We start from the raw sequence: 58,290 nt of genomic DNA on the forward strand, positions 1-58,290 counted from the left end.
CGAATTTGAACCTGAGCTCAAGCAATCCTCCCTCCTCAGCCTTCTGAGTAGCTAGAACTACAGCCGTACACAACCATGGCCAGCTAATTTTATTTTAATTTCTATATTTTTGTGGAGATAGGCTCTTGCTATGTTGCCCAGGCTGGTCTCAAAACTCATGGCCTCAAATAATCTTCCTGCCTCCGCCTTCCAAAGCACTGTATTTACAGGCATGAGCCACTACATCCAGCCTAGTTTTGCTTCTTTAATATCTAAGAAATCTTTGTCTACCCCAAGGTTGTGAAAATTTTTTAATAAGTTTTAGATCTTATATTTAGGTCTATAATCCATTGTGGTTTTATGTGTGGTATGAGGCAAGGGTTGACGTTCATTTTTCTCCATGAATATATGCAGTTGTTCTAACATTTGTTGAAATAACTACCCATTCCCTATTGAATTACCTTGGCATCTTTGATTTTGGCACCAAAAATCAATGAGCCATATATGTGGGTCCATTTCTGGATTCTATTCTGTTCATTGACCTATATATTTATCCTTACCTAAATACCTCTTGATTGCTGTAGCTTTATATAGCAAAGCTTTATATAGCACAGTGCAAGTTCTCTAATTCTTTTTCCAAAATATTTTGGCTATTCTGTGTCATTTGTATTTACATAAAAATTTTATAATTAGCTTGTCTACAAAAAAAGACTGGCAGAATTTTTGTTGTAATTGAATTTATAGGTCAATTTAGGAATAACTAACATTTACAAGATTTACATTTACACAATTGGGTCTTCAGCCAGGCACGGTGGCTCACGCCTGTAATCCCAGCACTTTGGGAGGCCGAGCCAGGCAGATCACTTGAGGTCAGGAGTTCGAGACCAGCCTGCCCAACATAGTGAAGCCCCCATCTCTACTAAAAATACAAAAAATCAGCCAGGTGTCATGGGACACGCCTGTAATCCCAGCTATTTGGGAGGCTGAAGCATGAGAATCGCTTGAACCCAGGAGGCGGAGGTTGTAGTGGGCTGAGATCACGCTACTGTACTCCAGCTTGGGTGACACAGTGAGTGAGACTGTCTCAAAAAAAAAAACAAGAAAACCCAAAATTGAGTCTTCCAATCCAGAATTATGGTGTTATATCTCCACCTACTTAGACATTCATTTCTTTGCAAGTTCTATAGTTTTCATTGATAGGTCTTGCACAAATTTTGCTCTATTTGTCCCTATTTCATGTTAATATTATTGTAAATGGTGGTTTTTAAATGTCAATTTCCATTAGTTTCTAGCATGCAGAAATAAAATTGAACTTCGCATACTGACCTTGTACCTTACCTTGCTATTTATTCTCATAACTTTTGGATTCTTGAGGGCGTTTAACATGTCTGATGCCTTCTGCAGTTTTATTTTTTGCAGTATGTATGCTTTTTATTTTTCTTATTTCACAGACTAGGATACAATTCTGAATAAAAATGATAAAAGCAGGTACCTCTTTGCGTTTCCCAAGTCTTGTGGGGAGGGAGGTGGAATGGTGAGGGGCAACAAACATGTGATGTTAGTTGTAGGTTTTTCCAGATACCTTTTTATCAGGTTAAAGAAGTTCTCTTCTAGTTTGCTGAGAGTTTTAATCATGAATGGATGTTAAATTGTACATTTTTCTGCATTTATTGAGTTGAACATGTTCCTACCCGATTGTATTGTTAATTTGGTAAATACTGATTTTTAAAATTCTTGTAGTAATTCATTCTTTTAAAAAAAACTCAACTGTGATAAAATATACATAACATGAAATTTACCATCTTAACCATCTTTAATACAGTTTGGTATTGTTAAGCATACTCATAGTTGTGCAACCATCTCGTTTTTCATCTTGCAAAACTGAAATTCTATGCCCATTAAATAGTAACTTCCTATTTCCCCCTCCCTGTACTAATTCAGTTTTTATTTTACAAATGTTTGTCTGTGACAAATTGGAAATAAGAAAATGGTCCTTGACTACAGAAATTTTTAAAAGCAGTGTTCTAAAGCTGTCAGTTTATTAGTAAAAAGCATTTTAAACACATACTTGGCTTGCAAACTCTAAAGCTGTACACACAAAAAACTGAAGTCCTGGGAAAACAAACATACCTCACTAGCATCCTGGCTGATGGTTTTTCATTGCTTCAAACTAGATACAATTACACTGTGTATTTTTAAAGCCATTTATTTCTAACCATAACTTCCTATTTAAGCATGTCAATCAAACTTTCATCATTGCTTCACCATAAAAGCAGGCATGAATCACTTTTTCCTAACCCCTTCCATTCTTCTATATTCTGATTCTGGCTGAAGCAACCTACTGATAGCCAACATGAACAGGTGATTTTTTGTTTGTTAAAAAAAAAAAGGCTTTACGAAAGGTTTACAATTTAGCAATCATCAGCTTGCCTTCTGACAGCTTCATCTGTTACTATTCTAAAACAATTTGGCTTTGTAGATGGAATTTCATTAATTTCCTTAAAGAGATGAACCTACTAATTTTAGTTCAGTGAAATATGTTCTTCCCAAATTGACAGCTTTTAAGTTAAAAAATGCATAGGAATCCTATGTACAACATATCATAAGTGGACTGTCAGATTACTATCCAACAAAATATCCTGGGGATTTAAGATTTTGTTTTCAGGAAAAAAAACTTTTAAGCAACACAGAAACATACTGTATAATAGTTTTATTTTTCTCATTTTACTATTTTTACATTTTATGCACAAATATTTTTTATCTGCGTAAAAATAGAAAATAACTGTTTTATGTAAAATTACAAAAAAAATTAAAACCACAAAGAAATACATAATTGTTATTATGACAGTATAAGTGTTGTTGTCATTATTTAAAGAGTAAAAATGTATGCAAAAGTCCTCCTCCCATTTACAAAAGATTGAGAATTTTGTTTTTTCTGGCAGCAAGTGAAATATTGAAGTATCAATATTTTTACACCCTTTAGATCTGAAGACATTAAGTTAGTCACAGATTTGTTTTGCAATTATGAATTTTAAAACATTTTTGTGCTATTTCAAGGATACACTGGTTCTTTCTTAAAGGCAGTAGCATAAAATGAATATGGAAAACAGCAGACCTCACAAAAATATTTGGTGGTACAATTCTTTTTGTATCATATTTGAGTATCACCATTAATCAGGGGAGAAAACAACTTTTTCCTAATTAAATGACATAGACTGATACAAAAATAAATGTGATCAGTCAATTTATCTGAAGATCAACCACACACAGCAATTCTGCCTAATTTGTTTTTCTGATGCCAACACAAATATTTAGACTTTAGGCTAGCGAGATATGTATGAAAGCTGGCTCAATGAAAACTTCACATGGAAAACAAGTTTTAAAACAAAAATGAACATTTCTTTTACTTAAATTCTTGTACTTCTAAGGTACAAATGACCAATAATTTTATCTTTCTTCCTTTGAATATACTGTAAATTCTATGAAAAATTCATTTATAAAAACAAAGCAAAGAATGAATAGCATAAATTTTATTTTCTTTCACAATATGTTACATTTTAATAGAAGAAAAAAACTACCTGGCTTTCTGATAACTGTAACCTAAGTAAAACAAATATTTTACATATAATTTGAGGCAAAGTAATGAGTTTCTTGAATCAACTGGAGAAATTAGTCATATTACTTTACTTATGTCATACATAAATGATGGCAAGAAGAAAAAAAAAGCATCTGATCATGTATGAGAACTGTCTCTGTTCAAATTATGAGAAATAAAATGAAAATTGCTAAAGGGAGAAAATGAATAAAATATGATTTTAAAAAAAACCATATGGGAATTGCATAGATGAGAAAAAAATTTTCATTCTAGGGATCTAAAACTTATGTTTCTAGCTTTAAAAACATACACACACATATACAATTGAGACATGTCTGTCATCTTGGCTAAAATTTTAATCTATGTCTCCCCAAAAGCATTTTAAATATGAAAGCCAAGATTCTTAAGCTCTTGATGATATACCAGAAGGGTATACTTTATTATTTTTTAAAAAGTACAAGCAACTTGTCAACTCCCTAGGCCGTAAGAGGATGGTGCAAAACCTTTCTATTTGTTATCTGATGCTAGAGCTTCTGTATATTATTTCATAGTTATTTTACTCAGATACTCTTACAACCACAGTGCCCAAATTGTACTAATAATCTGTCCATATGTTCTCTTTCAAAACAGTAAAAATGGAAATACAAATCTTACTCTGCTCAGATATCAACTGCAGAAAGAGCTTAATATAATAATCTAAATGAATTAAGAGAACATGTTGTAGTAAAATTATGCGTTAAGATTACCAAAGAGATCAAAGATCCCTCCTCTCTCTCCTCTCTTGTCTTTAAGATCCCTGCCTCTTATGATTCATTCCAAACCACTACCAGAATTGCTAACAATGCCATCTTGCCTGTATTATCATGCCTTTTTCTCCTAGTTAAGTCAAAAGCATTAACTGAGCTCTTAAGAAGCTTTTTAAGGGGACAGATTTAAAGAAAACAATGAAGGAGAAGGTGCATAAATATGTGAGAATCAACTTTCTCAAATCTGTAAGACGATTAATAGCTATCTGCCAGTCTCATGTAATAATTCGTGCTTAATACCTTAAAACAACAAAAAGAGAAAAGAAAGAAAAAGACATTTCTAGCCATTTTTGTTTAGTGTTCGCTTATGTAAGGAATGTCATATATGCAGCAATTATTTAATTTGAATCTTAAAATGAGTTAATTTTTCTTCTGTATATCTTTATGCCTTCATATATGTTTATAAAATGATCAACTGAATATGTATATAGATATATGAATACACATATATAATATGGAAAAGGAAAAAAAAGTGGAAAAGTATTGTCTTAAAGCGAAGACTGCCTACAACAGAGGTCGAATTTTCCTTTTAAAACTATTTGCAAGTAATTTACTAATGCCTTGAAAGGTAAAGTACTGCTGACTGATTTAAAGTCTTCATTTTATCAGAAACAGAGGAATATAAGCTGCTTTGCATAATAAACTGGCACTACAGGGTAATTTTTTAAAAAAGGAAGCCATAACAAACCAAACCAAACCTTTATTTTTGGGTTGAGGTATACCTTTTCAGTTTTTAAAATCTCTGACAGGAAAAACAGAGATCATTTTATAATTTTTGTAACAGCTGGTTTATTAGAATTAAATGCCTCTCTCAAAATAATTTAAATTCTTGGTCTGACATGAATAATCTATACAGAAAATCCTCAAAATTGGCTTGAGTTAAGCCAGATTTAAACCTGGATCTCCTCCTTCAGCACTGCTCTTTTGCCAGTCAACTTCTTACTGTCCTTTGCTTGCAAATATATAAATAACCTGATATTCTTAGTTTAGTAATTTATTAATATAAATTTATTCAGTATGAACATTTTAGCTCTGCTTGATTAGATGAAACAGGCACACATGCTTTAGCTGAGAAATTCCATTTTCTGGATCTATGTAAAGCAACATCTAAAGCAGCAGAGAGGGGAAACAGTTATATTTTCAAAAATAGTTAAGCCAGACTGTTTCCTAGAGATACTTCATTTATTTTTCATTTTCAGATACTACTGGCTATTTTTCGTAGGGCTACACATTAATACTGACCAGTTTAGCTTTCCTGACTGTTAACAAACTATTCCACAATGAACCTGCCTTCACACTGCAGACATTGTGGAGATCCTTTAACATACACATATTCTAAAATATATGCTCAAAGTAAAAAGATCCAAATTCACAAGAGTATGAAATATTTATAAAAAAATCATGCATCAGACTGTACAGCCTAGAAATAAAAGAAGATTCAAATTCGGTAATAAAGGTAAGAGCTATACTTGCTCTAAACATTTTAAGAAAGACTCTGGAGTCCCAGAATGTCCTGGGGCTCAATTATCCTTTTCTGTTTGCAGAGAAGCAGTAGCCAGAGCTACTGCTGTGACTGGCTGGGCAATTCCATGGAGCTGCATCTTTGCAAGTTTCTTCTGTTCACATTCTGTGACCAAACGGTTCAACTCTGCTGCACTGTATCCAATAAGAGTCTTCAAGTCACAGACAAACTTGTACACAAATCTCTTGCCTTGAACTTTACAAATCATGTCCCCATCATAATAATATCTTTAAAAAGAGAAAAAAAATTAGAGACTTCGGAAAAAATAAATGAGACTTCTTACAATAATTTACAGACTATTCCGTAAGCAGAAGCCTAGTAGAGTACTGCATCCACCACAATAGCAATTAATATTGAGGCTATATAGACTATTTAATGCTACTATCAAATGAAACATCCACACATTATTTACTACTTCACTGCTCACTACTCCAAATTTCAATGCTCACTACTCCAGAACTCTATACATGAAACTTTCAAAACATATTTTCAACAATTAGGATAAAACTTTGATTTAAAAATAATTATTAAACAAAACAAAAAACCTTGAGAGCAGTAGAAGAGCCTAAGAACAAGAGCTTTGGAGTCAGAAAGCCAAGATTCAAAACCTAACATTTTTGAGACCACAGGAGTCATATTTTCTCAAAGCTTTTATTCCTCATCTATAAAGTGAGGTTAACAGTGCTTATACCCTCATATCATTGTTGAAGATTAAAGGGATAATCTTTGTAAAGTGCTTAGTATACAATGACTGGCACACAGCCCTCTACAAAATATAAGCTATGTTAATAAAAATCAATAATATGAAAAAAATTAATACATATATTCCACTTCTTTTCTGTCTTGTAAAGAATCCTATATGATGAAGTCATGTCTTCATCTTTATTATTTCACTATGTAAACGCTTTCTAAATTTCAGATAAATTATCCAAGCCCAATAGGGAGCTTTAAGTCTAAGGAAAAGGTCTAAAAGAAACAGAGGATACAGAAAAACAGGTAAAGGACATTGTAAAGAGACAATGTTTCTAAACGTACACAAGCAGAGTTCCAGCAATCATTCTAGAAATCTAGTTTACTGCTGCATTCTATAGAGAGGCAAACGGAGCTGGATTTATGTTTCCTTTGGAAAACAGACTTTATTTAAACAAACACTATGTACTGCTAATTCCAACAACAGGAAAAAGAGGCAAGTCAAGCTCTTTCCATAACTGGCAGATTGCAAAGCCCTTATTTTAAAATTGCACTGCCCACTGACAAAGGGCTATTACAAAAGAAACAACTATTTGCAAAAGTACCAGTGATATAACCTATCACATTTAGCAGGATAAAAGTCACTTGGCTTAATCAGGAGTCTATTAATGAAAGGACTGACCTATATACAGGAAATTGTCATCTTTCCCTAATTCCAGAATAGCAAAAGAAAAATAGTTATGTTTGATTTCCCAGTGAGAGATATAACACATTGGGCAGTCTTGTAGTTTCCATTTATGTCAATTACATTAGTACAGAATTTGGATTTCAGCTCACAAACCAACAATTCCTTGCCATCCAGTTAAAAATGCTGTAGGCATTTCAATTGCTTTAAAAAATTTCTGTATTAATATGTAAGACTATACGTGGGGAAAAAAGGAAAATGGAAAAGGAAAGAGGTTTTATAATTCTAGGAGGAAAACGGAGTTGGCATAATCATATTTCTTGGTAAGAGGTGACAGAATATACACACATAAATTTGAATTTTACTGAATACTTCTTTTGATCTAGCAGATGCATCACACAACTGTATATAGTAGCATTTATTCCACTTGTTCCCTCCCTAAAATGAAGAAACTAGAAAGATACACGATACCTGTATTTCATGGATATGATTTCTTCCCTCTTTTTTTTTAAACTTGTATTTTTTTAAGCTTTTTAATTGCAAATATATCACACAAACAAAAGGACACAGAAGTGAACAGTTCAGTGATTTATTACAAAGTGAACATTCATTCACCTGTTAAGTATCACTCAAGTCAAGAAACAGAACACTGCCAGCATCTAGAATCCCCTTTATGTCCCCCCCCAGTCATTCCCCAAATCCTGGCTGTAAAAGGTAAACACAAGCCTGTATCATCACAGTAATTTTACTGCTTTTTCTTTATATTTTTATCACCCAAACATGCATCCCTAAATACTGAAATTTAATTTTCCTGTTTTTTGAACTTAATAAATGTAATCATACAGGATTTGGTCTTCTGGGTCTGGATTCCGTCACTGAACATTATGTTTGTGAGGTTCACTGGTCATGGTTTGTAGCAGGAGCTTAGTTTTCAAGAATGCAAGGTATTCTTGTATGAATATACCATAAATGATTTATTCACTCTACTGTTGATAGATATCTGGTTGTTTCTGGAGTTTGGATGTTATAAATAATCTGCTAGGAACATGTGTATGGGCATACAAGTACACTTCTGTTTGATATATATGAAACAGTTGCTTAGGGGAGCAACTGTTACAATTTACATTCCTATCAAAAGGGTAGAAGCATTCCCATTGCTCCATATCCTCAACAGAGCTTAGTTCTGGCAATCTTTTAAATTGTAGCCACTCTAGGGTGTGTGTTGTACCATTTAATTATGGTTTTCAATTGCATTACTCTGAATACTAATGAGGCTGTACACCTTTGCATATATTCATTGGCCATTTGGATAATCTCTAGCCTGAGGTGTCTATTCAAGTCTCTTGCTCATTAAAAAATTGATTCGTAAGAATTGGTTAGATATTCTAGATACTTCTGTCAGACATGTGTGGCTCTCTTAATAAGGCTTTCAACGAACAGAAGTTCCTAATTTAAATACAGTCCAATTTATTGATCTTTCCCTTTAGAATTAGTCCTTTTGATTCTGTTTAAATGTCTCCCTACCACCAGAAGTTATGAAAGTATTTCCAGATCCTTTTCTATTTTACTTTTTACATGTAGAGCTACAAGCTACAAGGAATTGATTTTTGGTACGGCATAAGGAAGAGGTCAACTTTTACTTTTCCCGAGATGGAGACTAAATTATCCCAGCACTGACGATTGAAAAGCAGGTCGTTTCCTCATGTTTTCTCCCCACTGTCATTTCTTTAAATCAAATGCATACGTATTCCTGGTTCTATTTTGGCTCCCTATTCTACTGTATGGCCTATCTGTCTTGAGCAAATAGCATAACTGTCTTATTACTGTAACTTCAGAGTCAGTCTCAATATCCTGTGGGACAAGTCTTTCCATTTTACTAATCTTCAGGTGTCCTGACTACAATGGTACTTTATAGTCCCATGTAAATTTTACAATTATCTTTTCAAGTTCTATGAAAAACTTAGTTTGATTTTTCAAATCAAACTAAGTAGCTGCACTGAAACTTAGATCAATCTGGGGGGGAACTGACATCTTAATTATTAACTCTAACAATTTACCTGTAATTTTGAGGGGACTTGTATGTATACAATCTGTATCAACTCTCAAAAATGGCAGCTTTAATTATGATTATACACAAAGAATCTTTAGACAGTTGGCAATGTGTTTGAGACGAATGATAAAGGATAAGCATATTGAAAACTAAACATTTTAGGTACTCATGAACTCTGAGAAACAAAAGGTCATTCAGGAAAAGAAAAATAATCACGGTCAACTATGTAATAATAATTACATGGCCATAATACGGTAACAATGAATACTCGCTGAACCAAAATTTCCATATAATTATATTGGGATATTGAGATGAGGGGATGGAAAGGCGAAGGGAGAGTGTGTGTGTGAGCTAAATTATAATCTTTCAGTGTGAAAATGGCCAAGTGAAACATGAAGAAGCAGTAAAAGCATGCTATTTAGAAAAACTTGTGAATTGCAGAACTACTTTACTATATTCAATCTCCCAAAAAATCAGACATAATTCCGTGATATTCTTATATATCCTTCTTCTCAGATACTTAAATGTACCTGTTGAATTTCCATCACTGTAGTAGGCATAATTTCTGATACTAATTTCTGTCAAAAAACCTTACACTACTTAAGGAGAGTTTGTATCAATGTGAAGATTGGATATCCAGATTTAGGCAGATTGTGTAGAAAATGGGTCAATATTCTGCATGTAATTGTAAAAACAGAGGATGGTTTCTGCTTACTCATTAAAAACTAACACTCACTCAATTCACCTATGCAAATAATAAAAACCTCAAAAATTAATTTTTTTTTTGGACAGAGTATTATAGCTTTCAAATCAGATAAAAACAAACAATCTTAGAGTAATTTTGTAAAAAAAACTGTACCTCAAAATTATTAAGATCTTTTTAAAAAGGTTTTTTAATATGTAAAGAAAACGTAAACAAGTTTTTAATATCATTACATATCAGTGCTTACATCTAGAATAAGAAACTATTTTTTTGAAAGGCTTAATAACAGAAAAAAAAGAAAGGCTTACCTTAATGCACGACTGAGTTTCTCATAGTTCATCGTAGGCTTATTTTTACGCTGTCCCCATTTTTGTGCAACCAGTTCAGGCTGATTTAGCTTAAATTCACCTTCATCGCCAACCCAAGAAATACAGTCTCGAGCGTCCTTATCAGTAAGAAGTTCTAGCAAAAACTGCCATAGTTGGATTTGGCCATTGTTTCCTAAATTGGTAAGAGGAACAAAGCATTACCTATAGTGTTACAGATTAGCCCAAGGCAAAGGCAACAAACTGGGCCCGTAGATCAAATCTCAGCCATGGCAAAAACAATTTTTGTTTTTCTAGAAATGCTGTCTAAATACTGCCAGAGGGATAGTCCAAATTCACATTTTTCATACAGTAAAATACAACAAAATATACCTAATTAGATAGATATATTTTATAAATACAAGAAAATACAAAAATACCTGTTCTGTTCCCAGGTGAGCTTCTGTCTTCTCCTGAAATCCTCGGCGCTCTTTGCACTTTGGCTGCCTTTGCACTACTATTTATAACTTTAATGGTAGTAGGCGTAGCAGATTGCACTGATGCTGGAATAATTTGTACAGCTGAAAGACAGACAAGGGGAAATTTTTTTTCTTCCAATACAAGCAGAAAAAAAAAAAAATTACTGAAAGACATTAACTAATGCCCTATGAATTTAATTAATGCCCTATGAATTACCCCAAGAAAGTACTTCACTACAGAAAGCCTCAATCCACAATTTCAAACAAAATAACAAAAAAGTTCAGATGGTAAAGTATAATGCTTGCATTATAGTTTGTGCATCTTAGTAAGAGCTAGTATTCTTGTTTGGAAATAACTTAGTGATGCATACACATTAGACAAAGAGAGTATTTAAACATGTTTGTTTTTAAAACATTTGTTCATAAAAACAGTCTGTCAAATATATCGTAGAAAATGTGGACAAATGAGAATTCACACCACCACTTTGAGACTCTGGCAATATCTGGAGTAAGGCTGAAAGGATAGAAACCCTATGACACGAACATCTCAAACATGTTCTTACAAATATTCATTCAATGATGTTCACAGCATTTAAAAAATACAGCAGTGAAAATGAATGAAACAGCTGCAAGTATCAACATGAGTAATTCTCAAATGATAAAAAAGTTATAAAAGAATATGTACAATGTATTATCATTTTACAGAAAATGTTTAAACATGTGGAAAACAATGCTGTACAGTGTTTACGGTTACATAGTTAGTAAAAATATAAAATATGCAGACGGTAATAAACATAAAATTCAAGATAGTCAATTCTCTGGTAGGAGAGAGGAAAATGAAATCTACAACAGGTAAACTTGGTGTATAAAATTTTACTTCTTATGATGTACACAGGTGTTAGTTATACTTTCTTTGTGTATCTCAAATTCCTCATTAAAAATTTTAGCCGCTTGCGATGATCTTGTGACGTGTGTGTTCGTATCTCAGGTAAAACATAGCTAAAAGCTTATAGCATAAGCGGAAAAGAAAGATGCGTGCTGAAAAGGGGAAAAAAATGCCCCAAAAGAGCTCAGCAGGCTTTAAAATATTCTCAAACTAGACAGTCATGTTTTAATGAAAGATGTTTAAGAGATAGCAACTGTGGTGGTACCCAAACCCAAACATGCCAAGAGAAAATGCAACATGAGGTAAAAGAAAAGATGACATGAAAATGGAGATGGATATTAAGAGAGACAAAAAGACTCTTCTAGACTGTACTTCTAGCAAGTACAGTACCCAATATGGATGAATCAAAGGTAAAGAATAAAGCTGAAGGCAAAGCCAGAGAAAAGAAAGGGGAAAAGCCAAGCAAAAGTAGTGGAGGTAGTGAAAGGTTTGGCCTGGTAGACTCTTCAAACCTTGGAAAATGCCACATGGGACAGATGATCCATTAGAATGTATACAACTGTATACTTCGATTGCAACTCCCACCAAATGAAAACTATTTGTTTTCCTATTTTAACTTGGCCTTTTTTCTTCATTTCAAACCCAGAGTAACTCCTCAAGTTTGTTTTGGACACTTGAATATTTTCTCTGCTGTATCCAAGCTATACTGATATTTCAATTGGATGCTACCTAACATCCAGTTATTATCAGGCATAAAAGTTCTGTCAGGTATGAATGTGGCTGGAATTGTTCTTACAGCTTGGTAATTAATAGTCAGGAAAGATGAAACAAATGATGTCCTAACAAATTTTAGTGAACTGAGATACAAAGCAAGCTGTTATGTTAATTGTATCATTTAAAAACTCGAGTGGATCTTATAAAGTACTTGTGTCAAGCTTTCATTCCACAAAACAAGATATTTTGTGTGTAGAAAAAAATTTTTTTAAAATAATTTTCCTTTTTATTACCTTGCAGTATCAAATAAACATTTCTTATTAATAAAAGGGCAAATATAGGTACAAATACTCACGTTGATCAATTGTAACTATTTCATTCATCTGTTGTTCTTGACTTGCCAATACATCTGAAAAAACAAAAATTTTTTGTTTTTATTTAAAACCAAAAATATAAAAACCCCAATCCAATAAAACTCAACTTAATAAACATGGTTCTTTTAAAAATAACTCTACAATTAAAACCAAAACACTGAACTGAAACTTACTGGCATAAAAACCTTAAAAATATTTGATAGTCACTTTGAAAGGAAAAGATATCTTTAAGAGAAGTAACACAGGGAAAAGCTCCAATGTCTTTTAGTGTTCAGTAAAGTTCTGCAGAGAACTATGGTTTTCTAAATGTAAATATTTGTATTGAAATCCACATAAAGCCATGTAAAAATATGGAAATCTTCAAGATCAGATCAAAGATAAAATATACACCAAAATAAAATTATTTAGGTACATACCTCCACCAAAAAGGCCTCCTTCCCATTATCTGTTATAACATCCACTTTTGACTAAAGCTGCTTAAGCTTTATAATGCTTCTACTTAAAGACAGCAAATTTTCAATACAATTGTAGCAGTCCTAAATGTCTCAATTAAACTAAATAATTTCACGTTCAAAAATATAGTTCCCAAAATAAAAATACTATAAAAGTCCTAAGATAAGCCTTTACAGAACCATTCATTACTTATCTGTTGCTATTCCCTACTTAGATGTTATTCTTTACCTCTCACAAGAACTGCATATCCCAGTCTCTATTACTTAAGCCTACTTTGTGCCCATCACAAATTGCATGCCTCTCTCTTGAAATTGAAACTATACCCTCCAGCAATCATTCTGGATACTGAGGCCTGGGCTCCCAAGAAGACTCTGCTAAGGGTGCCTTGCCAGAATCCAGTTCCAGACACTTCTTCAGAGTACAGGCACTCTGAATATCATATTCCTCCCTGAAACCCCCAAATCCTTGCTACGCACAAAGGAAGCAGTCTTGAGAGGCAAAGCCCTGGGGGATATGGAGCCATTTTATGAAGAAACATTAGACACTACAGGAATAAAACAATTATTTTTCCGAAAGAAAACCCTTAGCAAACTGAGAACTTCCTTTGCCTTTGGTGACAGAAGACAGAGATTCACACTGAGAAGGACATCATGGAACTGGTAGTACTGGAACATTTCCTAATTATCCTCCCATGTATAGTAGGACTTGGATGAAGTTTCAACATAGGGGGGACTGCAGGCAGGTGGCAGCTCAGGTGAATAATCTCATACAAATATCTGAAGAAGGAGCTACCTCTTCAGTACTGCTGTTTCTTGGGAGATCACTGAGAATGGATAATAGAGGCTGGGTTATTAACAGTTCTGTCCCAGAATCAGTGCCCTTCACAGATAGGCTGCAGACTTCTCTCTACAGAAGGGACCAGAGTACTGCACTGCACTCAAAAAACCCTGTTCTGAGAAGTAAGACTTGTGAATTCTAGAAAGTCTGTTAGAAATACCCTTACACATCATCCTGCCCATCTTCCAATTCTGAACTGAGCACTAGATTTCCAAGGCAGATGGGATTTCCCTACCCAGGCAGAGTGAAGAACCATGGCTGGATCACCAAGAAATTCCGTGAGACACTCATCTAGGCTGTGGGACTTTGTTGCTTTAAAAGACAAAGCAATGGTTCCAGAGCAGAGCTTTTCTGAGGAAGACTCATTCAACTGCATGGAAATGGAAAGATATACAAGACACCTTTGACTTCTGTTCTTGGGAAAAGCCTATGAATAAGCTTTAAAGTTTGAGAAGCAGTAAGAGAACCAGAAACAGACAGCCACAACAAACAGCTGACCTGGGAGAGACTGGAAAAAACGCGGATTTGGGAAAAATGAAACTATCATCTATGCACTATCTTTGTTGTGTTCTTGAGATTTCTTACAAGAAAGTGTTTCAATAAACATGACTCACATGTTTCACAATTCAGAATTTACCTTATTCATTTCAAAACCTCTGCAGGGAAGGAAATCTGTGAAACAAGGACAAAGCTTCAACCAGGACATTTAACTTACTTATCTAGTAAGAATGGAAACTGGAAATAAATGCTGCAAATACAATGAATGTACTAAGTCTTTTAGTATCATAGATACTTAAAAAAAAAAAACATCTGGGAGAATCCTTACAAGAATAAAATTATAAACAATTAAGAAATGCCTCTCTGCAGAGCTCATTTCTTATTCACCAGCAGAGAAAGCACTTTCAACTCCTGATCTCAAGTGATCCGCCCACCCCAGACTCCCAAAGTGCTGGGCTTACAGGAGTGAGCCACTGCACCTGGCCAGAGAAAGCACCTTGAATGAAAACTGCAAGCACTGAATTAAGGTGGAAAATCCCTCCACCAGAGCTCTCCCCTTATTGGGTATATAATAGAACAAAATGCTATCATTAACATTTTCATCCATAACTGATACAAAAGCAAAGTCAGAGTATGTTGTATTCATGTGTTCTGAAAAATATGTGGGTCTGGCTAGCATTTCTGATATGCAAAACTGTCAAGGAATGTGTTGCTTTTGGTGTCTTAACAGTGACTGAAATATAAGATGGATTAAAATTCAAGCAAAAATAATTTACATTTGTGCCTTGTTTTCTTGGACAGCCAAGTAGTTTCCAAACTTCTCTCTCTCTCTTTTTTTTTTTTTTTTTTCCAACTGAGACTCTTGCTCTGTCACCCACGCTGGAGTGTAGTGGCGCAGTCTCAGCTCACCGCAACCTCCGCCTTTCAGGTTCAGGCTATCCTCTCGCCTCAACCTCCTACGTAGGTGGGACTACAGGCACGCACCACCTTGTCCGCCTATTTTTCGTATTTTTAGTGGAGATGGGGTTTCACCATGTTGGCCAGGCTGGTCTTGAACTTCTAACCTCAAGTGATCTGCCCGCCTCATCCAATTTCTTTATATGGTCACTTAATCATAATAATGTCTGGAGCCTTATAAGTTACAAGTGGAAAAACTTATAACTAGTGGCTTCCAATTCCAAAAGGTGGCTGCAAACACTTCCTTGCCTCTTAAGACTCTATTCAATTAATAGTAAAGACTTGAAAAAAGATTTAATCTCATCAATAATAAAGAGAATGGGAAGGAAGCCACCTGTAAACAAATGATCTCTTCCATTTCTAGATGAGTAGTAAATGTAAAAGCTGATCAAACATAAGGCAACAAATGGAATATATGAAGAGGGCTAAGTGTAGGGCACAGCATCTGATTTAAGAACTTGGATTCTAATGTTAGCCTGGGCTTGAATCCTGGCTCTACCACTTCCTAGCTGTGACTTTATGGGGCCCTCAAAGCCTCACTTTCCTATCTAAAAAATAAGCAAAGTAATGACTTGTGGTGTTACTATAGGAATTAAATAACATATAGAGCTTTCAGCATAGCATTATACAGTAAATAAATGTTAATTATTATTGCTTATTACTTATCATTATCAATAAACAAGATGAAAACAAAGTTATAAGGAAATAAAATTATGTTTAAATTACAATGTAAAGAAATAATGTAATTTTATACATTTTCGGAGAAGTTCCAGATGACTCCAGAGAATTTCTCCCCGAGGAACCCGCTGAAAAAAATCTTCTTGGTTGAGACTACATAATTCTCTCCCCGAAATGTTGAGTGTGGTGAGGTCTATATCGGTCATGCTGAATTCCTTCATTACCCAAACCACCCAATGCAGGACTTGGTCTGTGGACCACTGTATGGGATCTAGAAAGAAAAATATTCACTTTAGCCTAGTTCCATTTTAGATACTGTGTAAATTTACAGTTAACTTGTCAAAAAACACACATACACACAGATGTTTTCTTTCCCCAAGTATGTGAGGTAAACTTATTATATGAAGCAAAAAAAAAAAAAAAAAAAATTACGCTGTAATTTTCTCCTCAGCTCCTTTCCAATTTCTTAATCTAAATTTCTGATGCAGTCACTTGGTTCAACCTCAGTTGGAACTCTATCAAGAAAAACAAAATGCAAAACTGCTCTCCAGTGGGCCAAATGAAAGAATAAAATATGAGATTATTCTGGAGAGAATAAAGTAAATTATCCAAGTTTAAAAAAATTTGCAGCTGCATTGAAAAAAAATCAAAAGGAGATTCTAGGAAGCTAGCTTTATTCTCCAAAATATGAACCATATCCTTTTTCCTCCCTTTTCCTTCCTGTAAAAAGCTGGCTGCTCCTGCATTTACCCTTATAATGCATTTCCAATAAATAAATAAACATGGTAATTACCTGTTTTACTCAGCTGTCCCCTCACAACACACTAAGAAATATAAGAAATGTGTCTTGTAAACCATTCTGTCTTTAGAACCTAACAGTGCCTTGCTCACACACTTGTTTAATCTTAGAGTATATCCAAATAATTTCCTTTTCCCTATCATTTATCTAATTGAATTCATAAATAAAAAAATATGGCCAATATCTTTAAATATTACATTGCTGTATTACCTGCACCTAATAGAGCATTCTATCTGTGTAAGTTTTAGTTTTGGTTCTGGTACTCCCGCTTTAAGAAGATGATCTATTCAAATAATATTGGTTATATACCCAATAAATAAATGCTATTCAATAAGAAAAGTAGAAAAAAAATAACATTTAGGTATCCAGGGCAAATTACAGTGAAAATAAATCAAACATAAGAATTTCATAAAAGTTCTTCAAAGAGGCAAAGTGCTATTGAAACTGAAACTATTCCATTTGAGACTAAAGGAACAGAGGTGCCCTAGCCTCAAAAGGCAAAAGCAAGCATTCTAAGAATACAGGATTAATAGCCACAGAATATATATTTTTAAATTTTTCCACAAAGAAGTTAAGGGAAGATTCTAGGAAGATGGTGGCAAAGTTTTTTAATTTTTCTGAATGTACACATAAACATAAAAAAGTGACTGGAGAACAAAACCAAAAACCCACGAACATTTACATAAAACCAGGTGACAAGATATCTTCATGGACCTCAAGATACAAGAGGGTAAAGACAAAGCAATAACGGCTATAAGACCTCCATGGTCTTAGCTTGTGTGCAGGAGAAAGCAAAGGGAAGCAAGGTAAAGGTGACCCACTCTGATCAGGGGAAAACCTGAGCACAGCCAAGAAGCATGCATTCGAAGTACAACAGGACAAGATGAAAGCAACGCTAAAAAGCAGTTTTGCCCAATCCAATGGCCACAGTGTGTGTTAAGATTTAAAGGGCTGAAGCAATGTAGGACCTGGGTGTTTTTTAAACTGAGCCAAGAACCACTTTCAGGAGAATGGCCCACAGTAAGGAGAAACTGGCAGAGTGGAACTAGAAGTGAGCAGCAGAGGGACGCCAAGGAAAAGGAAACAGGAGAAGGCCCAGGTAAAAGTCAACAAGAACTGAAAAAGAAAGTTGCCTTATCTGTGAGTACTATACTACTTGAAAACAACAGAAGCAGAGTTAAATAGAAAAGCTATCCTGAATCACACCTCTTTTAAAAGAAAAAGAAAGCTAATTTTACATAAAAATTAAAAAAAAAAACTCAGGGAAAAATATAATTTGTCTGATTTGTTTTCTCAAATATCAGTATTTCTGGTTTAACATAACTAATTGTCCACCCATGTTCTGCCTTTCTCTAAGACTCTAAAAATTCCTTTACTGTTGTAAAACAACTGTTGTAAAACAACAGTAAAGGAATTTTTAAAAGATGCAAAATAATAGGAACATGAGTACAAAGTGACAGGCATGGATGAAAGATTTAATCTAATGTTTTGAAGACAATAAGCAGAGTGGTAATCGATTTGGCAGAGGAGGGGAAAACTATGACCTAAAATGTTTGCCAAGGAGGATGCCAGTAAGAAGTGAGAGGATTCCTGCCTGCAGAACCCCCTTCACTGGTTCAAGTCATGGTGGTTCTGAGTAGCAACAGAGGCTTAAAGCTGAAAATGAGGAGACTGATTTAAAGTAGATGGTGTGGTTAGAACCTCCAGGGTCTCTCTTTCACTTGGGCGGACAGTTAAATGAGTGCACTCCACACATGTGGACACCGGGAAAACATTTATTAATAGATGGGGAGAGACACGAAATGAACAGACACCGAGAGAACAATTCCCAGTAATAAAACCCTATAAACTGAAGAGTGAGACCGTCTCTACCTCCTCCCTGCTCCACTTCCTTTTCCAGTTCCAGAACACAGTATTCACATACACACCTATCCCAAATGCTCACCCCATCTTCTACTGCTGACAGGTATCTGCAAAAAGATCTATAAATATTGATACATTTGAAACTCTTTTCTTTGCCCGCTTTTTTTTAAAGACAGTCTTGCTTTGCCACCCAGGCTGGAGTATAGTGGTGCCATCAAAGCTCTCTATAGCCTCAAACTCCAGAGCTCAAGCAATTTTCCCAACTTAGCCTCCTAGGATATTGATGTATGCCACTATGCCCAGCTTTTTTTTTTTTTTTTTTGGAGACAGTCTGGCTATATAGCCCAGGCTGGTCTCAAACTCCTGGCCTCAAGAAACCCTCCCACCCCAGCCTCCCAACCTGCTGGGATTATAGGCATGAGCCACCACACCTGGCCTGAAATTCTTTTAATGAAATAGTCAATGCCTCATTTTATCAGCATACAGTTATCAAATCCTTCAGAACTTCGCATTAATTAGTTTTAAAGTTATCTACTCTTATTTTTTTTCTTTCAAGATGGAGTCCCACTGTGTTGCCCAGGCTGGAATGCAGTGGTGCAATTTCGGCTTACTGCAACGTCCGCCTCCCAGGTTCAAGAGATTCTTGTGCCTCAGCCTCCCAGGTAGCTGGGATTACAGGCATGTATCACCATGCCCAGCTAATTTTTGTGTTTTTAGTAGAAACAGGTTTTACCATGTTGGCCAGGCTGGTCTCAAACTCCTTGCCTCAAGTGACCCACCTGCCTCAGCCTCCCAAAGTGCTGAGATTACAGGCGTGAGCCACTGCGCCTGGCCTAAAGTGATTAATTCTTAAATGTGAAAAGATGGGCAAAAATAATTAGATATTTGGGAGAGGTTAAAAACAACACAAACAAAAACCACAAGAAAAACAGAATCCACAAGAAACAGAAATACCACGATAAAGCTTTTTTTTAAAAGTTAAAAAAAAAAAAAACTATAATCAATATACTCAAGAGAAGTAGGAGAAAACACGATATTGGCAATATAAGATCAGAATGCTACAGAAAGGAACAAACAAAAATGAAGAGCCCTTGTAAATTAAAAATCAGATAGGTTATATCATAAAGACAAGAAAATCTGGCAGAAAGTAGTGCAGATAGGTAAGATGAAAAATAAACACGAAAAATGATGCAGCAGATCAACTCAAGAGATTCAACAGGAGTTCCAGCAAAAAGAATACAGGTATTTATCCAAATAATGCAGTAAGAACATCCAGAACTGAAGGCTACAATTATCAAGATCAGGGCTGTCCAACAGAAATATAATGCAGACCATTATGTAATTTTAAATTTTCTAATAGTTACATTTAAAAAGTTGGTCAAATACATCTTAATAATGAATTTATTTTAACTTAATGTTCCAAATGTTATTTCAACCGGTAATTAATATAAAAAATTAGAAAAGATTTTATACTTTTTCTTTTAGTGGGTATTTTACATTTACAACCCATCTTAATTTTGACCAGAGACACTTCAAGTGCTCACATGGGATTAGTGGCTACAGTACTGGGCAGTGGAGGGACAGCCTGAAATTCTACATTAGCTGTCTGGTTCCATAGCTCTCTTTCAGTTCCGTGGGTGAGCTCTCTCATTTATTGTGTGTCTTTTAGGTTTGGTTTAAAGAGAGAAAACAGTGTCCCAGGGAAACAGCGGTTCCACAATACAGCCTTTCTGTCATCAGCCCTGCTCCCCAGGTACAACCTTGTCTCTAAAAATCAAAAATAAAAAAAGGACAAAACCCCAACAATACTGTTTCATTCACAAATACGCTCAGGTCCCCAACAACTCTTGGATGATCAATATTATTATTTGTTACCCCAGCATTCTTCCTCATCTGCCCCCATTTCTAAGATATCTATTTCTTATAATTCTGTTTTGTCTCGCCAACTCTAGTTACTTTTGTCTAAATTTAAGAATGATCCTCTGATCATCAAATTTAATAGATAGCAGTCAGCATTCTTTGACTTTCTCGGCAGCATCTGAGAGTCTTGACCATCCAAACTCTCCCCTCAATTTCAGTGACACTATACATCTAAGTTCTTACTTTCTTTCTGTCTCTTCAGTTATTTATGTCTCCCTTTTCTCCAACCCTAAATGTTTATAGGGTCTAGGGCATATGCCTTTAGTTGTGTGTTCTTTTCCATTTTTCGCTTTCCATCAGGGACTACGTAGACTTTTATAGCTTCAAATATAAATTCAATGGGAATGAGTCTCATATAACATCTTTGTCTCCAGCCCAAATCTTACATAACTGACACCATTTTCTGGCTAACCTCCAGCTGAATATAAACTTCCACATCAAAATCAAGTGCTATCCACCTTCTCTTGAAAAAACATTTCCTATACCAGACTTCTCTACTTCCCCAACTGGGCTTTTGAAGGCATGCTCTTCCTAGTGCACCATCTTAATTAAGTCCAGCATTTAACATGGTGCCTGGCGTACGGTAGTGTTCACTACATATGTAATGATGATGGAACCAATTTTTATCAAGTTACTGTTTTAGTCACCAAGATGAAGCTTGAGAAGTTAGATCAATACTTGTATCTTCCCTCTCTACCCTCATAAAATGTCAATCTGCTCAGTCCTATCACTGTTTTCATCCACTTTTTCCTTGCTACTCCCAAAGAAATCACCTAGAGTCTGGGCTAATGTAGACATTATCATCTAGTCACAACTATAATAATATGCTCCTGTTTTCCCTTCACTCAGTCTCTACCTGTTCCAACTTATGCCATATACTACCACCATATTCATTTTTCAATTATCATTTTCATCAATCAAAAACAGTTCTGTAATGCTACAGAATAACTCCTTAACCACTCCATTTTCTCACTACTCATGCATACCCCCAGGTCTAAGCTTTGCACATAACATTTCCTGTCTTAAATGTCTTTCTCTGCCCAATAGTATCTTATTTATAATAAACTCTTTTCAGCTTTCCCTCAGGGCAACTACGATCCCTTTGAGATTCCAATAGCATGCTTCTTCTACAAGAGTTACTGACAGTTTAAAAACTTGTTACCTTTTATGGCAATTATCTCTTTTCATCTATCTTCTCTCTCTTCAACTACACTCTCAACACCCTAAGAGCAGAAATTTTTTAGACTTCTTTGTATTTCCGGCACGCAGGACAGAATTTGTCCACCACATGAGTTTAAATGTGCGTTACAATTAAAAGAGAGATACACAAAATCAACATTCATCCTAATAACTCTACATGTAAAACAGATTGTAACTTACCCTAGTGTCTTCTATGTCAAGCTTAATTTCTATTATTCTACCCAGCATGGAATTATATATTTCATTACCATAGGGTATCCCAAGGCGTTCTTGTTCTTTCCTATAGCCTTCCAGTGCAGCAGCCCATCTTGTCACTTGTTCTGAAGTTTCATCTGAAATGGTTGTAATGTGTTTTGTGCCATCAAGAGTTATCACTTGAGCTTCTTCAACAAGATGTGCTTCTGATTCAGCATGGTGGGCATCTGGATCAATAACAACCTCAACAGTGTCCGCAGGTTTAACAATTTCAAGGATGTTTAACTTTGGTTCAATTCCTTAACAGTGGATAAAAAAAAAAATAATAAATCTACATGAAAACACAGAAGTCACCAAAAAATAATTTAGATGTTCCCAAATGGTAGAGAAAAACTACATCGAATAAAACAAATGTAGTAAAAGTTAACATTTGGGGAATCTGGGTGAAGGATATTCAATAATTCTTTTACTAGCCTTGCAACTTTTCTACAAGTTTAAAATAATTTTATAAAAAAATAAGACACACACACAAACCCTACCTATAAACATCATTAGAAAAAAAGAAGTACCAGTTCTTACCACAATAAAATAAATAAATAAATAAAAATAAAAATTACGAATATGAAACAAAATAAAAATTAGACTAGGCAGAGTATAAATGAGCAGCTACCTATCCTCGGAATTTTAAAAAATCCTTCTAAGCAAATTAAAATTATTATTTACTGACTCAGTTTTTCTTTTTAAAGGACAAAGTAGATGTGTTAAAAATTATGCCAAATTTACTAAATTAAATTTACCATTAAATTCTAAATTTCATTTTAAATTAGCTGAAGAAAAACCCAAATCCTGAATATTTTAAGCTCCTGGTATACAGGTGTTAAGAACTGTAATTCCTATGGAAAAGATAAAAATAAAGATAAATAATTTATTGACACAAAGGTTCCTCAGCTACCCAGAATTAAATCAAAATTCTGATTTTGATTTAATTCTGGATAGTTTAAAACACATTTAAACCTGTGTTTCAGAAATTATAATTAAGCCAAGAAATTATGCCATAAAAGCAGTTATTTCATTATGTGTGCAGTACTCTCTATAAGATATACTTTTATTTATCTATTCAAAATGGAATTAGCCCTTTATGAAATAACCTCAGACTAAAATGACAGCTCTAAGACACTGTCATATTACATAACTGCTTCTGTTCCTTACTGAATCTATTACAATCTATATCAAAATTCAATCAAAGTACAGCTTAAAGAAAAAGCACAACTCAACTTCGATCTTCTGTGAAAACCAGTATTGCAAGAAACTACTACTATCATTCTCAGGTGGTTTAAAGAGAATCGCTTTTCAAATATACATGATAAAAATAATCAGAATCAAAACTATTTTTTCTTAAAATCTATTTCCTAATCCTTCATCTAAATTTCATACTTTAATGGCTTTAAGCAAACTCTTCTTAAACACACTTGCATCAAGAGGTCACTAGGCTTTTAAAGATAAAAGCTACTAATTTATTTCCTATTCCCAATAATCAATCCTGAGGGAATTAAGGATCAGAAGTATGTAACTACCATTTTCAGAGTCTGAAGAAAAATGTGGTTTGCGAAACATAATTGTGAACAATATATGTTCAGAGATGAAATTATTCTAAATTTTAAAAAGCTAAAATTCAACCTACCAAAAACAGTTTCCTAATTTTCTTTTCTAACTCGGGTACTTATACAAGTTTAGTAAAATACTGTAATGAATAAGGTTGACTGGATGACTCTTTGTCTATTACAAACTCTTCTCTCTGTGCTAAACTGTACTGACTGGATTTCTTTGAAGCTAGGGTTCCAGGTGTGATTTATGCTTTAGAATCACTGGTATAAGCCTCCTATTTGGAAATGGGTTAAGAGGGGACAAGCAGGCAGATCAGAGGTCCCCAAACCCCAGGCCACAGACCACACAACAGGAGGTGATTGGCAGGCGAGTGGATGAAGTTTCATCTGTATTTACAGTCGCTCCCTATCGCTCACATTACTGCCTCAGCTTCACTTCCTGTCAGATCAGTGGTAGCATTAGATTCTCATAGGAGCGCAAACCCTATTATGAGCTGCACATGCGAAGTATCTAGGTTGCGTGCTCCTTATGAGAATTTAATGCCTGATACTCTGTCACTGTCTCCCATCACCTCCAGATGAAACTGTCTAGTTGCAGGGAAACAAACTCAAGGCTTCCACTGATTCTACATTATGGTGAGTTGTATAATTATTTCATTATACACTACAATGTAGTAATAATAGATACAAAGCACACGATAATGTAATGTGCTTCAATTCCCCTGCCCCAATCCACGGAAAAATTGTCTTCTGTGAAACTGGTCCCTGGTGCCAAAAAAGGCTGGGGACCATTGAGGCAGATGACATCTATTTTTTTTATTGATTGATTGAGACAGAGTTTTCCTTTTGTTGCCCAAGATGCAGTGTAGTGACACAATCTCTGCTCACTGCAACCCCCACTTTATGGGTTCAAGTGATTTTCCTATCTTAGCCTCCCAAGTAGTTGGGATTACAGGCATGTGCCACCACGCCCAGCTTATTTTGTATTTTTAGTAGAGACGGGGTTTCACCATGTTGGCCAGGCTGTTCTCTAACTCTTGACCTCAAATGATCCGCCCACCTCGGCCTCCCAAAGTGGTAGGACTACAGGCGTGAGCGCCCGCAGCCAGCAGACATCTATTTTTTTGACTAGTGTGGATCACTGTAAAGGCAACATGGTTAAAGTGACAGCTACCATGGTAGCTTCCAGGTGTTGTATTTTCCAGATCATGGCAGGGCGGCAGCTTCCTTAGCAGTCCAGTTCTGCAGTGTGGCTGAGGTACTCTTAGGAAGTCAGCTGGATCCTGCTGCCAGCACTCTCTGTGATTCTGCTATTTACTACCATAAAATATATCCTTTTATGATTGAACTAGGTAGAATATGTTATACTATCTGTTTCACCCTGTCAAATACAACTACTAAACCCAAAGCATGAATATTTGGCTATTATATCAAGTAATTTAGACAACCATCTAAAACTTATAAATTATATCAGAAAAACATGAGCTAAAATTTTAAATAACTATCATGAAAAGTAACTTACCTTGGTAAGAAATTACCTGTACACTAAGCTGTACAGTTCCATCGGTTTTTACTCCTTGGTCAAATAAACTTCGTTCTGGATCCAGCTAACCATGGATAAAATGAGTAAGATTATTTTAGTGTAATCATTAGATTAAGTCCCTTGCCTTTGGTTTAGAATAAATGGATGTACCAAACAGAACTTAATTACTAAACATACTAATTAAATTGTAAGAACACATTATTTAGCTTATCATATTTAATTCTTTGCCAAAATTTAAAATATTTTCACCACTGAGGAAGTAATTCAGGATAGCATACCACCAAATTTGTTGTGTTAGTTTTCTCTACCTCTGGAGTCTAGTTTGGGATTTTAAATAATTCCAAAAGGCAATTATTCATTCTGAGATGTATTTAAAGTAGAAGGTAATGCTATATCTGTCATGAATAAGTAAAAGTGTTTAATTAGTGGTGATAATTTATCTAAATATATTAACATATTCTTGTCATATCTGCCTTGTAACCAATGCTACATATTGAAGGGTTTACTCTAAATCTCTCATCATAAAGTTAATAAAATTAAAGCACTTATGACCTTACTACCTAACCTAGCTATGAATATCTTGAATCCTAATTCCATATCATTTCAGTATTAGTGTTTTTTCCTTTATATATCCTTATAATGAATGCATTTCACACTATGGCAAATTGATGATAAAACGTTAATTCTGACTTCTAGACACTTTCTGTCATCAGCTTAAAGACAGGCTTCCATTAGAATCATCTTGCATAATTTATAACTGTGTCTGCATGTCATAAAGCGGCATGTCCTACTCTCATTCCCAAGAATTCAACCGATGCCGTCATCATGGCACAAACACATGACAAATGACTATGAATCTAACTTGAACAGGGGACTAGACAAACTGTGTAGGGCTGGGCATGGTGGCTCACACTTGTAATCCCAGCACTTTGGGAGTCCAAGGCAGGTGGATCACCTGAGGTCTGAAGTTCGAGACCAGCCTGGGCAACACGAAGGAACCCTGTCTATACACAAAGGCAAAAATTAGGCAGGAGTGGTGGCGTATGCCTGTAATCCCAGCTACTTGGGAGGCTGAGGCATGAGGATCACTTAGAGCTGGTAGGCAAAGGTCGCAGTGAGCGCCACTGCACACAGCCTGGGCAATACAGCAAGACTCTGTCACCAAAAAAACAAACAAAAAACAAACAAAAAAAGACTGTGTAACCTTGTAGACAGATAGATTTAGATTAAATATGACAGTTTCATCCATTAATATACATTTCATTAAAAATTGTCTTAATGTCAAGTTTTTTCTCCTTGTCTGGTGGACACTGGTATTATCCACTAGAAGCTATGGCAAATGTAACTCTGAAAGTATAAGCTCTCAGGTACTGAACATATTAGTAAGTTCACTAAAAGCCAGCACAAGGACAAAACTCAAGCCTGGTATTTGAGCTTGTGTTTAACATTCTTCAAAAAAGTGCAACTTAGCCATTGTTGCCTCAGCTTTCAAGTCAGCCCACAGCATTACCGTAAGCAGCAAGACTTCTGATTGAAATGTATGTTCGCATTGACATGGAGAACAGAAGTGTGGTCCTCATATCCTTTTTAAGGCGGAAACAGGGACAAGGAGTAATGCAAAATGCCCTTAGATCCAAAGCTAGCCCTGAATTCTATGACAATATGAATTATAAATATTACCATTTATCCAACTAATATTTACTGAGAACTTGGAAGAGGCTGGGTAATCTGCAGGCCATACTTTCATATTGGATAGGTCAAGTATTACAAAGAAAGCAATAAATGTTACAGCTGAAAGACAACTAAGAGATCAAGTCCAGATTCCCCTTTATTTTACATATCAGCAAAACCAGGCAAAGTCCAGTGACTGAGTTATATTCACTACAAACCTTTAAAAAAGTTTTTTGTTTTTTTGACTCAAACAAGTGAAGAGAGCTCTGGAGCCACAGAGGTCTGGGTTCAAATTCCAGTATACCCCTTTGTAGCCACACATTGGGCAAATTCTTTAACCTCTTTAAATCTGTTTCTACATCTGCAGAATGTGACTAAGAATATGCTGATTTCAAAGACTGATGTGAAGATTACATGAGAGAATTAGAGTGTTTTGCAAGTATTTTTTTCACTCAACGTACCTTGCCCATATAGCTCAAGTTCACCAGTTTTTAATGGCTACCTCAAATTCTATTCTATGGAACTAATTTACCAAATCTCATTTTTGGAACATTTGAGGTGTTTTCAGTTTTTGCAAAGCCATGAACATTTTCATGCATATACCTTTACCTAACCAAGTAAGCATTTCTGTAGGAATAATTTGCTTAAGTGGAACTGTTAGGTATTTCACATTTAACATTAACAGACATTAAGTGGGAGGTGGTCTTCCAAGAAGACTAAGCTAATTCATCCTCTCATTGTTAAGAGAAAAAAACTTTAAATCCTAAAATTGTAACATTACTAGACCTTCCCACATGCCCTAGTTTTAGAGGCACTCTATCATCCCTACCCACCACCAATTACTAGATTTATATTGAAATGAAAAGATTAAAGTATGGTTAAAAGGCAAATAAAATGCACAAACTTTGTTAAAACATTTCAACTTATTGTACAACAGTATCTTATTAAAAATAGTAGCAGCATATGATGATTTGAATTTTTAAAAAACTAATACAAAAGTTCTGTAATATAAGGAATACTCATATCACAAGTCAGGCAGGGGAAGGAGTAAAGAATAAAATAAATCAAACAATCCAAAAGATGACACAATATACATTAATCTAAGTTAATATAAAAATAGTATAAAACTCAGCCAGGCGCACTGGCTCACACCTGTAATCCCAGCACTTTGGGAGGCCGAGGCGGGTGGATCACTTGAGATCAGGAGTTCAAGACCAGCCTGGCCAACACGGCAAAACCCCATGTCTACTAAAAATACAAAAAATTAGCCAAGGTGTGGAGGCATCGGCCTGTAGTCCCAGCTACTCAGGAGGCTGAGGCAGGAGAATCGTTTGAACCTGGGAGGTGGAGGGTGCAGTGACCCGACATCGCACCACTGCACTAAAGCCTGGGTGACAGAACGAGGCTCCATTTCAAAAAAAAGAAAAAAAAAGTATAAAACTCTAGTATTTAATCATATGTTTAAGGAAGGTCATGGAAAACTGTATGGGCAATCCTATTTAGGCTGCTACCTTTTATACATAGAAGTACTACCTATCTTTAAAACGTACTGTAAAATATGACTCAGAATATGTTTCAGACATAACATATTATAATACTACCATGGGTAAAATCCTTTTCCAATAAATTCCAGGACCTATCAGTTGATATTTAAATTCTTATCGAAAACTTACTGTTAGAGAAAGTAAAGGTAAAAGGGAAATGTAGAAATCATTTAGTTAAATGATACATTTGAGAAGTTAAAAGCTGGCTAGAAATACACTTCAGCTTCAAAAGTCAATGTGCTTCCTACTGTTACTACTTTTATATTTAAGCTTTGATTCTAATTTATTTAAACTTCTTAGTTTATATTTGTGAAAGTAAAAAACATTTCATTTGTTTTAGTACTAAATATTTAAAATATAATTTTAAATGGAGAAAATTTTGCTTAAAAACCTTTTTATTTCTAAACACTTAAATTTTACAGTAATACAGGTCAAATCTTCTTACAGAGATAAAGTCTATAGCTATAAAGAAAAGGCTAACAAAAAATATTCCTACGTAGACTAAAATGTTGCAATAGAAATTTACAAAAATAAAAATTACCTGGATATCTTGCAGGCAAATTTCATGAGCATCCAAAGAACACTGTAGTCTCGGTTCTAGCAGTTTCTTTAAATTGCCTATTGGTTCATTGATGTCTATGGCCTGGCTTACACATTCAGCTGGCGCGTAGGTTTGTTCTACGATGCTAAATGTTAAAGATGTAAGTGCTAACAGTTACATTTTTTACCCTGGATTTCAAAGTAACAACATGCTAAAAACATAATCCCAAACCAAAACACATTTCTGGTCTTTGAAAAGTCATTTCTACATAGATACTGTGGTAGGCTCGTCATCAACCAGTCTTGTCAAAATGAACACTGAATTTCATAGAGAAATGCTAGCTTGAAATTTAAAGCATTCTTGTAAATATGCCTCATTATGCATGTATGTACATATGTGTGTATGTGTACACATATAAATATTGCACATACGTTATGTCTGCATTTGCATTACATTTTCAAGTTATTTTGAAGAATTTTAGACCCAGAAAGGAAGACACATTGTCTCCTCAAAATCTGTATGCCATCTCTACTAGTCAATTTCCCTTCCCCACATAAATAAAAATGTAAAGACATAAAAATAGAATAAGGTAAATAAAAGACTTTCCCTTTAATTTAATATGAACACAACTGGTTATAATCAGGACAGTTCCATGTTTAAAAAAAAAATTTATATTCTTCCTAAAAACTGTCTTAGTGCTCTTTCATATTATTTCACACTTTGAATTCAAAAGGGTTAAAATCTTTGGTAAGTAATCCTACATATCTCTTACAAATCCTTATATAGGGCCAAATAGAAGACAAACACTAAGTAATATTTGCTGAATTGTGAATGTGGAATTCAATTAAGTATTCCAACATGTTTAATTTAAATATGATTTAAATCTTATTTTGATTGTCAAAAACAGTATGCATTAAAAATCTGTCGAGTTTTCACATAAATTACAAGTAAAATGAGATATATACATGATATTCAATGAACGTATATAGGTTAAAATTCTTTCTAAAACATTTATTTATATTTTAATTTTAGAGAGCGTCTCCCTATGTTCACACCAGGCCGGCCTCAAACTCCTGAGCTCAACTGATCTTCCTGCCTCAGCCTCCCAAGTAGCTGGGACTACAAGTGTGTGCCATTGCACCTGACTTAAAACATTTAAAATTTATAAAATAGACCCGTTATGATTAAAAACAAGTTTATTTAAAAATACTAGTATACTATTGTTATTTGTTAAGGTAAAAAAAACCCTTAAGTAAGCCTTTTTATCAAACTTTTCAGCTATAGCCATGGTAGGTTTTTTTTTTTGTTTTTTTTTTTTTTGAGATGGAGTCTCGCTCTGTCTCCAGGCTGGGGTAGAGTGGTGGGCTCAGCTGACTACAACCTCTGCCTCCTGGGTCCAAGCAATTCTCCTGCCTCAGCCTCCCGAGTAGCTGGGACTACAGGCGTGCACCACCATGCCTAGCTAATTTTTTTTTATTTTTAGTAGAGACGGGGGTTTCACCATGTTGGCCAGGATGGTCTCAATCTTTCGACCTCGTGATCCACCTGCCTTGGCCTCCCAAAGTGCTGGGATTACAGGCATGAGCCACTGTGCCAGGCCAGCTTTTTCTTTTTTTGTAACAATTATTCTTAAGATTCAAATGTCACTTTAAAACAAATTTTTAAAGAACTATTTTATACTAGCTGAACGTTAAACATTTTTAAAAAGTTTTTATTGCTATCATTTAAACCTTGGAAGACCTCATACAAATACCTAAAGTACCAATTTCTCTCTTAAAAAAAAAAAAATAGATTATCTCACACTACTAGACCTAAATTCCTGCACAGCGAAAATCTACGTTAGGTGAACGACAATTACTGCCTCCTTCACGTAGGTCATACACATTAATTACCAATCTTTCACCTAACCTCGACTATCCACAAAAGGTCAGATAGTACATACTTTAGACTTTGTGGACCATCTGTGTGCATGCATGTATAGACATAAACATATGTATGCTAGGCTCCAAGAGGGCTCCTAATGATTCTTAAATTCATGCCCTTTTAAAGTTCCCTTCCACACTGTACCAGTGTCAGACTGTGTGACCATAAGACTAAGACAAAGTGATATGTCACTTCTTAGATTACTTAAAAAAGACACTGGGGCTTTCTACCTTGCCATTCTATGTCTCTCAGACCATTTGCTTTAAGGGAAGCCAGCTGCCATCCCATGAGCAGCCCTAGAGAGAGTCATGTGATGAGGAACTGAGGCATCCTGCTAAGAGTCTCAAGCATGACTTTGGACGCAGACACTCTAGCCCTAGTCAAATCTTTAGAAGACTGCAGCCTGGGCTGACAGCTTCATTGCAAACTCATGAAATACCCCGGAGACAGATCCTCCCAGGTAAGTTGCTCCCAGGTTCCTCTGAGAAACAATGTGCAATAAAAAATGTTGGGCTTTTTTTTTTTTTTTTGAGACAGCACCTTGTCCTGTCACTAAACCTGGAATGCGGTGGCACAATCATGGCTCACTGCAGCCTTGAACTCCTGGGCTCACGGAATCCTCCCACCTCAGCCTCCAGAGTAGCTGGGACTTAGGCACATGTCATCAGGCCAGGCTAATTTTTTTTTTTGTATGTTTTGTAGAGACAAGGTTTTGCCATGCTGCCGAGGCTGGTCTTGAACTCCTGGGCTCAAGTGATCTGCCCACCTTAGCCTCCCAAAGTGTTGGGATTACAGGCATGAGCCACTGCATCTGGCCGAATGTTGGGCATTTTTAGTTTCTGAATTTTGGGATAATTTGTTACACAAATATCTATACACGAAATTCCACAGAAGCATGCATTCCCTCTTTCTTATGCTGGAAAAACTGGGATAAACAAGTTGAAAAGCTCTATTAAAAATTTAAGATTTTTAAATCTCAACTGTACTCTCAACACTCAGTATCCTCCTTAATTATCTTGTCCAGTTCCACTGCAGAGATTTCTAAACCTTTGTTACTCCACGGAGATTCTCTACTACTTTTCAATCCCTTTTACTTTCGGCTTATTATCTCACCTCCTACTTCATGGAGTAAAATAGGGACCATTAACTACTACTTTCCTCAATCTTCTTGTTGACTCCCAAATGTCTATTTCTACCCATGTTCTCTCCTTGGATTCTGAACTCATTACTACTGTCCTCCTTTCAAATAAGTATGATTCCATTATTATTCCAAGAATTAACAATTTTCCCTACACTTTATACTTAGTACTGGTCCCATAATTACTCATATACCTGTATGTCTCCTCAAATACAATGTGGCCTTTATAAGGGCAGATTAGCATCTTATTTATTCACATATTCTTGTCAATTAGTTGTTTACAACAGTTACTCATAAATATTTGTTAAATGAGTTCAGGTTGAATTAAACTATTTCTGAAATTAAAGCAACCAGTGCTGAGGAAAAGAATAAAGAATCAAATGCCCTAAAGGAGAAAACTATTGAAATCAATTGCTTCTGATTTCATTTACCCTTTTATTACCATTAGTTTAAAACTGTCTTTCCCTCTCAGCTACAAGCACACTAAGTCAGAGGAAATAAAACAATATATTATCCCCTAAAATGCTGAGAACAGTTAAAAAAAGAAAGTCCAAAAAAAACTATGACTTGTTTCCTGGTTTTAATTAGGTATATTGATATTTTGAAAAAAAATGATAAATTCAGAAACACCAACCTTTCTTCTGTGCACTCTGCTTTCTCTGTTCCATCAATCTCAATTTCTATCAGCTCCTCTGCTTCTCTTTTAGTCATGGCTGGAGTATTTCAAAGGATCAGTCCTGCAAGAGTGACTTTTTAAGATATTTTAAAACTATCCACATAAACAGAAATGACACACAAGAAGTAGAGACCCAATCCAAATAAAAGGCAAATGGCAAGCAGAAGAGGGGGAAGTAGTCTTTACATATAGAAGAAAATCAGCTGGGCGTGGTGGCTCGTCTCTAATCCCAGCACTTCGGGAGGCCAAGGCAGGCAGATTGCTTGAGCCCAGGAGTTTGAAATCAGCCTGGGTAACTTGGCGAAATCCTGTCTCTACTAAAAATACAAAAATTAGCAGGGCGTGGTGGCACACACCTGTAGTCCCAGCTATTAATACTTCGGAGGCTGAGATGGGAGGATCACCTGAGCCCAGGAGGCTGAGGCTGCAGTGAGCCATGATCGCATCACTGCACTCCAGCATGGGCGACAAGAGACCCTGTTTGAAAAATAAAATAAAGAAAATCCACAAATGACATTTATAAACTAATTTTTTAAAAAACTGGCATTTATTAACCTGACATGACAAATTCATCAATCTACTGGATTTACTGGGATGTTTCTGGGACCAATCGCAATCAATAAGTTACCTCAAAATTAAGTTAAGGGTCTGTTAACTATATTAAAGCAACTCAGTCTCAATAACAGATTCAAACCTGAAGCTTAACGTGGAGATTAACTATGTTTATTCAGCTAAAAGTCGTACCTTAGTAGCAGAATTTACTGCAAAGTATCACACTGATACAATGATATGCAAATTAATCAGCTAGGATTTGGTACAGATGATGTCTCTTTTAAATGCAAGAATATTATAAAACAGCAAAACAAAGTAACAAATTATAGATATGCACATTATTTCCCTGATTACACACAGTAGAAAATTTCTAATGATTTTTTCAGATGTGGTTTTATTTTAAACCACTACTTCAGTTTTTAATTATCCCATGTAAAATTTTTATCTATTGCTTAAAACCACTGATACAAAAACATTAGAATTTTAAAAATGCTAAGTAATACACAAATAGCTGATATACATAGATATTTCTTTGTGGACATTTCTGAGGTGTTAATACTGTTAAGTACCAGGTTCTGTTATTAACTATCTCGCAATAGGTCAATGAATTTGTCTTTGAACTCCATACGCACTTTCAGTCCACAGCACCTCTGAGTAGTTAGAATAACTACTCAGTAGATGTACTACCACATCTAAAAAGAGACGTACCTTTAAAAGGAACGCTCCACTAAATTTGGTATTCTGACATTTACAAAAGAGTTGTGCTCCCACTTACAAGGTTTGACTAAATGAAGAATTTAAATATTCATTTGTATTAATAACCATTACTCGTTGAGCATCAGGCACTGCATTCAAATGCTTTGCATAGAGCAATCTTATTTTGAGCCCCATCTCATACAAACGTTATTCAGAGGTGAGGCTAAACCACCTGTGGCTCCACGTCACAGTTTTGGTGTATCAACCTAAGTAGGTATCATTCCAGATGGGGATGAACCATGATTGTCCAAATATAGGCTCTGTATTGCGTATATCAGTACAACAGCCACCACCACCCTTACCTGGAGTACTGCAACACTCTCCTAAAGGGGGTCCCTGTGTCCACTCTTGTCCCCCCACAGTCTATTCTCAGTCAATACAACAGCCAGAGTGTGATCGTTTTTAAAACGCAGCTAGGGCCAGATACGGTGCCTCATGCCTGTAATCCTAACACTTTGGGAGATCGAGGAGAGAGGACTGTTTGAACCCATGAGTTCAAGACCGGCCTGGGCAACATAAAAAGAACCTGTCTCCTATAAAAACATTTTTAAAATTAGCCAGGCATGGTGGTGTGCACCTGTTGTCCTAGCTACTCGGGAGGCTGAAGTGGGAAGATCTCTTGAGAGCAGGAGTTGAGGCTGCAGTGAATGATGATCGTGCCACTGCACTCCCTCCTGGGCAACAGCGAGACCCTGTCTCTTTAAATAAATAAATAAAAGTAGAAAGTCCTTAAAAATAGAAGAGGAAATTGGAAGAGAGAGCCAGAGTGATTCAATGTGAAGACTTGCCGCTTAGCTGTGACTGGCTTTGAAGATGGAGGAAAGGAGCTATGAGCCAAGAAATGCAGGTAGCTTCTGAAAGCTAGACAAGGAACAGATTCTCCCTCGAAGGCTCTAGAAAAACAGCACTGGCAACACCTCATTTTAGCCCAGAGACCTACTTCATATTTCTGACTCCAAAACTGTACGATAATAAACCGGTGGTGTTTTTAAGCCACTAAATTTGCATAATTTGTTACACTAGCATTAAGAAACTGAGTCTCCCTTCCCACTTTAGAAAGGGCTATAACTGTAAGTTCTCAATATCTCCAACTATGGGGTAGCTGGTTTTCTGACAAATAGCTGGCACCTAAATCTAGACTGCCTGATACAAAATGATCTAATTTTTCCCACATAATTAAGGTTGCTCTCAGGCTTGCCCTTTAAGGACAAACAATAAAAGGGTAAGGTTCTCCACTGGGATGGACACATGCATATGGAGCAGACTGCGCAGGCTCCGTTCACAAGCATATCTAGCAGACTGCGCAGGCTCCGTTCACAAGCATATCTAGCAGACTGCGCAGGCTCCGTTCACAAGCATATCTAGCAGACTGCGCAGGCTCCGTTCACAAGCATATCTAGCAGACTGCGCAGGCTCCGTTCACAAGCATATCTAGACGACTGCACAGGTTCTGTTCACAAGCATATATAGCAGAATGCGCAGGCTCCAGCAGGCTTCTTTTGGGGATGATGAAAAAACGAAGACCCTCTGTTGCTGTTTTTTTTTCTTGCTGATGCTGGTCTAATAAGCCTTCCTTTTCTCCAATAAAGCCTATTCCTCAACTGGTGCTATGTGTAAAATTGTGGAATTCATCCTGAGTGCTAAAGAAAACAGGTGGAAACCGAATAGGGATCTACCTTGAAGGACAACATAAGCTTCACAGGGCAAGAATATGTGTTCACAGATATATACAAAGTATTCTGAAGAGTACTACCTTCAGCAGGCACTCCACCAATATGTGTTGAATAAATTAGTAAGAACTATTTCACACCATATAAAATGAACTACACATGCCTTAAAGAATTAAACATAAAAGGCAAAACTATAAAACAGAAGAAAACGGCAGGGACATTTTTGTGGTCTCAGGATAGAAAAGGATTTCTTAAATAAAATTCCAAGAACATAACCCTGAGGAGAAAAATCTGATTACATAAAAATCAAGATTTATGTTCAAGAGACAGGCTACAGAATGGAAAAATAGTTCCAATACCCAAAAGTGACAATGGAGTAGACAATGGCCTGGAATTTGATAACCAAAAAAAGGGACAAATTAGAAAAGTAGTTAAAGCATAGGAAAAGGATATTCACATAAAGGGAAACCAAAATAACTCAGGATACAAAGAAATGCCCAAATTCAAATCATTCAAAAGTTCAATTTAAAACAAGAAACTACCACTTTATACCATGTGTGTGTTGAGGGGGGAGGGGGGCGGCGGCGGCAAATGCCAGAAAGTTAAATAACGAGAGTAGTTACCAGGGACATAAGATTCCTCTGTCTCTGTAGATGTGGTGTACACACAGGTGTAGATATTCTGGAGAAAAGTATATCAAGCATACTTATACCTATAACCCAGCAATTTCATCCCTAACTAAGCATTCCAGAAAAATTCTCAAATTGGTTAACAGGATTGATTGATAATGTTCAGGGCAGCTTTATTGGTGACAGCTGGTGCCAATCCAAGTGTCTACTTTAAGAAAGTATTAAGCAAAGAAAATGTGGAGAAAGTATACACTATGGAATTTTAGTATTGGTTAAAAGGAAATAATGTCCACACAAAATAGATAAATTATAAAAAACTGTTGTCTACAGAAAAAAGTGAGAATCAGGTTTATAGCAGAATAGCACTTTAAAAAAGTCACTTATTTTCAGGGCTTATAAAGAGGTCCGCTCCCATCTCCACAACCAATTTTTTTAAAATTAGAAAACATAAATTTTCTGGAAACTTTGGCAAAATAGAAAAAAAAGCATATGATGTAGCCAGAGGCTGAGAAGTGGCCCTAATGGCTTATCAGCAGGGACACCTGGGGCTCCCCTAATATAAACACTAAAATAGGAAGTTGCTACAAAGAAATTTATCCTATGATCTTTCAAAAAATTTATAGACCAATCCCTAGAAAGTGCCAAATAGAGAAAAAACAAAACAAAACAAAAACCCATGCCCTTTTGGAGAAAAAAGAAATTACTCAGTTTCTTAAATGATCTTTCAAAAAATATTACTCAGTCTCTTAAATCTTTCTCTCCTGGTTCTCTATGCTTAGTCCAGAGAAGCAAAACAGAGATTTGAGAAATAGTCCAAATCTTTCATATCAGTTTTTGAGTGAGTCTTATCTCTTTTTCTGAAACCAGTTCCTCAGACTTCTATGTCAACACTTTGGAAAACTGAGAGAAAATTACTTGCAGTTTCTCCATCTAAGGGCTGCCCCCGCCAGAACTGCACAGAACAATTTCATATACTTTGACACTCTGGTTCTGCTGGATTAAATCCAACCTGGGGTTCGGAACGTTTCACAAGATGGGATACAAACTAAACTTGAGTTTAACGAAAAATTCTGGGAACGGCTAGTGTCTTTTAAAATACAGATACGTGTTAACATTCCCTTTTGAAACTACAGATAAATTTGAGAATTGTCCTTCATTGGAGAGCATTATTACAGAGCTTAGAACATTTTTTCCCCAATATATTATAAGTGGAGTGTGGGGGTACCTGCGAGATTAACTGCATATTTTCCTAAGTTATCAAATACTTTTCAGTGTCTGAGGAAATTAAAAGACATTTTTATTTTCAAAAATAAAGGTAGCAGTTAAGAAAAAGCAAAGCATGCATATCCATGTAATATAAAGAGAGAAAGCACATACAGTGAAAGATTAACAGTTGGGACCCTCAGGTGAAGGGTATCTGGGTGTTCACTGCATGATTTTTTCCCCAATTTTTCTGTAGGTTTGGAGTTTTATATATAAAGAGTTGAGGGAAGGCTAAAGTCAACAGTTTTAATTTAGTACTCGGTCTGATGACTTGCTTCAACCTAACATCTAGCTCATGATTTAATTACTTCATTACTATACATGCCTCATGACAGATGCTCTTGTATACACAATTCAGGTAAAATTGACTTAAGTCCACCCAGCGTCACTGTATGTCTAAAAATAAAGAAGCTTCGAAAGCCTGGATGGAACCCTGAGAGACAGGCTAGTCCCTCAAGCAGTTGCTAAAGAGTTGAGCGGTTTCTTCTTAAGTTCAAGATAACACTACAGAAGAATGTTATCACCGCCTCGTTCTACAGTTCGCTCAAGTGAATCCTGCTAACTCTTTGCTCTTCTCACGAGTCAGACCTACTGCTATTAGTGGAAACTACTTATGAAATGAATTTTACTTCTAAATTTCTAATCATCTTGCAATGCAATATTAGGCACTGTCCTCTCGGTCCGCTAACCTGATCAAACTGGGGTCCCTAAATCCAAACACGCACACACAGCGTGTCTTGTAGCACACAAAAAAATTTCAAAGTAGACAACCCATGTTATCTCCTTGGTTTACTTCCTCGCTTAAAAACAAAACAAAAAAAAACTCAGATGGCTACCATATACGCTGATAAATGATTCTGGTGTAAGTGTGTTGTTCTATAAAGAGAGCGGAATTGAAGTGAGTGAATCGCTGAGTCCCGCGATGAGACAGGGTCTGCATTTTGCTCTTAAAATCTCGGGGGCGTCAGGACCACATCCCAGCTGAGCAGGCTGAGACCGCTGAGGAGTGCGGACGGGCGAGGAGGAGACGAGGAAGGGAGGGAGCGGCGACAAGCGACCCGTCCGGCGCGGGTCCCGACGGTGCCCGGTCCCCCCGGGCTCCAGGCCGCTCGCCCCCCGCCCCTCCCCTTCGCTCCCCGCACAGCCTCTCCCGCCCCTCCCCACCCGGCTCCCTCAAGTCTCCACGAACGGAAATGGGAGTCACAGCGCCGGGGACCAGCGGAAACAAAACACAGAGGCGGCCGCGGGGGGGCCCTTGTGGGGGAAAAGGCCCCGGAACGAGGCCGGCCCGCGCGAGCCCGCGCTCCCCCCCTCCCCAGCGGCCGCACTCACCCGCTCCGGAATCGGCCCTGTCGCCCCCGCCCGCACTCCAGAGCCGGCTGAGAACGGCAGCGGCGCAGGCTCCACGTGCAGCGTCTCTCCGGGTAAGACCTGCAGCTCCCGCGACTAGAAGTGTGAGGCCCCAGGGCCCTTCCCGCGGAATCGGCGCTGAGAAGCCCCAACCCCCCTCCCGCCTCCCAGGCACCTTCGGGTCCAGGACTACAACTCCCAGCAGGGTGCGCAAAACGACCGCCCAAGGCAACGGAGGCTCACGAGGCAAAAGGAAGCACAACGCCCCAATCCGCTTTGTTTTACACAGTCTCACTTTCCCTGCACCATTATACACGTCGATAACCCTAAAGAACAGGACGCTGACTCGGAGGGGAGCTTCAACTAGGGGAAAGGCCAGTCAGAGGACGCATGCGTACAAAGCAAGGTTTCAAGGAGGGGAAAAAGAACGGGTCAAATTAGGCGAAGAAAAGATGGCGGAGGCTTTGCCAGGGGACCCGGAAGCACTTACCCTTCACTTCCTCCTCCTGTTTGGCTTCTGTCTCACCTAGACCCGTCCGGTCGCAGACTGTCTCCTAGACGCTTCCTGTCCGGTGAGCGTCCACCGACTGAAACGGCGGCCCATAATGCATTGCGATGGCGGGTAGGCGTGTGGGGGCGGAGCCAGGGCCGGAAGTAGAGCGGTGGTGGTGGCGGCGGAGGCTTTGGCAGCTCGGGACTGAGTGCAAGGTGACTGGGAGGGTAGCTAGATCAGCGTGGTCTCTTGGGACTCCAGTTCTGGGTTTCTTCACGAGGCCTGGGCTGCCTCTCACCTTTACTAGGAGGAGAGAGCAGCTCTGTGTCCTGGGGACCTTCACGGCCTGGCCTTGGGTCACAGCTGACCTCTACGTTTGTAGACCTTGGAGTTTGCCGTAGACCCAGAAATAAGATCGATACCCTCTCTGAGGGCAAATCGGGGCGGCGCGGGGGGCAGGGAGGCCCGGGGGTCTCGGGCCCGCAGCCTGGCTGGGGCAACCCAAGGCCAGGCGCGCGGGAGAGATTTTCGGCCAGGCCTACCCGCCCCGGGCGCACGGGACTGTCTAGGCTACTTAGGCAGAACGTGCACCATAAGAGGGAAAAAATAGTCATAATCTTGTAAGTTTGCATCCCACCTAAAAACGATGGTGCTAACACTTCTTTAGGCGACTTTATGGATTGTTCTTAGGAATGTGCACTGAAGAGGCAGCGAACCTACCAATCTTTGGCCGGGCAGTCATCACTATAAATGGGAGAACCATGCTCCCACCCACAACCAGGCCTCTGCTCAGACTAGTGTTTTCTTACTGTTGCCTTCCCCAGTCTTTCTGATCATGTCAGACGCTATCATATGCTCTTGTGGCACCCGATGGTAGTGGAATAGAGAATTTATGTCAGGTGGTATTTCACAGCTATTTGTGTAATGACTATCTTCTGCGTTTCAGTGGACAATACGCATTCACTAATCAGTGAAAAAAAAAATGGAAGGGATTAAAGGAGAAGGAACACGTTTTGATATGGGATTATGTGTTCGTTTTTTGGATGAGGTCGTAGGACTTACAAGGGAGATGAGAACTGTTGAATACTGTGGATAGATTTGGGGCTCAGGATGAATACTAAAATTAGAAATGCGATTGGGGAATCCTAGGCACTTAGATAGTAGATAATTGAAATAATGAAAGTGGATTTTACCCGTGTTGCAGCAGGAATAACATCTATGCGGTCAGACTTAGAGCAAATCAACTGGGTGAATATGTGCAGCTTAACCTTTCTTAGATACAGTTTTATCATCTGTAAAGCAGGGGTAAGAACACTTTCCTTTAACTCTTTGAGAGTATTGCTGTAAGGGTACAAGGAGAGGATATATATGGAAGTACTTTGACAGTATCTAGGGCTAAGCAAATGTCGGCTGAACTTATTGCTCAATGTTAAGCATGTCCTTAGTTTGCCAGAAGGGAAAGTGGCATTGAATTGCACAATTTTTTTTTTTGGTATGTGTTAAGTTACATTTTGCTGTGTAACTTTGACCAGATACTTCTTTTTTTTTTTTTTGAGACGGAGTCTCGCTCTGTCGCCCAGGCTGGAATGCAGTGGCACGATCTGGGCTCCTCGGCTCACTGCAAGCTCCACTTTCCAGGTTGACGCCCTTCTCCTGCCTCAGCCTCCGGAGTAGCTGGCACTACAGGTGCCCGCCACCACGCCTGGCTAATTTTTTGTATTTTTCAGTAGAGACGGGGTTTCACCATGTTAGCCAGGATGGTCTCGATCTCCTGACCTCGTGATCCGCCCGCCTCAGCCTCCCAAAGTGCTAGGATTACAAGCGTGAGCCACTGCGCCCGACCACTTTGACCAGATACTTCTAATCTCAGTTTCTGTGTGTTTAAACATAGGAATGATAATAAGTGGCACATAACCTTGTGAGGTCATTTGTTGTTTGATTGTAGCCTTTTCTCAAGTATTTTTCCCTGATGGGGTATAAAAGTGATATGTTATGAATTCTTTAATTTCTTCAAATAGTTTGCTTTCATTGTCAGGTGAAGCATATTTTGTTGATTGCATTGATTGTAGGATTTCTTTTTTTTGAGACAGAGTTTCGCACTTGTTGCTCAGGCTGGAGGAGTGCGGTGGTGCGATCTCAGCTCACCACAATCTCCGCCTCCTGGGTTCAAGGAATCTCCTGCCTCAGCCTCCTGAGTAGCTGGGATTACAGGCATGTGCCACCACTCCTGGCTAATTTTGTATTTTTGGTAGAGATGGGGTTTCTCCATGTTGGTCAGGCTGATCTTGAACTCCCTACCTCAGGTGATCCACCCACCTTGGCCTCCCAAAGTGCTGGGATTACAACAAAGTGCTGGGATTACAGGCGTAAGCCATCGCACTCGGCCTGATTGTAGGATTTCTTTCTTTCTTTCTTTCTTTCTTTCTTTCTTTCTTTCTTTCTTTCTTTTTTTTTTTTTTTTTTGACAGGGTTTCAGTCTGTAACACAGGCTGGAATGCAGTGGTGCAATCACAGCTCACTGCAGCTTCTACCTCCCAAGCTCAAGTGATCCTCCTCCGGCCTCAGCCTCCCAAGTGCCTGGGACTACAGGCACCCACCACCGCACTTGGCTATTTTTTTTTTTTTTTCTTTCTGTAGAGACGGGGTCATACTATGTTGCCCAGGCTGGTCTTGAATTCCTGGGCTCAAGTGATCCTCCTGCCTTGTTCTTCCAAAGTGCTGGGATTACAGGCATGAGCCACTGCACCTGGCTCATTGTAGATTTCTTTTGATAATTTTTACATGCCATTCCAGAGTTTGTCAACCTTGGCATTATTGGCATTTTGACCAGATAATTCTTGGGGGTAGGAGGGCTGTTATTGTCGTTACAGAGTGTTTGGCAGCATTCCTGGCTTTGTACTCATTATAAGCCAGTAGCACTCAGCTTGGTGAGAACAACCAAAAATGTCTAAAGATGTAGCCAGATGTCTCCTTGGAGAGAAAAATCTCACCTCTTCCCCCACCCCCAACCCTATTTTGAGAACTATTGTGCTGCTGTACAGCTTTCTAGCCAGTGCTGCTCACACTCTCAGTGGTAAAGGGCCATTCTCACATCCACTCTTGTGGACACTTTTGAATACAGTGAAAATGAATTACAAAAGAAATGAAATTTAAAAAACAAAACAATGAAGTCACTTAAAATACAAGCTCTAATTTTTTAGAAACAGGTTCTCTCCATGTTTCCCAGGCTGGTCTTGAACTCCTGAGTTCAAACAATCCTCCCCCTCCTTGGCCTCCCAAAGTGCTGGGATTACAGGCATGAGCCACTTCGCCTGGCCTCTAAATACTTATATCTTATTTCTGTATTACTTTAGACCAATAACATAGTTTGTATACTTCCACTAGTCCTATTATAACTTAGTAGAAGTCCAGTGTCAATGTGATGATGACAGTATTGTTACTAGGAAATTTGGGGAGGGCATGGGAAACGTGTTAGCATATCAGGTTTTCACTTGAAGATTCAGAAATTTTACCAGCCAGGGCAATATGGCAAGACCTCGTCCCTACAAAAAAAAAAAGTAAAAATTAGCCTGGTGTGATGGCACGCAACTGTGCTCCCATCTACTTGGGAGGCTAAGGTGGGAGGATTGCATGAGTCCAGGAGGCAGAGGCTGTAGTGAGCTGTGTTCATCCTGGGCAACAGAGTGAGACCCTATCTGAAAAAAAAAAAAAAGATTCAGAAATTTTACCAGGCTGTGGTGCATTGTGAGCCTTTTGTCACCATTCTAATATGGAGTTTGGCAAGCCCTGTCAGTTTATCGACTCGGCCTTAATCTGAGAAAAATGTATTCTTCTACTAATTATTTATGATCTCTTTTAATCCTTTTCTTTTTTTTCTTTTTGAGACAGTCTTGCTCTGTCATCCAGGCTGGAGTGCAGTGGTGTGATCTGGGCTCACTGCAGCCTCCGCCTCCTGAGTTCAAGTGATTCTCCTGCCTCAGCCTCCCAAATAACTGGGATTACAGGCACGTGCTAGCTAGCACGCCTGACTTATTTTTGTATCTTTAGTGGAGACGGGGTTTCACCATTTTGGGCAGGCTGATCTCGAACCTCCGACCTCAAGTGATCCACCTGCCTCAGCCTCCTGAAGTGCTGGGATTACACAGATGAGCCACCATGCCTGGCCCTCTTTATTCCTTTTCTTCTAGAATTCCTGTTTGTACCTATTTGTTGTAATTTGGATTATTTTTTGCATTTGATCTTTAAATCACTAAAGTAAATCTCAACAGGGATTGTCCTCTACTGAAATGTTTTAGTTAGAAAGTAATATATTTTAGCTTAAGGAAGTCTAGAGATTTGAAAGTCTTTAAGTCCTTTTTTTTTTTTTTTTTTTTGCGAGACGGAGTCTTGCTCTTGTTGCTCAGGCTGGAGTGCAATGGCACGATCTCGGCTCACTGCATCCTCTGCCTCCTGGGTTCCAGCGATTCTCCTGCCTCAGCCTCCTGAGTAGCTGGGATTACAGGCATGCGCCACCATGCCCAGCTAATTTTTGTATTTTTAGTAGAGACAGGGTTTCTCTTTGTTGGTCAGGCTGGTCTCAAACTCCCAACCTCAGGTGATCCACCAGCCTCGGCCTCCCAAAGTGCTGAGATTACAGGCGTGAGCCACTGCACCCAGCCGTTAAGTCCTTATTTTTAAAATTCAGACATCCATCTCCTTCACCAATTTATTTCACTGATAAAGTTGGACTGCCGGATCCTCCCCACTGTCATGCACAGCTCATTTGGACTGGCTGCTGTTTTTCTTTGCTGGTTCTTCTGGACTTTGATTTAGTTGTTACAGTATTCTTAAATGGCTGGAATCCTGTTGTAACAGGCAGAGCAGTTTCTCCCTCTATGGGCCTGTGAAGTACACATTTTCAGGTTATCATGCCTGGCTGAGGCATGGGAAACCTTGTACATTAGTTTGGGGGCCAGTGTGCTTTTCCTGTTAGGAGTGGACAGTGTTGGAACAGTCTACCTCTACTGTTTTCTCTTGATCTCCTAAGTTCAAGGGAGAAGAAATACCTCACCTCACATTTTGTGCTCTAACCGTGATGAAGCTTCAGGCCTGAGTTTCTGACTGTTCCATTATCCCAGGGCCTTGGGCCGGACGCGGTGGCTCACGCTTGTAATCCCAGCACTTTGGGAGGCTGAGGCAGGCGGATCACGAGCTCAGGAGATCGAGACCACGGTGAAACCCTGTCTCTACTAAAAATACAAAAAAATTAGCCGGGCGTGGTGGCAGGCGCCTGTAGTCCCAGCTACTCGGAGAGGCTGAGGCAGGAGAATGGCGTGAACCCGGGAGGCAGAGCTTGCAGTGAGCCGAGATGGCGCCACTGCACTCCAGCCTGGGTGACAGAGCGAGACTCCTTCTCAAAAAAAAAAAAACCTAAAAAACTTGCAATGGGGAATAAGGAGGAGAAGGGAACTGTGGTCAGGTATAGACTGAGATCAGATATGATGTAATTCTGTAGCAATTAGTAGAATTCGATTCTCATGATATATGTAGAGGTGATTTATAATAAGTATGTTAACATTTCTGATGCTTGTTTTCTGTAACAGAATCATCATGATTCTTCAGAGGCTCTTCAGGTTCTCCTCTGTCATTCGGTCAGCAGTCTCAGTCCATTTGCGGAGGAACATTGGTGTTACAGCAGTGGCATTTAATAAGGAACTTGATCCTATACAGAAACTCTTTGTGGACAAGATTAGAGAATACAAATCTAAGCGACAGTAAGTGAATAAATAACTACAGTGTAAATATAAATATTCAAAGTATGTAAGTTCCAAGGTGGTAATAAAAAATGACTTGGTATTTGAAAGTATTAGACCTTCACTGAGCTCGTCTCTGACATAGAGGTTCATTAGGTGCCCTCAAAAAAGAAGATAAGGATCTTGATTTTTTTAAGTCATAAACTGTATCTTCTTTATATGAGTTACAAGGGAAAATCCTACTAAATTTATTGCTGTTTAAAATATATCCTTACTGTCATGTCACGTATTATAAACCACATCAATTTATAGAAATACATAGGGTCTTGGAAATCATTTAGCAACTAAGTTTGAAAAAAGTAACTCCCTTAGACATTGATTAGCCGAAGATCATAAAACTAATTGGGGAAAAATGTATTATCAAAGTATATTTTAGCCTCAATTTAGTGGCCTTTCTGTGACATTGTAATTTGGGGGAAATGTATAAACACAGCTCTTTTTTTTTAAAAGGCTATTTCTATAGTTTTAGATCTCTGAGAATGTATATTAAAGGACAAAAGACTCTGAAATGACATAAGTCCAAGAAAAACAACTGTAGAACCATAGTTTTGGAAAGGAATGACCACCTTAGCCGTCATCAGGTCCAAAGCCCAAATCTTAGGAAGAGTGAGGTACATCAATTCATAGTTCCATTTTCTTTCATATAGTTCTCTACTATGTGTAAAGCACTTGGCTACTAACTGTGATGGGCCACAGGGCATTTTTACAATATTCTTAAAGTCTGATAGGAGTAGAAAGCTTGTAAGCAAATAAATACAATATAAGGTAAAATGAGTTAGGTGCTAAGATAGGGAAAAGCGTGCTTGGGGAGTTCATAGGAAAGAATACTCCTTTCCAGCTAGAGGCATTTTAGAGGCTTCTTGGAAGGCAGTGTTTGGGTATTCATCCCTCTTGAGAATCTCATGGACAACTGTGGATCATCTTCCCAGTTTAAAGAAAAAAACGTGAAGAATTTACTCACATGATTTTCCTTATAGCATGAAATAGTTCTCAAACCCACAGGAGGCCTTCAGTAGACCTGTACGCCCAGAGATTTACTCTAGGTTTTAAAGATCAGTGTATGAAGGTTGGACAGATAAATGAGGGTAAGAGGAGAGTACCTTTTAGGAGGAAAGAATGGTGTGAACTAAGGCATGAAAATGCCCTAGTTTGTGCTAGAAAGCACAAAATATATTTGGTGAATGGTATAATTTTGTTTCCCTGGAGTACAGGGTATATGAAGAGTATAAGGATGGTATGGGGTTAGAATGAGGGATTATGGAAGGCCTTGATTGTAGACTGAGCAAGTAAGATATGTGGTAGGCATTTGTGAGAAATTATAGCTTTTTGAACATGACTGTGGGAATGGAAGAAGATTACTCTGAATTGGGAGGATAATTTTAACCAAGGTATTGGAAGGATTGAAATGAGAAGAGAGCAAAGACAGACATGTTAGCAAAATGTAACCTAAGCATTAGTTGATGAGAACCTTGACTTTATAGCAGTGGTAATGTAAAAGTGACAGAGTCAAGACATTGAAACACTGATGACTGGTTTTGGTGAGCTGCTGGAGAGGAAGAAGAGGGAACAATAAAAGAAAACTGACTTGTGAGGCGAGGTAACTAACAAAAGTGTTACCATTGCCAAAACTGAGGAGGAGAAATAGTGAAGGGATTAAAATGTAGTAAGTTACTCTGTGCTTTGTAGACATGGTAATGAAACTCTGACAACAACCCTATAGATGTTACCCCAATTTTATATATGAGAAAACTAAGGCTGAAAGTTAGAATTTGCCAAAAATCATACTGTTAAGTAACCAGATGTGCAGGACTCGTCAGGGAATTTTGAGTGTCTTCTGTCCAAATGTGGTGTTATGTTATAGTATTGATGCTGTTTGCATCATTTTAACTGTCTTTAAAAGCCTATCTAGTAAGAAGTGAATTCTTAGGTGTACCCTATATCTAAGGAGTCTTGTTTGTGGGTCATTCATTCATTTGTGCACACAAACACATGGAGAGTTCTGAGAGTAGACCCTGGGCTGGCATCCAGCACTGCCACTAATTAGCTCTATAACCTTGGGCAGGTTTAACTTCTGTAGGACAGTTTTCTCATACATAAAATGGGGATGATGATAGTACTTACCCATTTCATAGGATATTATAAAAATTAAATGATTCAATACATTAGCATGCCTAGTATTTGCTAGTGAAATGAACAAGTATCTTCTGAGTGAGTGCTTTGTCCTAGGCATCATGTGAGAGCCTAGGAATATAGTAATAAACAAGATAAGCAGCAAGACTTACATTCAGTTGAGGAGGCAGATGATTTCTGGCCTCTTTTTATCACAAGAGTGCATATTAAAGTTAAAATAGCCATCATCCATCTGTAACTAGTATTAGAGTATCTAGTTGAAGGATCTGTTTAGAACCGCAGTGTCCATTTTGGTTGCCATATCCATGAGACTAGTCAAATTCTAATTACAATTAAGTGTATATATAAATTCAGTTCTTCATTTTCTCATTCATGTTAGCTATATTTCTAGTGCTCAGTAGCCAGATATGGCTAGTGGCTACCACATTGGACAGCACAGACAGAGAGCATTTCTAACATCACAAAAAGGTCTATTGGACAGTGTTAATCTAAAAGAAAATTGGGTCTCTAACAAGAAACATTGTTAACAAGTTCTTAAATTGGAGCCACCTATGTATTTTTTGTGCACCTTCTTTAACTTAAATAAGACTCTATACTTTGATCATAGGCATGTGTAAAAATGTTACTACCCCTGAAGGGATTTCCACGTGTACATTTTTTTACATTTAGAATATTGTTTATTGCTAGGTAGGCAGTAGTATTTATGACAAAAACAGAAGAATTTCTTCAAAGAATTAATTAGACCCAATTGGCCCTGCCGCTGGTCCATAATGCTATATTTATTTTCCCAAAATGCACAAGTCTAATTTTGTCATTTTATTGCTTGACAAATAAAATACAAAGTCCCAGGCTTAACATTCCAGGCCTCCCATGATCTGGGGTCTGCTGGTTTTTTCATCTAGATTCCTTAGCATTCCCCACATATAGCCAATCCTTTACCACCTCTGTGTCTTTGCTTTTTCCATCTTAGAAGGTCTCAAAATAAACCCTGGCCCCAGATGCCTGATGTTTCTCAAATGCCACCTTTTTAAAATGAAATTTTCCCTGATTAGCTTAGCAAAAGTGATCTCTTCCTCAAGTTAAATAGCTTTTTGTTAAACCATGTCTTTGAAGCTCATCACATCACTCCTTTACAGCATAAGTGTTTGTAAACATGTAATTTTTTTCTTCCAAATTGCAAAATCTCTGAGGGTAGGAAATAATTTGCTTCTTTAATAGGACCCCTATTGTAGAAACTTAAAAGTCTAAGGTCTTTAAAAGCCATTTAGTGATGGCTGACTTAAAGCAGATGATAATAGTAGATAATAATTGAGTACTCACTGTGTGCCAGGCACTGTGCTTAGAGGTACGTGTACATTTACACCCTTGTTTGGTAGAACCTTCATATTTAGTTGTGGAAACTAAAATTTAGAGTGCTTTATGCCTTACTCAGGTTTACGCAGTTGCTGAATAGTTGAACTTACATTCAAATAGGACCAGTCTTTGACTCCAGAGCCTGTAGACTTAACAATACACCTTATTGCAACTTAGACCCTGAGAAATTCTGACTTAGTGAGTGTCCGTGATTCTGAGAAACCTTGAATGTTAGAGATTGGTTTGAGGATACCTCATTTATGTGAAACCTCATCGTAATAAAATAGTTTGAATTGAAATTGAAGTGGAAATACTTATTTTCTTTCTGAAGTCTTTTCTTTGACTACATGAATGCTTTAAAAAGGTCTATTGGCTGGGTGTGGTGGCTCATGCCTGTAATCCCAGCACTTTGGGAGGCCGAGGCGGGCGGATCATGAGGTCAGGAGATCGAGACCATCCTGGTCAACATGGTGAAACCCCCTCTCTACTAAAAATATAAAAATTAGCTGGGCGTGGTGGTGTGTGCCTGTAATCCCAGTTACTTGGGAGCCTGAGACAGGAGAATCGCTTGAACCAGGGAGTCGGAGGTTGCAGTGAGCCAAGATCATGCCACTGCACTCCAGCCTAGCGACCGAGCAAGACTCCGTCTCAAAAAAGAAAAAAAAAAAAAAAGATCTATTGAAATGTGGTGGTGAAAAGTAATTTTGTTTTTGTAAGCTTGTACATAAAATTAATTTTTGTTTGCTCATTTACTTAACAGGACATCTGGAGGACCTGTTGATGCTGGTCCAGAATATCAGCAAGATGTGGAGAGGGAGCTTTTTAAGCTCAAGCAAATGTTTGGTAAAGCAGACATGAATACATTTCCCACCTTCAAATTTGAAGGTACGTCTTGTAAATCACAGATTCATTCTTGTGGGGGATAAGTGAAGAATATTTACACTTACCTGGATTTTTAGAGAATTGAATGACAGTGTTGACATGTGAATTTATTAGGACCATGACGTGTGCCTGAGAAGCTGCCGGCTAAATGTTTGCTGTTAGAACAAGAGCAGTATAGGAGATCACATAACATAGTGATTAAATGGTGGGGATCTGAAATCGAACTGCCTGGTCTTGAATCCTGACAATCACTTTCAGCTGTGTAATCTTGAGTAATTAACTGGTGCATGTTTCCTCATCTGACATTTGGGGAGAATTATAGTATCTTCCACATATGTAGTTAAATGACATAATATATGCAAAGTCAATTAATGGAATGTGTGGCTCATAGAAAGTGTTGCATAAATGTTTAGCTGTATTTCTATGTAAATGATTACAAACAGTATTTACTAAAAATCAGAAGATTGATGAGTTAAATCTTGAGCATTCTACATAATCCATTTTATTGCAATTTGGCTAAGCTCGACCCTTTTTTCCCCCTCTTCTTAGATCCCAAATTTGAAGTCCTCGAAAAACCCCAGGCCTGAAGAAATAAAGTAAAATTAATCTGGTAATTTGTCACGGGTTAGTTGTACAACTAGTTAGAAGTTTCAGAATAAACATGCATTTCATAACTGTCAAATGTTCTTTTAATTCTGAGTCCAAATAAATTATTTGGTGATGTTGAGTGTGTTCTTGATGAATTGAGTTCTGTGTGTTAGAGTTGTTTTTAGATCCTTTCGTTTGGTTATAATAAAGCAGATGGAGACCTTGGATAAATTGGACACAACTTGCCCATAACCCTGCTTGTTGTGGAGGGATGTTACCCTTCCTTTAGAACATGAAGAAATGGTTTATAAATTCTTTGTCATAGCTTTCTCAGAAACCTGAGTGTAATTTTTTATATGTCCTGGAACATCTCTTGTGTTTAACTTTGATCTCCTCAAATGTTAAATAATTTTCTCCCAGTAACCCAGGTCCCTCATCTTTGCTTGCAGATCACAGAGTCTGTTACAGTTCTGTTCAGATTGATGAGGGAAAGGTAGGGATGAAGGGGGTTCTATAAAGGAACTTACTTTAAAAGAGTAAACTTTATGGTGTCGTTTTGTCCTAATAAGAAGAGTTCTAGCAGATACATTCTAGATAAGTGGCATATCAGACATGGTCAAAATTTTAGTGACTATAACTGGCTCTCAAGGAAGTTATTTTAAAAAATATTTTAATGGTCAAAATCAGGCTTACAAAAAAGTAAATTTTAAAGGAAAAACAGCCATGTCTTTTTAGTATTTGACAGTATCTCTGATATGTGTTAATAAATATAGGTCTTTAATAGATCTTTAAGATTTTCTGTAAAAGTGTAAAAGTGTGAAGCCAACAGTGTTCTTTTTTGTTTTTGGAGATGGAGTCTCGCTCTGTTGCCCAGGTTCAAGCAATTCTCCTGCCTCAGCCTCCTGGGTAGCTGGGATTACAGGTGTGTGCCACCATGCCCGGCTAATTTTTGTATTTTTAGTAGAGACAAGGTTTCACCATGTTGGCCAGGCTAGTCTCAAACTCCTAACCTCAGGTCATCCACCTGCCTCGGCCTCCCAAAGTGTTGGGATTACAGGCTTGAGCCACTGCACCTGGGCCAAAGGGAATAGATTTTTATTATGGCATACTGTAGCTGAAGGCAAAACCTGCTAGGGAATACCTTTCTGAAAGATCTACAAATATTTCCTAATGACATAGATATGATTAATATGATGTGTAGAGACGGAATTGGGGAGGGCAGTACAGTAGGAAGAAACAGCCCACTTTTCTTCAAATGTGGCTAAGCAGTGACAGAACAGTTGAACTACTTTTATTTAAATAATTGCAGGCTTTGGAACAGAGAATCCGGTGTCTAATTAGGGCAGTATCTAAAGGTAATCGAGGAAGTCTAGTTGTCCCAGGGTCTTCCTATAACCTCCCCTGAAACAGCTCTCCTCCACCCACCTGTGGCTGCAAAGCCGTCTTGTGTCAGCTGGAACTGCCAGTCAGTAGGGAACAAACTGACCTTTTCTGCATATGCTTCCTCTCCCTGTCTCTTTACCTCCTTCTTCATTCAGAGTTTAGTTGAATTTTACCTTTTATCAGCTAACACATATTTATCCCATAACACATTTTTTACTTGTCTCACAACTGTGGAATTGCCTGAATGTCCCAGTCTCTTTGTTCATTATCGAAACAGTGTTCTGTTTGACTGTAAGAAGCATCCTATTCTCGTGCCCTATATTACAGGGCTGTGCATTTACATTAAAATTTTGGTCAGGCAAGCACTCCCTGTTTTCCAACTGAACCTCTCGTGGTGCTGTGAGTCACAGATCTTAACCAAAGCTTTGTCTTCCTCAGAGCCCCTTCCTCTTTTTGGCTAGGCTGCTCCAACCCTGCAAACGCTGGCCTTTGTGCAGCACTTCAGCCTGCCAGGCGACTCCTTGTCCTGCACTTAACCATTCAGAATCACCTTATGTGATTATGACAAATGATCTCAGCCTTGTGGTTATTTAAAATGGCTATTTTACCCCTTGCCTGGTGTCATGAAGAATTGTGTTTCCCCAAAATTCATACTTTGATTGAATTGAAGCCCAGCCTCCAATACTTCATAATGTGACTTTGGAGATAGGGACTTTAAGTTAAGATGAGACCTTTAGGATAGGTCTTAATCCTATCTGACTGGTGTCCTTATAGGAAGAGGAAATTTGAGTTGAGGAGAGGTAAGGGGAACTAGAAAGGGACATGTGTCTGTTACTTACATAGCACTACCTTTAATAGTAACCCAAGAAGGCTAGGCAATTTTTACTTATTTAACATTTAGTGTGGGCTTTTTGTTTGTTTTTTACTGTTTCTCTGATTGTTGCTGCTCCTGGTGTAGTAGTAGCCTTCCAAATGCTAGCTCTCTAGTAAGGTGCATGTATGAGTTCTTGCGGGGCCCTGTGGCTGAGGAGGTCTTCCCAGTCATACAGATTCCATTCCCTTAAATGGCAGGTTCATGCCAACTCCCTTCCAAACTCCCCTTAGCTCCCACTGGAATGGTAAGTACACACTGTTTCCGATGTTTGCTCTGGTGAGACACTGGCAAGAAGGCTGAACGCCAACTACTTGCAATGATGCCTACTGGACCCACAGGACACTCATGTCCTTGACCTAAGAAATCTTGGGAAAACAGGTATATTTCACCATCGTCCCCTACTTCGCTCTTTTTTTTTTTTTTTTTTTGAGATGGAGGCTTGCTCTGTTTCCCAGGCTGGAGTGCAGTGGCACCATCTTGGCTCACTACAAGCTCCGCCTCCCGGGTTCACGCCATTCTCCTGCTTCAGCCTCCCGAGTAGCTGGGACTACAGGCACCCGCCACCATGCCCAGCTAATTTTTTTCACTCTCCTTTTTTTTAAGAGATGGGCTTTTGTTCTGTTGCCCAGGCAGTGGCTTGGTCATAGCTCACTGTAGCCTTGAACTCCTGGGCTTAAGCAATCCCCCCAGTTCAGCCTCTAGAGTAGCTACAGGCTACGGGCACGCACTACCACACCTGGCCCTCCCCCTCTTCTTGATATTTTTTTCCAGCTCCCTTTCCACCGGCTCAAATAACTCCTATTTCCTTGGCAGGTGCCTTCAGTTTTTGCAAGTGATCTCTTAAAACATTCTCTTCACTTCCTTTGGGGGTGACTTGGGGGAATAGTACTCCTTATGACTTTGGCAAACTCATTGTCTGTCTCTTTCTGTCCCCTCGTTCCTTCCCATCCCACATCCATCGATACACACTTCAGCTTATATGGACTGTGTGATGAGGTGAAGGGTAAAGAGTAGTGGTGGACTGGAGTAATTATTTCAGGGTGGCTGTCTCTTCATCAACAGTGAAGGGGTATTTATAACCAAAGTATTTTTTCTTTTCTTTTTTTTTTTTCTTTTCTTGAAACAAGGTGTCACTCTTTTGCCCAGGCTGGAGTTGCAGTGGTGTGATCACAGCTCACTGCAGCCTCAACCTCCTGGGCTCAAGTGATCCTCCTGTCTCAGCCTCCTGAGTAGCTGGGACTACAGGTGCATGTCACCACACCCAGCTAGTTTTTCAGTTTTTTGAGACAGTCCCACTGTGTTGCCCATGCTGTTCTCGAACTTCTAGATTCAAATGATCCTCCCACCTCAGCCTCCCAAAGTGCTGGGATTACAGGTGTGAGCCACTGCGTCCAGCCTTCATTTTCCCTAGAAAGTGAGATACTTGTTTCTAGTCTTTGGGCAACAGAGAAAGTCCCAGTTAACATCCTGTTACATGAATATAGCATCTTTGTAAAACTTTTATTCATTCTCCTTGGTATATGTTATCCTAAAATTTAGAAAATGTTTCTTAACCTACAGTAACTTCAATTCAGCAGTAGTTAAATTCCATAGTAAATATTTGGAAAGAAAGTTTGAGAATGAAAAATTAAGAAGTTGGCTGGGCACAGTGGCTCACGCCTGTAATCCCAGCACTTTGGGAGGCCGAGGTAGGCAGATCACTGAGGTCGGGAGTTCAAGATCAGCCTGGCCAACATGGTGAAACCCTGTCTCTACTAAAAATACAAAAATTAGCCAGGCATGTTGGCCGGTGCCGGCAATCCTAGCTACTCAGGAGGCTGAGGCACAAGACTTGCGTGAACCCAGGAGGCTGCAGTGAACCAAGTTTGCGCCACAGCACTCCAGCCTGGGTGACAGAGTGAGACTGTATCTCAAAAAAAAAAAAAAAAAAAAAAAGCATAAGCAACTTGAGGACTCCAACTACAGCGCTTGGTAAATCTCTATTTTTATACCATCTTTAAGAAACTTTATAAATAGCACACTTGAAGTTGAAAATAAAGGATCATGAAATGGAGCTTTGAAACACCCTGCTTTCCGTCTCAAAGAAGGTAAACAGGTCCTTTGTTGACACACACTTCACTTGTTTTGAGAGCATTTTCTTGGTAGAAAGTAAAAAGACATTTTACACTCTAGTTTGTCCTAATTAGTACATTTTTTCAAACCTGGTCAAGTAAAAACTTGGCATATATTGAAAAGTAACAAATATTGAAAGTATCACAAATGAAAGCTTTTAGTTTACCTTGAATTTTTTAGCCAGTTGTTAACACTAAAAGTGTTCCAGAAAGAGAAAACAAAAGATGTAAAATTAAATTTTAAAATTTGAAAGTTGGAAAAATATTTGAAGAGCTTCTTAAGAACTGTGTGGAAATTCATGTCTAATTGCTAAAACACTGGTATGAGAAAAATAGTTTCCATCCAGCCTTCATTCATGGAACAACTTTGTAACTTCACATATTAGATAACTATTATAATTACATATCTCAGAATACAATCATTTATTAATATTTGAACTAAATTTATGGGGAAATTTTATAAATACTAAATTTGCTCATTGACAAGTGTTCCTTTGATTTTTAAAAATTCATTTATCACTTATTAAATGCCAACCACATGTTAGATGCTGTTAAATTCTTTGGGTCTTATAAAGTTGTGTAAAACATGGTTCTTTTCTCAAAATGCTTCCAGATTGGTAGGGGTGTCAAACATGTTCATTCCTATTATGGGGTAGAAACCAGTAAGTGAATCAAGGGTTACAGAAATTCAGAGAGGAAAGAATTTCCAGCAGGGGAAATGAGAGAAGGCTGTCCTAGAGGGGGTGGAATTTGACAGGTCTCTTAATGAGTAGATAGAATATACAAGTCTTGTGGTTAGGAGAATTAACATTCCAGGTGGATAGGGTATTATAAGTAAATGTATAGAGGAGGGGGAAAAATGGGTTAAGATAAAATGACCATAGCTCAGTTTAATGGGTACATAAGGCAACCGAAGAAGTTAGTAGAACATATAGCTGAATACGTAGGCTTTGGCAGTATGATGGGATATGTCTGTGATGGGTGGGAAACCTTGAATTCTAGGCTGAGTTTAGATTTTGTAATAGACTAGGTAAAGGAAGAGTGAAAGGGTTTAGCCAGGGGAAGGGAGAAGGGAGTTGACATGGTTGAAGAGAAATGGGGCAAATCGATGGATGGGGTGGGGGGAAGAAGAGATGAGAGGGAAAAGGAGCCTTTGGAACTGGAGAGATTGACATTGTGACTGAGAGGGTACTTGAGGGTGGAAGTTCCCAGGAGACAAAAGTTGAGATAGTAGTGAAAGCCTGAGATAAAAGGATGAAAGTAATGACTGAAGAATCAAATAAGACAATGAATGATGTAGTCAATGAATAAATGGGAGGCTAAAGATGGAGAGATTTAGAGATAGGAGGGGGCAGTGGTGGTGATAGGATTTAAATCCTGGTTAGCCTCAATATTTTTCAAAATAATATTAGAGATTTGGGCGTCTTCGGAGAATGAGAGGAGAGTGGAAGAGAATGGAATGGCCCACTGTGATATTTAGACTGGGTTAGGGGGAAGGCACAACAAAAAGTTATTTTGTCTGGCAGTGAGACTAGGAAGGCCATGGAGGGGCCAGAGATAACTGAGGGTGAAAGGAAAGTGTGACAGAGAAGAACACAAGAATTTAAAGGACTGGACTCGGCTGGGCACAGTGGCTTAGGCCTGTAATCCCATCACTTTGGGAGGCCGAGGTGGGCAGATCACGAGGTCAAGAGATCAAGACCATCCTGGCCAACATGGTGAAACCCTGTCTCTACTAAAACCACAAAAATTAGCTAAGCATGGTGGAGCGCGCCTATACTCCCAGCTACTCGGGAGGCTGAGGCAGGAGAATTGCTTGAACCCTTGAGGTTGCAATGGGCTGAGATCGTGCCACTGCACTCCAGCCCGACGACAGAGCGAGACTCCGTCTCAAAAAATAAATAAATAAAATTAAAAAATAAATAGATAAATAAAAGGACCGGGCTCAGGCCTACAGTAATGCCAGCAGTTTCGGAGGCCAAAGAGGGAGGAGCGCTTGAGTCAAGGAGTTTTGAGACCAGCGTGGCGACATGGCAAGACCCCCCTTCTACAAAAATAAAATAAACAATTACCTGGGCATGGCACACACCTGTGGTGTCACCTATTTGGGAGGCTGAGCTGGGGGAATCATTTGAGCCTGGGAAGTCGAAGCTGCAGTAAGCCATGATCGCGGCACTGCACTCCAGCCTGGGTGACAGAGCAAAACCCCATCTCAACAATAACAACAAAGAATTTAAAAGGAAGTCCTGCTGGGGGTAGAGAAAAACATGGTGTGTGAAACATCCTGGATCAGACTCATCTGGGTCCCCACAGACCCTGATTCCTCACTCCTCAGCTCCGTGAACTTGGCAAGTCAGTAACTTGTTTCCTCATCTGCAAAATGATGACATTACCCACTTTATAGTATCGTTGAGATGAATGAGATTTTATACATCCTCAACATCCCCACCATCCATCCCCACCTCTGACATATATAAAGTGTTCAATAAATAGTTTTTGCTTTTTATTTTCAGAGCATTTTTCTCAGCATTTGAGAAGTTGGCAGCCATCCAAACAGAGATGATGAGATTCTAATCTTAAGCAGCTAGCCTTGTAGCTACAGAAGGTAAGAGAGTGTAGTTTCCTGGGTTTTATGAATAACAATAGGTGGATGACTCTTTCCCTGCACTGTTACATGGGGCTAAAAAGTTTAACAAGTTCAGCTATTTTTATTAGTGTAGACTTTAATCAAACAAAGCCACCTGTGGATAAAGGAAGTTCTTTGCAAAGCTGTATTGAAAAGCAATCAATTGGTCCAGATTTAGTTAGGTCAAACCTCCAACGAAAAATAAATTAAATCTAGTTACAACAGCAACAATAATTAAAACAAAGCTTGCTAATAAGATTTTAAAGCCCTAATCTTTACACAACACAATTCACTGCAGGAAAATAAAGTCAAAATGCTGTAAGAATTACAATGGGATTTTACCAATTGTTAGTGTTCAAGTTCCTCAAGTAAACACAAATGGAAATACAAGTCTGGACACCAGTGACCCACAGATACATATATATCCTTTTAATAGGAAATTAGTGCTCAATACTCTGCCCTTTGTGTGGGGGAAAACATTCTTTTATACAAGGATTTTTACCTAGCTATTGCAATAGTTTAAGGTAATGTACAATATATATTTGACACAGAGAGTGTTATTAGATGTTTGCACTGCATAAAATGAATCCTCTAGCCTTTGATGTCTTAGAAAGAAGTTTTACAACTATTAGTGAAGCTAAGGCACTACATATTTTCCCTCCACAATATGGATTTGTGTCATTTAAACTGAAGAAGTTGATCTTGTGTGATGACAGGTATGTCTGAAGAGGCGTCTTTCAGAGTCATCTAGCCTCTTGGCATGCCAATGCAAGAGGAAAGCATTCCTCAAACCAAAGAAATCTTCCAACCAAAACATAGGTAACATTTAGCCTGATTTCTTACAAAAGCTTGTAGACAGGTGTTTTTTTCTGTCCTTCACCACCATGAGTTGGGAATCTATGCCTGTGGGCCAAATCTTGTCTGTGCCTGCTGTTTCTATAAATAAAGTCTTATTGGAACACAGACATGACCAGTTGCTTGTTTTGTCTATGGCTGCCTTTGTGCTACAG

At 38.0% G+C, this 58,290-nt stretch overlaps 2 protein-coding genes and 1 pseudogene across 9 annotated transcripts; 2 read left to right on the top strand and 1 right to left on the bottom strand.

Moving 5' to 3' along the window:
- Positions 1 to 5,060: 5,060 nt before the first annotated feature.
- GABPA (GA binding protein transcription factor subunit alpha) lies at positions 5,061 to 39,650 on the bottom strand. 5 transcript variants are annotated; one of them, XM_032175381.2, is made up of 11 exons: positions 39,031 to 39,167; positions 34,439 to 34,589; positions 32,787 to 32,889; positions 29,092 to 29,236; positions 25,315 to 25,399; positions 22,242 to 22,487; positions 16,288 to 16,482; positions 12,770 to 12,823; positions 10,776 to 10,916; positions 10,339 to 10,531; positions 5,061 to 6,129 (listed from the first exon to the last, which is right to left on the bottom strand). In XM_032175381.2, exons 3-11 carry the CDS (start codon positions 32,861 to 32,863, stop codon positions 5,901 to 5,903), a joined length of 1,365 nt encoding a protein of 454 aa, XP_032031272.1. In that variant the 5' UTR covers positions 32,864 to 32,889; positions 34,439 to 34,589; positions 39,031 to 39,167; the 3' UTR covers positions 5,061 to 5,900. The 5 variants fall into 5 exon arrangements, with proteins under 5 accessions (XP_032031272.1, XP_032031271.1, XP_032031270.1 ...); XM_032175380.2 differs by lacking the exons at positions 34,439 to 34,589; positions 39,031 to 39,167 and adding an exon at positions 39,539 to 39,650; XM_032175379.2 differs by lacking the exon at positions 34,439 to 34,589.
- LOC116482358 (protein LLP homolog) lies at positions 11,651 to 12,201 on the top strand (annotated as a pseudogene).
- Positions 39,008 to 50,425, top strand: ATP5PF (ATP synthase peripheral stalk subunit F6). 4 transcript variants are annotated; one of them, XM_058427443.1, is made up of 4 exons: positions 39,008 to 39,122; positions 45,124 to 45,294; positions 49,577 to 49,701; positions 50,248 to 50,425. In XM_058427443.1, exons 2-4 carry the CDS (start codon positions 45,131 to 45,133, stop codon positions 50,283 to 50,285), a joined length of 327 nt encoding a protein of 108 aa, XP_058283426.1. In that variant the 5' UTR covers positions 39,008 to 39,122; positions 45,124 to 45,130; the 3' UTR covers positions 50,286 to 50,425. The 4 variants fall into 4 exon arrangements, with proteins under 4 accessions (XP_058283426.1, XP_032031276.1, XP_032031274.1 ...); XM_032175385.2 differs by lacking the exon at positions 39,008 to 39,122 and adding an exon at positions 39,481 to 39,620; XM_032175383.2 differs by lacking the exon at positions 39,008 to 39,122 and adding an exon at positions 39,554 to 39,670.
- The last annotated feature ends 7,865 nt before the right edge of the window (positions 50,426 to 58,290 follow it).

This window comes from Hylobates moloch, unplaced genomic scaffold, assembly GCF_009828535.3.
Source record: "Hylobates moloch isolate HMO894 unplaced genomic scaffold, HMol_V3 SCAFFOLD_14, whole genome shotgun sequence".
NCBI lineage: Eukaryota > Metazoa > Chordata > Mammalia > Primates > Hylobatidae > Hylobates > Hylobates moloch.

What these genes read in the sequence shown, in the direction of transcription:
- GABPA (XM_032175380.2), bottom strand. Translation starts at nt 32,863, where the DNA reads ATGACTAAAAGAGAAGCAGAGGAGCTGATAGAAATTGAGATTGATGGA. An exon ending in GCAGAGTGCACAGAAGAAAG is followed by an intron (nt 29,237 to 32,786) that starts GTTGGTGTTTCT and finishes TTTAACATTTAG; the next exon opens with CATCGTAGAACAAACCTACG. An exon ending in AATAGTTACAATTGATCAAC is followed by an intron (nt 10,917 to 12,769) that starts GTGAGTATTTGT and finishes TCTGTCTTTCAG; the next exon opens with CTGTACAAATTATTCCAGCA.
- ATP5PF (XM_032175383.2), top strand. An exon ending in GAATACAAATCTAAGCGACA is followed by an intron (nt 45,295 to 49,576) that starts GTAAGTGAATAA and finishes TTTACTTAACAG; the next exon opens with GACATCTGGAGGACCTGTTG. An exon ending in TCCCACCTTCAAATTTGAAG is followed by an intron (nt 49,702 to 50,247) that starts GTACGTCTTGTA and finishes CCCTCTTCTTAG; the next exon opens with ATCCCAAATTTGAAGTCCTC.